The following is a 72,089-nucleotide window of genomic DNA, read 5'->3' as shown; positions in this document are numbered from 1 at the left end:
AGTGGATGCCTTTGTGTTTCAATGTTATATAACTTTGCTGGTGAGTGATGATTTTGTGTGTTTCAATGTTGTATAACTTTGGCTGGTGAGTAAATGATTGGCTTTGTGTTTCAATGTTGATATAACTTTGGCTTTTGGTGAGTGATGATGGCTTTGTGTTTCAATGTTGTATAACTTTGGTCTGGGTGAGTGATGGCTTTGTGTTTCAATGTTGTATAACTAACTTTGACTGGAGTGAGTGTGATGTAACTTTGGCTTTGATGTGTTTCAATGTTGTATAACTTTTGCTGGGTGTGAGTGATGGCTTTTGTGTTTCAATGTTGTATAACTTTGGCTGGGTGAGTGATTGACTGATTTTGTGTTTCTTTGTTGTATAACTTTGGGTTGGTGAGTGATGGACTTTGTGTTTCAATGTTATATAACTTTTGCTTGGGTGATTGATGACTTTGTGTTTTAATGTTGTATAACTTTGGCAGGGTGAGTGATGGCTTTTGTGTTTCAATGTTCGTTATAAACTTTTGGCTGGTTGAGTGATGGCTTTATGTGTTTCAATGTTGTATAACTTTGGCTGGGTGAGTGATGGCTTTGTGTTTCAATGTTGTATAACTTTGGCTGGGTGAGTGCACGTGATGGCTTTGTGTTTCAAGGTTGTATAACTTTGGCTGGGTGAGTGATGGCTTTGTGTTTCAATGTTGTATAACTTTGGCTGGTGCGAGTGATAGACTTTTGTGCTTTAGGTGTTAGTGTAACAGGTGACTGGATACACATTTAACGAGTGAGTTATAATGTATAGAGAACTTTGGCTGGGTGCGTGACTGTGGTGTGATTTAAATGTTATATAACCTTTGGCTGGGTGAGTGATGACTGTGTGTTTTAGTCGTTCTACATGACTTTGGCTGGACTTTAAGTGAGACTGACTTGGCGTGTCTTGTAATGTTGCTAATAAGTGTGGTAGTAATGGGGTGAGTGATGGCTGGTGTGTTTTAAAGTAACGGACAACTTTGGTTGTATTACTTTGCCCTGAGACTTAAACATGACACTGTGTGTTTAAGGTAGTTACTGTTACTTTGGTATTGTACAGTGATGTATAGGTATGTAACGTTTAGGACACATTTGGTTGGGTACTGTAAAGGACAGGGAAATATTTAGGTACTGAGAAAACAGGTTTATTCGGAACTGTTTTGGGTAGGTACTGTAACAGGACACGCCACATTAGAGGGTAGGTACTGTAACAGGTACAGGACACTTTAGGTAGGTACTGTAAACAGGTACAGGACCACATTAGGTAGGTACTGTAACAGGACACACGTACACATAAGGTAGGCCTGTAACAGGACACGACACATTAGGTAGGTACTGTACAGGTACGGACACATAGGTAGGTACTGTAACAGACACGACACATTAGGTAGGTACTGTAACAGGACACGACACATTAGGTAGGTACTGTTAACAGGGTAGGTACAACAAGGACACGACACATTAGGTAGGTACTGTAACAGGACACGACACATTAGGTAGGTACTGTAACAGGACACGACACATTAGGTAGGACAGTAATTAGGTATAGGTACTGTAAACAGGGACACGACACATTAGGTAGGTACTGTAACAGGACATAGGACACATTAGGTAGGTACTGTAACAGGTACACGACACATTAGGTAGGTACTGTAACAGGTATAGGACACATTAGGTAGGTACTGTAACAGGACACGACACATTAGGTAGGTACTGTAACAGGACACGACACATTAGGTAGGTACTGTAACAGGACACGACACATTAGGTAGGTACTGTAACAGGACACGACACATTAGGTAGGTACTGTAACAGGACACGACACATTAGGTAGGTACTGTAACAGTATAGGACACATTAGGTAGGTACTGTAACAGGACAGGACACATTAGGTAGGTACTGTAACAGGTATAGGACACATTAGGTAGGTACTGTAACAGGTATAGACACACATTAGGTAGGTACTGTAACAACAGGACACGACACATTAGGTAGGTACTGTAACAGGACACGGGACACATTAGGTAGGTACTGTAACACAGGACACGACACATTAGGTAGGTACTGTAACAGGACACGACACATTAGGTAGGTACTGTAACAGGACACGACACATTAGGTAGGTACTGTAACAGGACACGACACATTAGGTAGGTACTGTAACAGGGACACGACACATTAGGTAGGTACTGTAACAGGTAAGAACATTAGGTATACGGTAACAGGACAGGACACATTAGGTAGGTACTGTAACAGGACACGGACACATTAGGTAGGTACTGTTAAACAGGACATACACGACACATTAGGTAGGTACTGTAACAGGTACACGACACATTAGGTAGGTACTGTAACAGGACACGGACACATTAGGTAGGTACTGTAACAGGTACAGGGACACATTAGGTAGGTACTGTAACAGGACAGGACACATTAGGTAGGTACTGTAAACAGGGGTCTAGGACACATTAGGTAGGTACTGTAACGTGACACGGACACATTAGGTAGGTACTGTAAACAGGTACACCGACACATTAGGTAGGTACTGTAACAGGGCACGACACATTAGGTAGGTACTGTAACAGGATAATAGGACACATTAGGTAGGTACTGTAACAGGTATACGGACACAATAGGTAGGTAACTGTAACAGGTATAGGACACATTAGTTAGGTACTGTAACAGGACACGGACACATTAGGTAGGTACTGTAACAGTTACACGGACACATTAGGTAGGTACTGTAACAGGACAGCGACACATTAGGTAGGTACTGTAACACGGACACGGACACATTAGGTAGATTACTGTAACAGGTGGTAGGGTACTGTAACAGGTACAGGACACACATTAGGTAGGTACTGTAACAAGGTATACGACACATTAGGTAGGTACTGTAACAGGATAACGACACATTAGGTAGGTACTGTAGGTATAGGACTGGTAGTTACTGTAACAGGTACAGGACACATTAGGTAGGTACTGTAACAGGACAAGACACCTTTAGGTAGGTACTGTAACAGGACCGACACATTAGGTAGGTACTGTAACAGGACCACGACACATTAGGTAGGTACTGTAACAGGACAGACACATCTAGGTAGGTACTGTAACAGGTTATAGGACACATTAGGTAGGTACTGTAACAGGACACGGGGACAATTAGGTAGGGTACTGTAACAGGGACAGTAGGACACATGTAGGTAGGTACTGTAACAGGACACGACACTTTAGGTAGGTACTGTAACAGGTAAAGGACTCATTAGGTAGGTACTGTAACAGGTACACGACACATTAGGTAGTAGTACTGTAACAGGGACACGGACACTCATGAGGTTGGTAACTGTAAACAGGACACGACACATTAGGTAGGTACTGTAACAGGAGGTAGGTCACTGACACATTAGGTAGGTAGGTACTGTAACAGGGCACGACACATTAGGTAGGTACTGTAACAGGACACGACACATTAGGTAGGTACTGTAACAGGTGACACGACACATTAGGTAGGTACTGTAACAGTACCACGGACACATTAGGTAGGTACTGTAACAGGACACGACACATTAGGTAGGTACTGTAACAGGTATAGGGACACACATTAGGTAGGTACTGTTAACAGGTACAGGACACATTAGGTAGGTACTGTAACACAAGGACACACGGGACACAGGACTTAGGTTAGGTACTGTAACAGGACATAGGAACATTAGGTAGGTACTGTAACAGGTATAGCACACATTTAGGTAGGTACTTCTGTAACAGTAACACGGACACATTAGGTAGGTACTTGTAACAGGACACGGACACATTAGGTAGGTACTGTAACGTGACACGACAATTAGGTTAGTTACCTGTAACAGGTACACGACATCATTAGGTAGGTACTGTAACAGGTTATAGGACACATTAGGTAGGTACTGTAACAGGTATAGGACACATTAGGTAGGTACTGTAAAGGTATTAGGACACGACTGTACATTAGGTAGGTACTTGTACAGGATAGGACACATTAGAGGTAGGTACTGTAACAGGACAGGGACACACATTTAGGTAGAGTTACTGTAACAGGTTAGGACACATTAGGTAGGTACTGTAACAGGACACGACACATTAGGTAGGTACTGTAACAGGACACGACACATTAGGTAGGTACTGTAACAGGTATAGGACACATTAGGTAGGTACTGTAACAGGACACGACACATTAGGTAGGTACTGTAACAGGTATAGGACACATTAGGTAGGTACTGTAACAGGACACGACACATTAGGTAGGTACTGTAACAGGACACGACACATTAGGTAGGTACTGTAACAGGTATAGGACACATTAGGTAGGTACTGTAACAGGTATAGGACACATTAGGTAGGTACTGTAACAGGACATGACACATTAGGTAGGTACTGTAACAGGACACGGACACATTAAGTGTACGTACTGTACAGGGGCACACCACATTAGGTAGGTACTGTAACAGGTATAGGACACATTAGGTAGGTACTGTAACAGGTATAGGACACATTAGGTAGGTAACTGTAACAGGCCACGACACATTAGGTAGGTACTGTAACAGGAAATAGGACACATTAGGTAGGTACTGTAACAGGATAGGACACATTAGGTAGGTACTGTAACAGGTATAGGACACATTAGGTAGGTACTGTAACAGGACACGACACATTAGGTAGGTACTGTAACAGGACACGACACATTAGGTAGGTACTGTAACAGGACACGACACATTAGGTAGGTACTGTAACAGGTATAGGACACATTAGGTAGGTACTGTAACAGGTACACGACACATTAGGTAGGTACTGTACTGACAACATTAGGTAGGTACACAGGTACACACATTAGGTAGGTACTGTAACAGGTATAGGACACATTAGGTAGGTACTGTAACAGGACACGACACATTAGGTAGGTACTGTAACAGGTATAGGACACATTAGGTAGGTACTGTAACAGGACACGACACATTAGGTAGGTACTGTAACAGGTATAGGACACATTAGGTAGGTACTGTAACAGGTATAGGACACATTAGGTAGGTACTGTAACAGGACACGACACATTAGGTAGGTACTGTAACAGGTATAGGACACATTAGGTAGGTACTGTAACAGGTATAGGACACATTAGGTAGGTACTGTAACAGGACACGACACATTAGGTAGGTACTGTAACAGGTATACGACACATTAGGTAGGTACTGTAACAGGACACGACACATTAGGTAGGTACTGTAACAGGACACGACACATTAGGTAGGTACTGTAACAGGTATAGGACACATTAGGTAGGTACTGTAACAGGTATAGGACACATTAGGTAGGTACTGTAACAGGTATAGGACACATTAGGTAGGTACTGTAACAGGTATAGGACACATTAGGTAGGTACTGTAACAGGTATAGGACACATTAGGTAGGTACTGTAACAGGACACGACACATTAGGTAGGTACTGTAACAGGTATAGGACACATTAGGTAGGTACTGTAACAGGACATAGGACACATTAGGTAGGTACTGTAACACAGGACCACGACACATTGTAGGTAGGTACTGTAACAGGTATAGGACACATTAGGTAGGTACTGTAACAGGTATAGGACACATTAACGTAGGTACTGTATCACAGGTATAGGGACACATTAGGTAGGTACTGTAACAGGTACATAGACACATTAGGTAGGTACTGTAACAGGACAACGACATATTTCAGGTAGGTACTGTAACAGGTACTAGGACACGACACATTAGGTAGGTACTTGTAACAGGTATACGACACATTAGGTAGGTACTGTAACAGAGACAGGACACATTAGGTAGGTACTGTAACAGGACACGACACATTAGGTAGGTACTGTAACAGGACACGACACATTAGGTAGGTACTGTAACAGGTACACGACACATTAGGTAGGTACTGTAACAGGTATAACGACACATTAGGTACTACTGTACAGGTATAACAGGTAGGTACTGTAACAGGACACGACACATTAGGTAGGTACTGTAACAGGACAGGACACATTAGGTAGGTACTGTAACAGGACACGACACATTAGGTAGGTACTGTAACAGGACACGACACATTAGGTAGGTACTGTAACAGGACACGACACATTAGGTAGGTACTGTAACAGGACACGACACATTAGGTAGGTACTGTAACAGGACACGACACATTAGGTAGGTACTGTAACAGGTATAGGACACATTAGGTAGGTACTGTAACAGGGTATAGTACATTAGGACACTGTAACAGGTACATTATTAGGTAGGTACTGTAACAGGTATAGGACACATTAGGTAGGTACTGTAACAGGATAGGACACATTAGGTAGGTACTGTAACAGGACACGACACATTAGGTAGGTACTGTAACAGGTATAGGACACATTAGGTAGGTACTGTAACAGGACACGACACATTAGGTAAGTACTGTAACAGGACACGACACATTAGGTAGGTACTGTAACAGGACACGACACATTAGGTAGGTACTGTAACAGGACACGACACATTAGGTAGGTACTGTAACAGGTATAGGACACATTAGGTAGGTACTGTAACAGGACACGACACATTAGGTAGGTACTGTAACAGGACACGACACATTAGGTAGGTACTGTAACAGGGTAGGTACTGTAACAGGACACGACACATTAGGTAGGTACTGTAACAGGTATAGGACACATTAGGTAGGTACTGTAACAGGTATAGGACACATTAGGTAGGTACTGTAACAGGACACGACACATTAGGTAGGTACTGTAACAGGACAGGACACATTAGGTAGGTACTGTAACAGTGAACACGACACATTAGGTAGGTACTGTAACAGGACACGACACATTAGGTAGGTAACAGTACACTGTAGGTAACAGGGACACGACACATTAGGTAGAGTACTGTAACAGGTAGGTATAACAGGACACATTAGGTAGGTTCTGTAACAGGACACGACACATTAGGTAGGTACTGTAACAGGACACGACACATTAGGTAGGTACTGTAACAGGTACAGGACACATTAGGTAGGTACTGTAATCAGGACACGACACATTAGGTAGGTACTGTAACAGGTACACGACACATTAGGTAGGTACTGTAACACATTAGGAGGTACACGACACATTAGGTAGGTACTGTAACAGGACACGACACATTAGGTTAGGTACTGTAACAGGGACACGACATATTAGGTAGTACTGTAACAGGAACAGGACACGACACATTAGGTAGGTACTGTAACAGGTACACGACACATTAGGTAGGTACTGTAACAGGTATAGGACACATTAGGTAGGTACTGTAACAGGACACGACACATTAGGTAGGTACTGTAACAGGACACGACACATTAGGTAGGTACTGTAACAGGATACGACACATTAGGTAGGAACTGTAACAGGTATGACATACCGACAAATTAGGTAGGTACTGTAAGGTAGGTACTGTAACAGGACACATTAGGTTAGTTAGTACTGTAACAGGACACGACACATTAGGTAGGTACTGTAACAGGACACGACACATTAGGTAGGTACTGTAACAGGACAGGACACATTAGGTAGGTACTGTAACAGGTATAGGACACATTAGGTAGGTACTGTAACAGGTACACGACACATTAGGTAGGTACTGTAAAACAGTATACAGACACATTAGGTAGGTACTGTAACAGGTACACGACACATTAGGTAGGTACTGTAACAGGTACAGGACACACATTAGGTAGGTACTGTAACAGGACACGACACATTAGGTAGGTACTGTAACAGGACACGACACATTAGGTAGGTACTGTAACAGGACACGACACATTAGGTAGGTACTGTAACAGGACACGACACATTAGGTAGGTACTGTAACAGGACACGACACATTAGGTAGGTACTGTAACAGGACACGACACATTAGGTAGGTACTGTAACAGGACACGAGGTACAACAGGGTTATTAGGTAGGTACTGTAACAGGTACACATTAGGTAGGTACTGTACAGGACACGACAACATTAGGTACACATTAGGTAGGTACTGTAACAGGACACGACACATTAGAGGTACTGTATATATAGGACACATTAGGTAGGTACTGTAACAGGACACGACACATTAGGTAGGTACTGTAACAGGTATAGGACACATTAGGTAGGTACTGTAACAGGTATAGGACACATTAGGTAGGTACTGTAACAGGACACGACACATTAGGTAGGTACTGTAACAGGTATAGGACACATTAGGTAGGTACTGTAACACAGGTAGGTACTAGGACACATTAGGTAGGTACTGTAACAGGTACTATACTACAGGACACATTAGGTAGGTACTGTAAACAAGTATTAGGACACGACACATTAGGTAGGTACTGTAACAGGTTATAAGACACATTAGGTAGGTACTGTAACAGGACACGACACATTAGGTAGGTACTGTAACAGGACACGACACATTAGGTAGGTACTGTAACAGGTACACGACACATTAGGTAGGCGTACTGTAACAGGACACGGACACATTGAGGTAGGTACTGTAACAGGACACGACACATTAGGTAGGTACTGTAACAGGGTTACAGACACATTAGGTAGGTACTGTAACAGGACACGACACATTTAGGTAGGTACTGTAAAAGGACATACGACACATTAGGTAGGTACTGTAACAGTTACTAGGACACATTAGGTAGGTTACTGTAACAGGACACGACACATTAGGTAGGTACTGTAACAGGTATAGGACACATTAGGTAGGTACTGTAACAGGTATAGGACACATTAGGTAGGTACTGTAACAGGACACGACACATTAGGTAGGTACTGTAACAGGACACGACACATTAGGTAGGTACTGTAACAGGTATAGGACACATTAGGTAGGTACTGTAACAGGACAGGACACATTAGGTAGGTACTGTAACAGGACACGACACATTAGGTAGGTACTGTAACAGGACACGACACATTAGGTAGGTACTGTAACAGGACACGACACATTAGGTAGGTACTGTAACAGGACACGACACATTAGGTAGGTACTGTAACAGGACACGACACATTAGGTAGGTACTGTAACAGGACACGACACATTAGGTAGGTACTGTAACAGGTATAGGACACATTAGGTAGGTACTGTAACAGGTATAGGACACATTAGGTAGGTACTGTAACAGGACAGACATTAGTAGGACAACAGTACCCATTAGGTAGGTACTGTAACAGGAATACGGACACATTAGGTAGGTACTGTAACAGGTATACACGGACATTAGGTAGGTACTGTAACAGGAACACGACACATTAGGTAGGTACTGTAACAGGACACGACACATTAGGTAGGTACTGTAACAGGACACGACACATTAGGTAGGTACTGTAACAGGACACGACACATTAGGTAGGTACTGTAACAGGTACACGACCACTTTAGGTAGGTTAACCTATAAACAGGACACGACACATTAGGTAGGTACTGTACAGACAGGACACATTAGGTAGGTACTGTAACATGTATAGGACACATTAGGTAGGTACTGTAACAGGTTATACGACACATTAGGTAGGTACTGTAACAGGTATAGGACACATTAGGTAGGTACTGTAACAGGACACGACACATTAGGTAGGTACTGTAACAGGTATAGGACACATTAGGTAGGTACTGTAACAGGTATAGGACACATTAGGTAGGTACTGTAACAGGTATAGGACACATTAGGTAGGTATTGTACTGTAACAGACACGACACATGTAGTACTTGTAACAGGTATAGGACACATTAGGTAGGTACTGTAACAGGGCCACGCCAGCATACACATTAGGTAGGTACTGTAAAACAGGACAGGACACATTAGGTAGGTACTGTAACAGGACACGACACATTAGGTAGGTACTGTAAACAGGTATAGGACACATTAGGTAGGTACTGTAACAGGTACACGGACACATTAGGTAGGTACTGTAACAGGACACGACACATTAGGTAGGTACTGTAACAGGACACTGACACATTAGGTTAGGTACTGTAACAGGTATACAGAACACATTAGGTAGGTACTGTAACAGGACACGACACATTAGGTAGGTACTGTAACAGGGTATAGAGGACACATTAGGTAGGTACTGTAACAGGACACGACACATTAGGTAGGTACTGTAACAGGTACACGACACATTAGGTAGGTACTGTAACAGGACACGACACATTAGGTAGGTACTGTAACAGGTATAGGACACATTAGGTAGGTACTGTAACAGGACATAGACACATTAGGTAGGTACTGTAACAGGACAGGACACATTAGGTAGGTACTGTAAACAGGTATAGGACACATTAGGTAGGTACTGTAACAGGACACGACACATTAGGTAGGTAATGTAACAGGTACACAGACACATTAGGTAGGTACTGTAACAGGACACGACACATTAGGTAGGTACTGTAACAGGTATAGGACACATTAGGTAGGTACTGTAACAGGTATAGGACACATTAGGTAGGTACTGTAACAGGGACAGGACACATTAGGTAGGTACTGTAACAGGACACGACACATTAGGTAGGTACTGTAACAGGTATAGGACACATTAGGTAGGTACTGTAACAGGACACGACACATTAGGTAGGTACTGTAACAGGTATAGGACACATTAGGTAGGTACTGTAACAGGACACGACACATTAGGTAGGTACTGTAACAGGTATAGGACACATTAGGTAGGTACTGTAACAGGTATAGGACACATTAGGTAGGTACTGTAACAGGACAGGACACATTAGGTAGGTACTGTAACAGGACACGACACATTAGGTAGGTACTGTAACAGGTATATGACACATTAGGTAGGTACTGTAACAGGACAGGACACATTAGGTAGGTACTGTAACAGGGGACACGACACATTAGGTAGGTACTGTAACAGGTAGCAAGGACACATTAGGTAGGTACTGTAACAGGTATAGGACACATTAGGTAGGTACTGTAACAGGTATAGGACACATTAGGTAGGTACTGTAACAGGTATAGGACACATTAGGTAGGTACTGTAACAGGACACGACACATTAGGTAGGTACTGTAACAGGTATAGGACACATTAGGTAGGTACTGTAACAGGTATACGGACACATTAGGTAGGTACTGTAACAGTATAGGACACATTAGGTAGGTACTGTAACAGGACACGACACATTAGGTAGGTACTGTAACAGGCACGACACATTAGTGGTAGGACAACATTAGGTAGGTACTGTAACAGGACACGACACATTAGGTAGGTACTGTAACAGGTATAGGACACATTAGGTAGGTACTGTAACAGGTACGACACATTAGGTAGGTACTGTAACAGGTATATGGACACACATTAGGTAGGTACTGTAACAGGTACACGACACATTAGGTAGGTACTGTAACAGGACACGACACATTAGGTAGGTACTGTAACAGGACACGACACATTAGGTAGGTACTGTAACAGGACACGACACATTAGGTAGGTACTGTAACAGGACACGACACATTAGGTAGGTACTGTAACAGGATACGACACATTAGGTAGGTACTGTAACAGGATAGGACACATTAGGTAGGTTCTGTAACAGGACACGACACATTAGGTAGGTACTGTAACAGGTATAGGACACATTAGGTAGGTACTGTAACAGGTATAGGACACATTAGGTAGGTACTGTAACAGGTATAGGACACATTAGGTAGGTACTGTAACAGGACACGACACATTAGGTAGGTACTGTAACAGGACACGACACATTAGGTAGGTACTGTAACAGGTATAGGACACATTAGGTAGGTACTGTAACAGGTATAGGACACATTAGGTAGGTACTGTAACAGGACACGACACATTAGGTAGGTACTGTAACAGGTATAGGACACATTAGGTAGGTACTGTAACAGGTATAGGACACATTAGGTAGGTACTGTAACAGGTATAGGACACATTAGGTAGGTACTGTAACAGGTATAGGACACATTAGGTAGGTACTGTAACAGGACACGACACATTAGGTAGGTACTGTAACAGGACACGACACATTAGGTAGGTACTGTAACAGGACACGACACATTAGGTAGGTACTGTAACAGGACACGACACATTAGGTAGGTACTGTAACAGGTATAGGACACATTAGGTAGGTACTGTAACAGGTATAGGACACATTAGGTAGGTACTGTAACAGGACACGACACATTAGGTAGGTACTGTAACAGGACACGACACATTAGGTAGGTACTGTAAACAGGACAGGACGACAATTAGGTAGGTTACTGTAACAGTACTGAACACGACAACATTAGGTAGGTACTGTAACAGGTATAGGACACATTAGGTAGGTACTGTAACAGGTATAGGACACATTAGGTAGGTACTGTAACAGGTATAGGACACATTAGGTAGGTACTGTAACAGGTATAGGACACATTAGGTAGGTACTGTAACAGGACACGACACATTAGGTAGGTACTGTAACAGGACACGACACATTAGGTAGGTAACTGTAACAGGTACACGACACATTAGGTTAGGTACTGTAACAGGTATAGGACACATTAGGTAGGTACTGTAACAGGACACGACACATTAGGTAGGTACTGTAACAGGACACGACACATTAGGTAGGTACTGTAACAGGACACGACACATTAGGTAGGTACTGTAACAGGACACGACACATTAGGTAGGTACTGTAACAGGACACGACACATTAGGTAGGTACTGTAACAGGTATAGGACACATTAGGTAGGTACTGTAACAGGTATAGGACACATTAGGTAGGTACTGTAACAGGACACGACACATTAGGTAGGTACTGTAACAGGTATAGGACACATTAGGTAGGTACTGTAACAGGACACGACACATTAGGTAGGTACTGTAACATAGGACACATAGGTAGGTACTGTAACAGGTATAGGACACATTAGGTAGGTACTGTAACAGGACACGACACATTAGGTAGGTACTGTAACAGGACACGACACATTAGGTAGGTACTGTAACAGGTATAGGACACATTAGGTAGGTACTGTAACAGGACACGACACATTAGGTAGGTACTGTAACAGGTATCACGACACATTAGGTAGGTACTGTAACAGGACACGACACATTAGGTAGGTACTGTAACAGGACACGACACATTAGGTAGGTACTGTAACAGGTACAGGACACATTAGGTAGGTACTGTAACAGGTATAGGACACATTAGGTAGGTACTGTAACAGGTATAGGACACATTAGGTAGGTACTGTAACAGGACACGACACATTAGGTAGGTACTGTAACAGGTATAGGTAGACACATTAGGTAGGTACTGTAACAGGTACAGGACACATTAGGTAGGTACTGTAACAGGTATAGGACACATTAGGTAGGTACTGTAACAGGACACGACACATTAGGTAGGTACTGTAACAGGACACGACACATTAGGTAGGTACTGTAACAGGTATAGGACACATTAGGTAGGTACTGTAACAGGACACGACACATTAGGTAGGTACTGTAACAGGACACGACACATTAGGTAGGTACTGTAACAGGACACGACACATTAGGTAGGTACTGTAACAGGACACGACACATTAGGTAGGTACTGTAACAGGTATAGGACACATTAGGTAGGTACTGTAACAGGTATAGGACACATTAGGTAGGTACTGTAACAGGTATAGGACACATTAGGTAGGTACTGTAACAGGACAGACACATTAGGTAGGTACTGTAACAGGTATAGGACACATTAGGTAGGTACTGTAACAGGACACGACACATTAGGTAGGTACTGTAACAGGACACGACACATTAGGTAGGTACTGTAACAGGACACGGACACATTAGGTAGGTACTGTAACAGGTATAGGACACATTAGGTAGGTACTGTAACAGGTATAGGACACATTAGGTAGGTACTGTAACAGGACACGACACATTAGGTAGGTACTGTAACAGGACACGACACATTAGGTAGGTACTGTAACAGGACACGACACATTAGGTAGGTACTGTAACAGGTATAGGACACATCAAGTAGGTACTGTAACAGGTATAGGACACATTAGGTAGGTACTGTAACAGGACACGACACATTAGGTAGGTACTGTAACAGGTATAGGACACATTAGGTAGGTACTGTAACAGGTATAGGACACATTAGGTAGGTACTGTAACAGGACACGACACATTAGGTAGGTACTGTAACAGGACACGACACATTAGGTAGGTACTGTAACAGGACACGACACATTAGGTAGGTACTGTAACAGGACACGACACATTAGGTAGGTACTGTAACAGGACACGACACATTAGGTAGGTACTGTAACAGGACACGACACATTAGGTAGGTACTGTAACAGGTATAGGACACATTAGGTAGGTACTGTAACAGGACACGACACATTAGGTAGGTACTGTAACAGGTATAGGACACATTAGGTAGGTACTGTAACAGGACACGACACATTAGGTAGGTACTGTAACAGGACACGACACATTAGGTAGGTACTGTAACAGGTATAGGACACATTAGGTAGGTACTGTAACAGGACACGACACATTAGGTAGGTACTGTAACAGGACACGACACATTAGGTAGGTACTGTAACAGGACAGGAGGTACTGTAACAGGACACGACACATTAGGTAGGTACTGTAACAGGTATAGGACACATTAGGTAGGTACTGTAACAGGTATAGGACACATTAGGTAGGTACTGTAACAGGACAGGACACATTAGGTAGGTACTGTAACAGGACACGACACATTAGGTAGGTACTGTAACAGGACACGACACATTAGGTAGGTACTGTAACAGGACACGACACATTAGGTAGGTACTGTAACAGGTATAGGACACATTAGGTAGGTACTGTAACAGGTACAGGACACATTAGGTAGGTACTGTAACAGGTATAGGACACATTAGGTAGGTACTGTAACAGGTATACGACACATTAGGTAGGTACTGTAACAGGTATAGGACACATTAGGTAGGTACTGTAACAGGACACGACACATTAGGTAGGTACTGTAACAGGACACGGACACATTAGGTAGGTACTGTAACAGGTATAGGACACATTAGGTAGGTACTGTAACAGGTATAGGACACATTAGGTAGGTACTGTAACAGGTATAGGACACATTAGGTAGGTACTGTAACAGGTATAGGACACATTAGGTAGGTACTGTAACAGGTATAGGACACATTAGGTAGGTACTGTAACAGGACACGACACATTAGGTAGGTACTGTAACAGGACACGACACATTAGGTAGGTACTGTAACAGGTATAGGACACATTAGGTAGGTACTGTAACAGGACACGACACATTAGGTAGGTACTGTAACAGGTATAGGACACATTAGGTAGGTACTGTAACAGGACACGACACATTAGGTAGGTACTGTAACAGGACACGACACATTAGGTAGGTACTGTAACAGGACACGACACATTAGGTAGGTACTGTAACAGGTATACGACACATTAGGTAGGTACTGTAACAGGACACGACACATTAGGTAGGTACTGTAACAGGTATAGGACACATTAGGTAGGTACTGTAACAGGTATAGGACACATTAGGTAGGTACTGTAACAGGTATAGGACACATTAGGTAGGTACTGTAACAGGTATAGGACACATTAGGTAGGTACTGTAACAGGTATAAGACACATTAGGTAGGTACTGTAACAGGACACGACACATTAGGTAGGTACTGTAACAGGACACGACACAATTAGGTAGGTACTGTAACAGGACACGACACATTAGGTAGGTACTGTAACAGGACACGACACATTAGGTAGGTACTGTAACAGGACACGACACATTAGGTAGGTACTGTAACAGGACACGACACATTAGGTAGGTACTGTAACAGGTATAGGACACATTAGGTAGGTACTGTAACAGGTATAGGACACATTAGGTAGGTACTGTAACAGGTATAGGACACATTAGGTAGGTACTGTAACAGGACACGACACATTAGGTAGGTACTGTAACAGGACACGACACATTAGGTAGGTACTGTAACAGGTATAGGACACATTAGGTAGGTACTGTAACAGGACACGACACATTAGGTAGGTACTGTAACAGGTATAGGACACATTAGGTAGGTACTGTAACAGGTATAGGACACATTAGGTAGGTACTGTAACAGGTATAGGACACATTAGGTAGGTACTGTAACAGGACACGACACATTAGGTAGGTACTGTAACAGGTATAGGACACATTAGGTAGGTACTGTAACAGGACAGGACACATTAGGTAGGTACTGTAACAGGACACGACACATTAGGTAGGTACTGTAACAGGACACGACACATTAGGTAGGTACTGTAACAGGACACGGCACATTAGGTAGGTACTGTATCATTTACTTATCTGTTTTAGTTTAGAACCATTTCTGAAGACTTTCGTTTTAGTTTTTGAAAATTAATTTTTATTCATCAGTACATGTATATTGAGCATACATTAACAGAAATATATTAATTGTTCAAAGATCTATATATGGACAATTATCAGATAAAAATGCATTTCATTGACATAAAGGGAAATAAAAACAGAAGGCAGATAAAGAATTATTATAGATTTTATCAAGCGCTACATTTTACATCATTGTACAAAGCACGTACGTATAACATTTAACATTTTACCATCAATTCCTTCATTTGTAATTTTAAACAACATGTTTAGTCTATCAACAAAATAAATGGGCTTCTAATCGACATATACAAATTAACAATACGGTTTTCTTTCTAACTTTTATATTAACCATTGAAGCATTTGCTAGACTTTTTTCTAAAATTAAAATTGTGCATCGGTAAGTTTTGAATACATCTTATCAAATGTTATTTATCGAATATTTACCATTGCCTAAATGTTTTGTCAAGACAACTAATTTTTAAGTAATTCCTCTATTGTCGTTAGTGCCATTAATATTTCCTTTCTTGAAAACAGGTATATTATCCCATCGACCGCATCGATGGATGTATACCAGACATAGAAACATGATTGAATGATTTGACATGGCATGGTAAATGAGTCGATTTACGTTTGATAAATCAAATATTTAATAATCGTTTGACCGTATGTTTTTGCTGTATTTAAGTCATTCAAAACCCGATTAACATTCTCTTTGGAAATATCAACATATATCTGATGGAGAATATTCTTAAGTAAATTTGCATCGTGATTTCTCAAAGCTAATTTGCCATTATGTTTTAATCGGATTGCGTATATAATAAATTACTGATGACAGAAGTGATGCCAAGGTCATTTTCTTTGAGGCTACAGTCATTAATGATAAATTGCTGTGAGAAGTGATGACAAAGTCATTTTCTTTGAGGCTACAGTCATTAATGATAAATTGCTGTGAGAAGTGATGACAAAGTCATTTTCTTTGAGACTACAGTCATTAATGATAAATTGCTGTGAGAAGTGATGACAAAGTCAATTTCATTGAGACTACAGTCATTAATTATAAATTACTGATGACATAAGTGATGCCAAGGTCATTTTCTTTGAGACTACAGTCATTGATGATAAATTGCTGTGAGAAGTGATGACAAAATCATTTTCATTGAGGCTACAGTCATTAATTATAAATTGCTGATGAAGAAAAGTTAAAATGTCATTTTCATTGAGACTACAGTCATTAATTATAAATTACTGATGACATAAGTGATGCTAAGGTCATTTTCTTTGAGACTACAGTCATTGATGATAAATTGCTGTGAGAAGTGATGACAAAGTCATTTTCTTTGAGGCTACAGTCATTGATGATAAATTGCTGTGAGAAGTGATGACAAAGTCATTTTCTTTGAGGCTACAGTCATTAATGATAAATTGCTGTGAGAAGTGATGACAAAGTCATTTTCTTTGAGGCTACAGTCATTAATGATAAATTGCTGTGAGAAGTGATGACAAAGTCATTTTCTTTGAGGCTACAGTCATTAATTATAAATTGCTGTGAGAAGTGATGACAAAGTCATTTTCTTTGAGGCTACAGTCATTAATGATAAATTGCTGTGAGAAGTGATGACAAAGTCATTTTCATTGAGACTACAGTCATTAATGATAAATGGCTGATGACAGAAGCGATGACAAAGTCAATCTCATTGAGGCTACAGTCATTAATTATAAATGGCTGATGACAGAAGTGATGACAAAGTCATTTTCATTGAGACTACAGTCATTAATTATAAATGGCTGATGACAGAAGTGATGACAAAGTTTTCATTAAGACTACAGTCATTAATGATGAATTGCTATGAGAAGTGATGACAAAGTCATTTTCATTGAGACTTTTTTCCTAAAATGTTTATAAAATTGTTTAGGGCAAGTTCAAAGGTTGTATAACTGATTTAGGGAGAGTTTGTAACTAAAAGATTGAATTACATAACGGATCGAATGTGAATGATTTAGGGAGAGTTTGCAATTAAAAGTTTGAACTATATAACAAATCGAATGTGAATGATTTAAGGAGAGTTTATAATCAAAAGTTTGAATTATATAACAGATCGAATGTGAATGATTTATGGAGAGTTTTTAATGAAAAGTTTTTAATAATATAAAAGATCGAATTTGACTGATTTAGCGGGAGTTTGTAACTGATAGTTTGATATATATAACAGATCGAATGTGAATGTTTTATGGAGAGTTTGTAACTAAAAGTTTCAAATAATATAACAGATCGCATGTGAAAGATTTAGGGAGAGTTTGTAATTAAAAGTTTGAACTATGTAACAGATCGAATGTGAATGATTTAGGGAGAGTTTGTAACTAAAAGTTTCGAATAATATACAGATCGAATGTGATTATCTAATCAGCACTGTGTTTCTTTGTATAACATACTTTTGAAAGAAAGGACCATTACATTTTGTACAAATTATTTTATGCCTGTTATAAGGGTATTTAATGGTTAGGCGGTGTTTCTTATTTTATCTCTCGCTGTAAATAACCGCGGATAACCGTTTATTTTCAGATCTGTTTTCCAAAGCACAACGTTTTGACACTTTTATCGACAAAGACACACTCGACATGTATATGATATCACAATATACTGACACCGGGTTCAACGCTGCCACTAAGTGCAAAAACAAAGATGCAGAATTGGTCTCTATAACAGATATTGATAGTCAAGTCTACATGAACGGTAAGATATAGCATGTTAGTTAGGACCTAGTTTTGTTTATTAGGTTTTACATCCTATCATAGATGAAAGGACTTTGATTTAATCAAATTAGACTGAAATGTAATATGAATTGAATAAAGAGCTCAGCTAGGGACTTTCAATACAACATATTCCATGGGCCAGGTACATTTCCGTGTCAGCCTTACAGATACTATCTAAATAAGTATGCTGCGCATTGAATAATATCCACATATTGTGTTAGAAATAGTGATGTAAGGTTTATTGTGAGTAATTGGTGGTAAGATGATAGACATTTCCGATAGCAAGCATGAACGTACTTTGTGCGCGGACACGGAGGCGTACTACGCAGTTTTCGGGGGTCGTTTGTAAAACAAGTGTACAATTATAGGGAATCATGTGTACTCACTTTATTAACATTAAACGAAATATTCACCCACAAACGATATCATAATCTGTTTAAGGCAAAGTTAAGTCTTGACAATGCCTGAGATTTAGATACTATCTCAATCTCAGACAATACGTATATACCCAATATCTTTTTATAGATTACACGGAATGCTTCTCGATTTTACATATCGTGACTGCATTATGCAAATTGGGGTTGGTAATTTGATTGGTCAGTTGTAAATAAAGACATCAGAACGTGATCTCATATGATTACTGTTTGATCCTCTGTAAAGAGCAGTGAGAATGTGGAATAAAAAACAATAAGATTTTTTCGCGTTTTTAATATAAACTATACACGCGGGTCGGTTTTGACTTCTTAAATTTATACTTGTTAAATGTTAATAAATAATGCATTCGATATCGTCCATTATTTGTTCTTACCAGTACTCTCAAACTTTGTAGTGTGACATAGGAATCTGCAAACTAACGCGCCAGTCGAACCCAATGCAAAACATGTTCTGACTACAGTCGTAAGAAACCAGATACACGTGTAATAAGCAATAGTCCGCTAACGCGCTGGAAAAGTGGAGATCTGCGTGCACAGCAACATTTTTGTTCGGCGAAAAAACAACTGCCCCACGTGAGATTCGAATTCGTGATGCAGAAGTGGAGGGCTTGCGGTGATATGTCAAGAAATCTTAACCACTTGGCCCCCGAACTAACACCGAGTTAGAGGTTTAACGTACCCTCCCGAATGATATAACTTCGTTTACGACTACGTGAAAAGATAGGAAATGGAGTAGGAAGAGTAAATATACGGAGAGAGTGGGAGTAGTCGTCTGTTACCTATCTATCTATTAATTTGGAAGGCGACTGTGGGAGTAATCGTCTGCTACCTATCTATCTATAAATTTGGAAAGCGACTGTGTGAGTAGTCGTCTGTTACCTTTATATATATATATATCAATTTGGAAGGTGACTGTAGGAGTAGTCGTCTGTAACCTATCTATTATCAATTTGTAAGGCGACTGTGGGAGTAGTCGTCTGTTACCTATCTATCAATCAATTTGGAAGGCGACTGTGGGAGTAATCGTCTGCTACCTATCTATCAATCAATTTGGAAGGCGACTGTGTTAGTAGTCGTCTGTTACCTTTACATATATCTATCAATTTGGAAGGCGACTGTAGGAATAGTCGTTTGTTACCTATCTATCTATCAATTTGGAGGGCGACTGTGGAAGTAGTCGTCTGTTACCTTTCTATCTATCAATTTTGAAGGTGACTGTGGGAGTAATCGTCTGTTACCTATCGATCTATCGATTTGGAAGGCGACTGTGTGAGTAGTCGTCTGTTACCTTTATATATATATATCAATTTGGAAGGTGACTGTAGGAGTAGTCGTCTGTTACCTAGCTATCTATCGATTTGGAAGGCGACTGATGAAGTAGTCGTCTGTTACCTATCTATCTATCAATTTGGAAGGCGACTGTAGGAGTAGTCGTCTGTTACCTATCTATCTATAAATTTGGAGGGCGACTGTAGGAGTAGTTGTCTGTTACCTATCTATGTATCAATTTGGAAGGCGACTGTGGAAGTAGTCGTCTGTTACCTATCTATGTATCAATTTGGAAGGTGACTATGGAAGTAGTCGTCTGTTACCTATCTATGTATCAATTTGGAGGGCGACTGTAGGAGTAGTTGTCTGTTACCTATCTATCTATCAATTTGGAAGGCGACTGTAGAAGTAGTCGTCTGTTACCTATCTATCTATAAATTTGGAAGGCGACTGTAGGAGTAGTTGTCTGTTACCTATCTATCTATCAATTTGGAAGGCGACTGTAGGAGTAGTCGTCTGTTACCTATCTATCTATCAATTTGGAGGGCGACTGTGGAAGTAGTCGTCTGTTACCTATCTATGTATCAATTTGGAGGGCGACTGTGGAAGTAGTCGTCTGTTACCTATCTATGTATCAATTTGGAAGGTGACTATGGAAGTAGTCGTCTGTTACCTTTCTATCTATCAATATTGAAGGTGACTGGGAGTAGTCGTCTGTTACCTAGCTATCTATCGATTTGGAAGGCGACTGATGAAGTAGTCGTCTGTTACCTATCTATCTATCAATTTGGAAGGCGACTGTGGGAGTAGTCGTCTGTTACCTATCTATCTATCAATTTGGAAGGCGACTGTGGGAGTAGTCGTCTGTTACCTATCTATCTATCAATTTGGAAGGCGACTGTGGAAGTAGTCGTCTGTTACTTATCTATCTATCAATTTGGAAGGCAACTGTGGAAGTAGTCGTCTGTTACCTTTCTATCTATCAATTTTGAAGGTGACTGTGGGAGTAGTCGTTCGTCTGTTACCTATCTATCTATCAATTTGGAAGGCGACCATGGGAGTAGTCGTCTGTTACCTATCTATCTATCTATCATTGAAGGGACTGTGAGTAGTCGTCTGTTACTATCTATCTATCAATTTGGAAGGCGACTGTGGAAGTAGTCGTCTGTTACCATATCTATCTATCAATTTGGAAGGCGACTGTGGAAGTAGTCGTCTGTTACTATCTATCTATCAATTTGGAAGGCGACTGTGGAGTAGTCGTCTGTTACCTTCTATCTATCACATTTGAAGGGACTGTGGGAGTAGTCGTTCGTCTGTTTCCTATCTATCTATCAATTTGAAGGCGACCGTGTGAGAAGTCGTTCGTCTGTTACCTATCTATCTATCTATCAATTTGGAAGGCGACCACGGGAGTAGTCGTCTGTTACCTATCTATCTATCAATTTGGAAGGCGACTGTGGGAGTAGTCGTCTGTTACCTACCTATCTATCAATTTGGAAGGTGACTGTGAAAGTAGTCGTCTGTAACCTATCTATCTATCAATTTGGAAGGCTACTGTGGGAGTAGTCGTCTGTTTCCTATCTATCTATCACTTTGGAAGGCGACTCTGGGAGTAGTCGTCTGTTATCTATCTATCTATCAATTTGGAAGGCGACTGTGGGAGTAGTCGTCTGTTACCTATCTATCTATCTATCAATTTGAAGGCGACTGTGGGAGTAGTCGTCTGTTACCTATCTATCTATCAATTTGGAAGGCGACTGTGGGAGTAGTCGTCTGTTACCTATCTATCTATCAATTTAGAAGGCAACAGTGGAAGTAGTCGTCTGTTACCTTTATATTTATCTATCAATTTGGAAGGCGACTGTGGGAGTAGTCGTCTGTTACCTATCTATCTATCAATTTTGAAGGCGACTGTGGGAATAGTCGTCTGTTACCTATCTATCTATCAATTTAGAAGGCGATTGTAGGAGTAGTCGTCTGTTACCTATCTATCTATCAATTTGGAAGGCAACTGTGGGAGTAGTCGTCTGTTACCTATCTATCTATCAATTTGGAAGGCGACTGTGGGAGTAGTCGTCTGTTACCTATCTATCTATCAATTTTGAAGGTGACTGTGGGAGTAGTCGTTCGTCTGTTTCCTATCTATCTATCAATTTGAAGGCGACCGTGGGAGAAGTCGTTCGTCTGTTACCTATCTATCTATCTATCAATTTGGAAGGCGACCATGGGAGTAGTCGTCTGTTACCTACCTATCTATCAATTTGGAAGGTGACTGTGAAAGTAGTCGTCTGTAACCTATCTATCTATCAATTAGGAAGGCTACTGTGGGAGTAGTCGTCTGTTACCTATCTATCTATCACTTTGGAAGGCGACTCTGGGAGTAGTCGTCTGTTATCTATCTATCTATCAATTTGGAAGGCGACTCTGGGAGTAGTCGTCTGTTATCTATCTATCTATCAATTTGGAAGGCGACTGTGGGAGTAGTCGTCTGTTACCTATCTATCTATCAATTTAGAAGGCGACTGTAGGAGTAGTCGTCTGTTACCTTTCTATCTATCAATTTGGAAGGCGACATTGGGAGTAGTCGTCTGTTACCTATCTATCTATAAATTTGGAAGGCGACTGTGGGAATAGTCGTCTGTTACCTATCTATCTATCAATTTAGAAGACGATTGTAGGAGTAGTCGTCTTTTACCTATCTATCTATCAATTTGGAAGGCGACTGTAGGAGTAGTCGTCTGTTACCTATCTATTATCAATTTGGAAGGCGACTCTGGGAGTAGTCGTCTGTTACCTATCTATCTATCTATTTTGGAAGGCGACTGGGAGTAGTTGTCTGTTACCTATCTATCTATCAATTTGGAAGGCACTGTGGAGTAGTCGTCTGTTACCTATCTATCTATCAATTTGGAAGGCGACTGTGGGAGTAGTCGTTTGTTACCTATCTATCTATCAATTTGGAAGGCGACTGTGGGAGTAGTCGTCTGTTACCTATCTATCTATCAATTTGGAAGGCGACTGTGGGAGTAGTCGTCTGTTACCTATCTATCTATCAATTTGGAAGGCGACTGTGGGAGTAGTCGTCTTGTTACCTATCTATCTATCAATTTGGAAGGCGACTGTGGGAGTAGTCGTCTGTTACCTATCTATCTATCAATTTGGAAGGCGACTGTGGGAGTAGTCGTCTGTTACCTATCTATCTATCAATTTGGAAGGCGACTGTGGGAGTAGTCGTCTGTTACCTATCTATCTATCAATTTGGAAGGCGACTGTGGGAGTAGTCGTCTGTTACCTATCTATCTATCAATTTGGAAGGCGACTGTGGGAGTAGTCGTCTGTTACCTATCTATCTATCAATTTGGAAGGCGACTGTGGGAGTAGTCGTTGTTACCTACTATCTATCAATTTGGAAATGACTTTGAAAGTAGTCGTCTGTACCTATCTATCTATCAATAGGAAGGCGACTGTGGGTGTAGTCGTCTGTTACCTATCTATCTATAAATTTGGAAGGCGACTGTGGGTGTAGTCGTCTGTTACCTATCTATCTATCACTTTGGAAGGCGACTCTGGGAGTAGTCGTCTGTTATCTATCTATCTATCAATTTGGAAGGCGACTGTGGGAGTAGTCGTCTGTTACCTATCTATCTATAAATTTGGAAGGCGACTGTGGGAGTAGTCGTCTGTTACCTATCTATCTATAAATTTGGAAGGCGACTGTGGGAGTAGTCGTCTGTTACCTATCTATCTATAAATTTTTAAGGCGACTTCTACATAGATCATATCATATCATCGTCTAGAATCAACTAGCTAAACACAGCATGAATAGGAAGAGAGAAAGGAATTAAGCCTATCGATTTGGTATACATTGATCTTTTACTAAATATCATCTAGATGTTTTGATGAATATATGTTATAGATAAGGTTGTAAATGGATATTTACTTATAATGCTTCCAAAACATGCATTGTAATTTTTAATGAATTGAAAACATGTTTTACAAGATTCGCACGCAACTGTAGTTTGGATGGTAAAACTGTAAATGAGCCCGAACATACGACACATATTGGAATATTTCAGACTAATATAAACTTGGTTGTCCAGTTATTGGAAATGTACTTCAAAATTTAGAATCACTTGCACCTCGATTTTGAATGGAGGTTTAATCGGGAATTCGATCAACCCTCTCATTGGTTTGAAGCTATTTCGCTCTATCACACTTCCATGCAGTTTATTTGGTTCGGAGTTATGGTTTCCATTCAGGTTTAAAGAATGGCCGCGGCTTTATATAGTTCAATGTTGTTGTTTTTTGTGTCAAAGTCATACAGGATTTTCCTTTAAGAACTAGATCGGACATTGCACTTGGTATATTGGGCCTTACTTCTTTGAAGGCAAAGATCAAACATATCAAACTTTCATTTTTTGGTTCCTTGTGTCGTCTGAGACCTTCAGCTGCTGTAAAACAACTATTTCTGTTAAGGTTGTACCAGAAACACCTCGATGTTTATAAAAATACAAAAGGTGTCATTAACGACAACTGGGTTATTATTTTTAAGCATGGTCTAAAAGAAGACTTGAACTTGTTTTTGGAAGACGGTTTTTCCCTTCCAAACAGTCCTGGAAATTGTTTGTTAAAAATGCTATGTATTGGAAAGAACAATCAGAATGGTATGTGCGCCTTACCAATTGTGGTGATAAATGTTTGCATGGATCTTTTCGTCTGTCTTCTCTTTGGTGTCTTTGGAAACACTTATCTTCTTTTCAATCTAATATTTGCAGTAGAGTAGCAAATCTGTGGTTGTTAAGTCCCGTTATGAGCTGTTATGAAAAATGTAATGTGATATCTCATGATGCTTTAGCCCATTGCTTACTTGATTGTAAACATAAGGATCTATTTGATCTGCATGATGAATTCTTCACAAATAGTGTCAACAATTATCCAGTTGAGTTATACGTAAAAAATAAACAATTTAGAAAGACAAGAAATTATTTGTGTCCTGTTAGGGTACATTCCTGATTATATACAGGAACTATTTCCGGATTATGGGTATTCTATTAGATTTGTACGATTGTTGGTGCTTTTCTGTGAAAGCTGCTGAATTCGCGTTTCAGTAAATAAGTATACATTTTTACATTTGTATCGTAATGTCTTTGCAGATGTCAAGTTGTATTTAATCATTTTCCTTGTTGATGTACTGAATCATTTCCCCTTTATTATAATTTTTCTCCTCTCAAGTTTCTTGTAATAACGTCATGATTTAGGACGTCCAACATGTGTTATTTATGTAATCACTTCCATATTGCTGAATCACCAACTTGTAGCTGTGGTAATGCTCATGAAACAGCCCAAAATTATTCTTTTTACTGTGTGAAATTTGATAATCCACTCTAAAAGATAACTTATTTGATGATAATCACAACCACTACAAGATAGGATTCTTCTCAGGGTGTTGTGACTGTAATGATCAGGCCAATAAATATATATTTGAGTGTAGTATTGAGTAAGAGCCACAAATAGATTCCCGAGCTGTACATAACACTAGTACATAACAGTAGTATATAACAGTAGTACATAACACTAGTACATAACACTAGTACATAACACTAGTACATAACACTAGTACATAACACTAGTACATAACACTAGTACATAACACTAGTACATAACACTAGTACATAACACTAGTACATAACACTAGTACATAACACTATAGTAATAACTAGTACATAACATATATAACAGTACATAACATAGTACATAACACTAGTACATAACATAGTACATAACACTAGTACATAACACTAGTACATAACACTAGTACATAACACTAGTACATAACACTAGTACATAACACTAGTACATAACACTAGTACATAACACTAGTACATAACACTAGTACATAACACTAGTACATAACACTAGTACATAACACTAGTACATAACACTAGTACATAACACTACATAACACTAGTACATAACACTAGTACATAACACTAGTATATAACACTAGTAAATAACACTAGTACATAACAGTTTTGATAATATTCCACTTTAAACTTGTAATGTTGAATACAATCTAACAAATACAATAATACACTGTCTGTACTTCACAATAGAAATTAATCAGATCACTGAACCTCTGGTCACTGGTTGTCATTGTTTAGGTGATAACTAAGATATTTATCAGTTATAAACATAAGTATGAATTTTGTGGAGATGGATTAATTCAATCATCATCTTATAATTATGTCCTATATTTTCTAACACTATAATTATATAACAGTTAAATGTAGCTTAACCTATATGTTTAAACTTTTAGTTGTAAGAAAAAGAAATCTTTCAGAGTGAATTTATAAATACAACAAAAGTGGCTTACTACCCTTAACAATCTTACTTTGAAAACAAAATCCGGTATCCATGACTAGCCCCAAAATTCATGAGTGGGTGACTAATGGCTAGTAAGCCGATATGGACATTTTTTATCTGTACCCTGAAGTAACCCTTTCATTGAATACTGGATTCAATGCCATTAACCTTTTGAAACTTGGAAAATATTTGCTATATACATACAGTGTTTTGCAATTAAATATCATTGCAAAATATCCGTAACTACAAACTTCCACATTTAAATTTTATGTTTGATAGTTATGATATGTTTATACTGTTATATATGATATATAATAAGAATTATAAACAACACTGCATATCTTATGTATTTTTCTGTGTACTAGTTGTTACTTAGGGAGATAACTCATGTATGCTATGACTGTTGTTCAATTCTTTTTCAAATAGTTTTTTGAAATAAAATTTGTTGAAATTGAAAGTGTAACAATAGAATATTTTCTAAAATGTTACATTTGTATGTCTGTTATTGTTATTCGGATCAATTCAAGGTTACATGGTCTCCTTCAAAGGTCACATGGTCTCCTTCCAAGGTCACACGGTCCTCTTCCAAGGTCACACAGGCCTCTTCCAAGGTCACACGGTCCCCTTCCAAGGACGCACTGGCCCCTTCCAATGACACACAGTCCCCTTCCAAGGACACACGGCCCCTTCCAATGACACATAACCTCTTCCAAGGTCACACAGGCCTCTTCCAAGGTCACGCGGGTCTCTTCCAAGGTCACGCGAACCCCTTTCATGGACACATGGACCCATTCCAAGGATACACGAGCCCCTTCCAAGGACACACGGGCCCTTACAAGGACACACTGACCATTTCCAAGGTCGCACGGTCCTCTTGTAACCTCTAGTAACAATGGTGATTTACTCTCCCTTCGTAGTCTGATTTAATAGTCCAAACGAAGGTATCCATAAACAATTATTAATCATAGTAAACATTCAATAATTAATACAAATCTTTGTTTTCATAGGCATTCTGGCCAACCGAATCCGGACAGGAACAAGCTATACCATTGACGGATTCAGACCCCAGTATGGTAGGTTACATTGATACAATGTCCATCGGTCTATAGGCATAGGTAGGTGTATTATCAAGGTGTTAGTGTTGAATTTACATGATACATAGACAAAACGACATCATATATAGACAAAACAACATCATTTATAGACAAAACCACATCATATATAGACAAAACAACATCATTTATAGACAAAACCACATCATATATAGACAAAACAACATCATTTATAGACAAAACCACATCATATTTAGACAAAACTACATCATTTATAGACAAAACCACATCATATTTAGACAAAACTACATCATTTATAGACAAAACCACATCATATTTAGACAAAACTACATCATATGTAGACAAAGCCATATGATATATAGACAAAACCAGATTATATATAGACAAAACCACATGATATACAAATAAAACCACATCATAGACAAAGCCACATCATATTTAGACAAAACTACAATATATATATATATAGATAAAACTATATTATATATAGACGAAACCGCATCATCTTTAGATAAAACTACAATATATATAGATAAAACCACATGATATATAGACACAATCAGATAAAATATAGACAATAGATATAAAACTACATCCTATCTAAACAAAATCACGTCGTATAAAGATAAACCGAAATTATTTATGAGTTGAAAAACCAAGGTAAGTGGCGCTTTTCAGAGGTTAATGTTTTGTAAGCAATCTCAGAATAGGAGATGACCTGTCCCGATACCAACGCTGTTTTCATATCGCAGTGCACTGTGGCACTACACCAGACATATATCTATAGTAATATCTAAGTCCGGAGTCAGGGCCTTAGTATCTCGGGCTACAGACAGATGCACAAGCCATTCTTCTTACGATAGTAGCATATCAAATAGAAAATCAGACCAAACATCTAATAAAATATGAATTAATAAGAACCTGTATTTCAATGACTATGGCGTTTAACCGAACTTAAACCGAATCAATCTAATATTGTGTAATCATCATAAGTGTATTTATTCACAATCTTCGAAGATGTGATATTCCGTAAAATAATACAATGCGTTATCATTTGTCTGTTTTCTTTGTCAGGTAGCACGTTTGTTTCACGTAATGGCGGCGATATAACAATATCTTCATCTCTGTGGGCTTCAGGTAAGCTATTATAATAGTAAAAAAATCTCTTAAAGCACATTTTAATACATTAATCAAGATATAAGTAAAATTACCTTTTAGTATAACCAGCGAAATATGTCAAGTTTCTGTTTCGTCATTTATATAGTGTATAACTTAACAGGCTATGAGTCCTTTACAACACAATAATTTAATTTCATATGCTACCTTCATTTCTATTGCTTAGATATTTGAGTTTATTTTTCCATAGACTGAAAGAATTGTATTTCAAGTATTATGACGCCATACATACTATTGGATAAGATATCAATGCCCCACAATTCATTTTTTAAAAAGTAAAATCACAGAAATGAATGCCGATTTAGTACCTCATTGAGTTTTTAATTAGCGTATAAACATTATTCTTAATACATATCAGGTTTATAGAGTCATAGGCAAAACACTTCAACTCATACGTAACACTAAAGAAATTTACTTACACAACTTAGAAAACTCCTAAAATGATCCACATGTCTCAACATCCAAATGGTGGAAAACAGCCAAAACTTTCCTGAAAATTAATTACAAATTACCCGTTATTCCACCATTACATCATAACAATACTGTTTTGTGTCCATCCTCTTTATAAAGCAGAATGCCTTGTAGATTATTTTACCACCATATTAACATCCTCAGATAACATTGACTCCTTGCCTCCTATTCCTGTGTCCCTTAATACACCGAGTATCATTTTATTTGATGAACATGATGTTATGTATCAACTCAACATACATAAAAAAACCTGCAGGGCCAGATGAAATTATTCCAAAAGTTACAATACCTGTATGAAGTACAAATACGTATGCAAAACATTTTGTAACATCTACAATTAGAGATTATAATGTTCTTGCAGCAAGGTTTTACTTAATTAATTAATATCATATTCTTATACTAATTTAAGCAACTCATAAAAAAATCTGTAAGTGGCATTACCACGGACACAACTATGGACACTCCTAAAAAGATCTGTAAGTGACATTACCACAGACACAACTACCGACACTCCTAAAAAGATCGGTAAGTGACATTACCAATGACACATTACGGACTCTCCTAAAAAGATCTGTAAGTGACATTATTACAGACACAACTACGGACACTCCTAAAAAGATCTTAAAGTGGCATTACCACGGACACAACTATGGACACTCCTAAAAAGATCTGTAAGTGCCATTACTCCAGACACAACTACGGACACTCCTAAAGAGAGCTGTAAGTGACATTACCACAGACACAACTACAGACACTCCTAAAAAGACCTGTAAGTGACATTACCACAAACACAACTACGGACACTCCTAATTAGATCTGTAAGTGGCATTACCACGGACACAACTACGGACACTCCTAAAAAGACATTGAAATGGCATTACCACAGACACAACTACGGACACTCCTAAAAAGATCTGTAAGTGGCATTACCACAGTCATAACTTCCAACACTCTTAAAAAGATTTGTAAGTGACATTGCCACAGACACAACTACGGACACTCCTAAAAAGATCTGTAGTGAAATTACCACTGACACAACTACGGACTCTCCTAATTAGATCTGTAAGTGACATTACCACAGACACAACTACCGACACTCCTAAAAAGATCTGTAGTGACATTACCACAGACACTACTACGAACACTCCTAATTAGATTTGTAAGTGACATTACCACTGACACATTACGGACTCTCCTAAAAAGATATGTAAGTGACATTACCACAGACACAACTACAGACACTCCTAAAAAGATCTGTAAGTGACATTACCACAGACACAACTACGCACACTCCTAAAAAGATCTGTAAGTGACATTACCACAGACACAACTACGGACACTCCTAATTAGATCTGTAAGTGACATTACCACAGACACAACTACGGACACTCCTAAAAAGATCTGTAAGTGACATTACCACAGACACAACTACGGACACTCCTAAAAAGATCTGTAAGTGACATTACCACAGACACAACTACCGACACTCCTAAAAAGATCTGTAAGTGACATTACCACAGACACAACTACGGACACTCCTAAAAAGATCTGTAAGTGACATTACCACAGACACAACTACGGACACTCCTAAAAAGATCTGTAAGTGACATTACCACAGACACAACTACGGACACTCCTAAAAAGATCTGTAAGTGGCATTACCACAGACACAACTAACAAAAAAGATCTGTAAGTGACATTACCACAGACACAACTACGGACACTCCTAAAAAGATCTGTAAGTGACATTACCACAGACACAACTACGGACACTCCTAAAAAGATCTGTAAGTGACATTACCACAGACACAACTACGGACACTCCTAAAAAGATCTGTAAGTGACATTACCACAGACACAACTACGGACACTCCTAAAAAGATCTGTAAGTGACATTACCACGGACACAACCACGGACACTCCTAAAAAGATCTGTAAGTGACATTACCAGAGACACAACTACGGACACTCCTAAAAAGATCTGTAATGGCATTACCACAGACACAACACGGACACTCCTAAAAAGATCTGTAAGTGACATTACACAGACACAACTACGGACACTCCTAAAAAGATCTGTAAGTGACATTACCACAGACACAACTACGGACACTCCTAAAAAGATCTGTAAGTGACATTACCACTGACACAACCACGGACTCTCCTAAAAAGATCTGTAAGTGACATTACCACAGACACAACTACGGACACTCCTAAAAAGATCTGTAAGTGACATTACCACAGACACAACTACGGACACTCCTAAAAAGATCTGTAAGTGACATTACCACAGACACAACTACGGACACTCCTAAAAAGATCTGTAAGTGACATTACCACAGACACAACTACGGACACTCCTAAAAAGATCTGTAAGTGACATTACCACAGACACAACTACGGACACTCCTAAAAAGATCTGTAAGTGACATTACCACAGACACAACTACGGACACTCCTAAAAAGATCTGTAAGTGACATTACCACAGACACAACTACGGACACTCCTAAAAAGATCTGTAAGTGGCATTACCACAGACACAACCACGGACACTCCTAAAAAGATCTGTAAGTGGCATTACCACAGACACAACTACGGACACTCCTAAAAAGATATGTAAGTGACATTACCACAGAAACAACCACGGACACTCCTAAAAAGATCTGTAAGTGACATTATTACAGACACAACTACGGACACTCCTAAAAAGATCTGTAAGTGACATTACCACGGACACAACTACGGACACTCCTAAAAAGATCTGTAAGTGACATTACCACAGACACAACTACGGACACTCCTAAAAAGATCTGTAAGTGACATTACCACAGACACAACTACGGACACTCCTAAAAAGATCTGTAAGTGACATTACCACGGACACAACCACAGACACTCCTAAAAAGATCTGTAAGTGACATTACCACAGACACAACCACGGACACTCCTAAAAAGATCTGTAAGTGACATTACCACAGACACAACTACGGACACTCCTAAAAAGATCTGTAAGTGACATTACCACAGACACAACTACGGACACTCCTAAAAAGATCTGTAAGTGACATTACCACAGACACAACTACGGACACTCCTAAAAAGATCTGTAAGTGACATTACCACAGACACAACTACGGACACTCCTAAAAAGATCTGTAAGTGACATTACCACAGACACAACTACGGACACTCCTAAAAAGATCTGTAAGTGACATTACCACAGACACAACTACGACACTCCTAAAAAGATCTGTACATAATGACATTACCACAGACACAACTACGGACACTCCTAAAAAGATCTGTAAGTGACATTACCACAGACACAACCACGGACACTCCTAAAAAGATCTGTAAGTGACATTACCACAGACACAACTACGGACACTCCTAAAAAGATCTGTAAGTGGCATTACCACAGACACAACCACGGACACTCCTAAAAAGATCTGTAAGTGACATTACCACAGACACAACTACGGACACTCCTAATTAGATATGTAAGTGACATTACCACAGACACAACTACGGACACTCCTAAAAAGATCTGTAAGTGGCATTACCACAGACACAACCACGGACACTCCTAAAAAGATCTGTAAGTGACATTACCACAGACACAACTACGGACACTCCTAAAAAGATCTGTAAGTGACATTACCACAGACACAACTACGGACACTCCTAAAAAGATCTGTAAGTGGCATTACCACAGACACTACTACGAACACTCCTAATTAGATTTGTAAGTGACATTACCACTGACACATTACGGACTCTCCTAAAAAGATATGTAAGTGACATTACCACAGACACAACTACGGACACTCCTAAAAAGATCTGTAAGTGACATTACCACAGACACAACTACGGACACTCCTAAAAAGATCTGTAAGTGACATTACCACAGACACAACTACGGACACTCCTAAAAAGATCTGTAAGTGACATTACCACAGACACAACTACGGACACTCCTAAAAAGATCTGTAAGTGACATTACCACAGACACAACCACGGACACTCCTAAAAAGATCTGTAAGTGACATTACCACAGACACAACTACGGACACTCCTAAAAAGATCTGTAAGTGGCATTACCACGGACACAACTACGGACACTCCTAAAAAGATCTGTAAGTGACATTACCACAGACACAACTACGGACACTCCTAAAAAGATCTGTAAGTGACATTACCACAGACACAACCACGGACACTCCTAAAAAGATCTGTAAGTGGCATTACCACAGACACAACCACGGACACTCCTAAAAAGATCTGTAAGTGGCATTACCACAGACACAACCACGGACACTCCTAAAAAGATCTGTAAGTGACATTACCACAGACACAACTACGGACACTCCTAAAAAGATCTGTAAGTGACATTACCACAGACACAACTACGGACACTCCTAAAAAGATCTGTAAGTGACATTACCACAGACACAACTACGGACACTCCTAAAAGATCTGTAAGTGACATTACCACAGACACAACTACGGACACTCCTAAAAAGATCTGTAAGTGACATTACCACAGACACAACTACGGACACTCCTAAAAAGATCTGTAAGTGACATTACCACAGACACAACTACGGACACTCCTAAAAAGATCTGTAAGTGACATTACCACAGACACAACTACGGACACTCCTAAAAAGATCTGTAAGTGACATTATCACAGACACAACCACGGACACTCCTAAAAAGATCTGTAAGTGGCATTACCACAGACACAACTACGGACACTCCTAAAAAGATCTGTAAGTGGCATTACCACAGATACAACTACAGACACTCCTAAAAAGATCTGTAAGTGGCATTACCACAGACACAACTACGGACACTCCTAAAAAGATCTGTAAGTGACATTACCACAGACACAACTACGGACACTCCTAAAAAGATCTGTAAGTGACATTACCACAGAAACAACCACGGACACTCCTAAAAAGATCTGTAAGTGACATTACCACAGACACAACTACGGACACTCCTAAAAAGATCTGTAAGTGGCATTACCACAGACACAACTACGGACACTCCTAAAAAGATCTGTAAGTGGCATTACCACGGACACAACCACACACACTCCTAAAAAGATCTGTAAGTGACATTACCACAGACACAACTACGGACACTCCTAAAAAGATCTGTAAGTGGCATTACCACGGACACAACTACAGACACTCCTAAAAAGATCTGTAAGTGGCATTACCACAGACACAACTACGGACACTCCTAAAAAGATCTGTAAGTGGCATTACCACGGACACAACCACAGACACTCCTAAAAAGATCTGTAAGTGGCATTACCACAGACACAACTACGGACACTCCTAAAAAGATCTGTAAGTGGCATTACCACGGACACAACCACGGACACTCCTAAAAAGATCTGTAAGTGACATTACCACAGACACAACCACGGACACTCCTAAAAAGATCTGTAAGTGACATTACCACAGACACAACTACGGACACTCCTAAAAAGATCTGTAAGTGACATTACCACAGACACAACTACGGACACTCCTAAAAAGATCTGTAAGTGACATTACCACGGACACAACTACGGACACTCCTAAAAAGATCTGTAAGTGACATTACCACAGACACAACTACGGACACTCCTAAAAAGATCTGTAAGTGACATTACCACAGACACAACTACGGACACTCCTAAAAAGATCTGTAAGTGGCATTACCACAGACACAACTACGGACACTCCTAAAAAGATCTGTAAGTGACATTACCACAGACACAACTACGGACACTCCTAAAAAGATCTGTAAGTGACATTACCACAGACACAACCACGGACACTCCTAAAAAGATCTGTAAGTGGCATTACCACAGACACAACTACGGACACTCCTAAAAAGATCTGTAAGTGGCATTACCACAGACACAACTACGGACACTCCTAAAAAGATCTGTAAGTGACATTACCACAGACACAACTACGGACACTCCTAAAAAGATCTGTAAGTGACATTACCACAGACACAACTACGGACACTCCTAAAAAGATCTGTAAGTGACATTACCACAGACACAACTACGGACACTCCTAAAAAGATCTGTAAGTGACATTACCACAGACACAACCACGGACACTCCTAAAAAGATCTGTAAGTGGCATTACCACAGACACAACTACGGACACTCCTAAAAAGATCTGTAAGTGGCATTACCACAGACACAACCACGGACACTCCTAAAAAGATCTGTAAGTGACATTACCACAGACACAACTACGGACACTCCTAAAAAGATCTGTAAGTGACATTACCACAGGACACAACTACGACACTCCTAAAAAGATCTGTAAGTGACATTACCACGACACAACCACGGACACTCCTAAAAAGATCTGTAAGTGGCATTACCACAGACACAACTACGGACACTCCTAAAAAGATCTGTAAGTGACATTACCACAGACACAACTACGGACACTCCTAAAAAGATCTGTAAGTGGCATTACCACAGACACAACTACGGACACTCCTAAAAAGATCTGTAAGTGACATTACCACAGAAACAACCACGGACACTCCTAAAAAGATCTGTAAGTGACATTACCACAGACACAACTACGACACACCTAAAAAGATCTGTAAGTGGCATTACCACAGACACAACTACGGACACTCCTAAAAAGATCTGTAAGTGACATTACCACAGACACAACTACGGACACTCCTAAAAAGATCTGTAAGTGACATTACCACAGACACAACTACGGACACTCCTAAAAAGATCTGTAAGTGGCATTACCACAGACACAACTACGGACACTCCTAAAAAGATCTGTAAGTGACATTACCACAGACACAACCACGGACACTCCTAAAAAGATCTGTAAGTGACATTACCACAGACACAACTACGGACACTCCTAAAAAGATCTGTAAGTGACATTACCACGGACACAACTACGGACACTCCTAAAAAGATATGTAAGTGACATTACCACAGAAACAACCACGGACACTCCTAAAAAGATCTGTAAGTGACATTATTACAGACACAACTACGGACACTCCTAAAAAGTTCTGTAAGTGGCATTACCACGGACACAACCACAGACACTCCTAAAAAGATCTGTAAGTGGCATTACCACAGACACAACTACGGACACTCCTAAAAAGATCTGTAAGTGACATTACCACAGACACAACTACGGACACTCCTAAAAAGATCTGTAAGTGACATTACCACAGACACAACTACGGACACTCCTAAAAAGATCTGTAAGTGGCATTACCACGGACACAACTACGGACACTCCTAAAAAGATCTGTAAGTGACATTACCACAGAAACAACCACGGACACTCCTAAAAAGATCTGTAAGTGGCATTAGCACGGACGTAACTACAGATACTCCTAAAAAGATCTGTAAGTGACATTACCACAGACACAACTACGGACACTCCTAAAAAGATCTGTAAGTGGCATTACCACGGACACAACCACAGACACTCCTAAAAAGATCTGTAAGTGACATTACCACAGACACAACTACGGACACTCCTAAAAAGATCTGTAAGTGACATTACCACAGACACAACTACGGACACTCCTAAAAAGATCTGTAAGTGACATTACCACAGACACAACTACGGACACTCCTAAAAAGATCTGTAAGTGACATTACCACAGACACAACTACGGACACTCCTAAAAAGATCTGTAAGTGACATACCACAGACACAACTACGGACACTCCTAAAAAGATCTGTAAGTGACATTACCACAGACACAACTACGGACACTCCTAAAAAGATCTGTAAGTGACATTACCACAGACACAACTACGGACACTCCTAAAAAGATCTGTAAGTGACATTACCACAGACACAACTACGGACACTCCTAAAAAAGATCTGTAAGTGACATTACCACAGACACAACTACGGACACTCCTAAAAAGATCTGTAAGTGACATTACCACAGACACAACTACGGACACTCCTAAAAAGATCTGTAAGTGACATTACCACAGACACAACTACGGACACTCCTAAAAAGATCTGTAAGTGACATTACCACAGACACAACTACGGACACTCCTAAAAAGATCTGTAAGTGACATTACCACAGACACAACTACGGACACTCCTAAAAAGATCTGTAAGTGACATTACCACAGACACAACTACGGACACTCCTAAAAAGATCTGTAAGTGACATTACCACGGACACAACTACGGACACTCCTAAAAAGATCTGTAAGTGACATTACCACAGACACAACTACGGACACTCCTAAAAAGATCTGTAAGTGACATTACCACAGACACAACTACGGACACTCCTAAAAAGATCTGTAAGTGACATTACCACAGACACAACTACGGACACTCCTAAAAAGATCTGTAAGTGACATTACCACAGACACAACTACGGACACTCCTAAAAAGATCTGTAAGTGACATTACCACGGACACAACCACGGACACTCCTAAAAAGATCTGTAAGTGACATTACCAGACACAACTACGGACACTCCTAAAAAGATCTGTAAGTGACATTACCACAGACACAACTACGGACACTCCTAAAAAGATCTGTAAGTGACATTACCACAGACACAACTACACGGACACTCCTAAAAAGATTTGTAAGTGACATTACCACAGACACAACTACGGACACTCCTAAAAAGATCTGTAAGTGACATTACCACAGACACAACTACGGACACTCCTAAAAAGATCTGTAAGTGACATTACCACAGACACAACTACGGACACTCCTAAAAAGATCTGTAAGTGACATTACCACGGACACAACTACGGACACTCCTAATTAGATCTGTAAGTGACATTACCACAGAAACAACCACGGACACTCCTAAAAAGATCTGTAAGTGGCATTAGCACGGACGTAACAACAGATACTCGTAAAAAGATATGTAAGTGACATTACCACAGACACAACTACGGACACTCCTAAAAAAGATCTGTAAGTGACATTACCACGGACACAACTACGGACACTCCTAAAAAGATCTGTAAGTGACATTACCACAGACACAACTACGGACACTCCTAAAAAGATCTGTAAGTGACATTACCACAGACACAACTACGGACACTCTCTAAAAAGATCTGTAAGTGACATTACCACAGACACAACTACGGACACTCCTAAAAAGATCTGTAAGTGACATTACCACGGACACAACTACACGGACACTCCTAAAAAGATCTGTAAGTGACATTACCACAGACACAACTACGGACACTCCTAAAAAGATCTGTAAGTGACATTACCACAGACACAACTACGGACACTCCTAAAAAGATCTGTAAGTGACATTACCACAGACACAACCACGGCCACTCCTAAAAAGATCTGTAAGTGACATTACCAGAGACACAACTACGGACACTCCTAAAAAGATCTGTAAGTGACATTACCACAGACACAACTACGGACACTCCTAAAAAGATCTGTAAGTGACATTACCACGGACACAACTACGGACACTCCTAAAAAGATCTGTAAGTGACATTACCACAGACACAAACTACGGACACTCCTAAAAAGATCTGTAAGTGACATTACCAAAGACACAACTACGGACACTCCTAAAAAGATCTGTAAGTGACATTACCACAGACACAACTACGGACACTCCTAAAAAGATCTGTAAGTGACATTACCACAGACACAACTACGGACACTCCTAAAAAGATCTGTAAGTGACATTACCACAGACACAACTACGGACACTCCTAAAAAGATCTGTAAGTGACATTACCACAGACACAACTACGGACACTCCTAAAAAGATCTGTAAGTGACATTACCACGGACACAACTACGGACACTCCTAAAAAGATCTGTAAGTGCATTACCACAGACACAACTACGGACACTCCTAAAAAGATCTGTAAGTGACATTACCACAGACACAACTACGGACACTCCTAAAAAGATCTGTAAGTGACATTACCACAGACACAAACTACGGACACTCCTAAAAAGATCTGTAAGTGACATTACCACAGACACAACTACGGACACTCCTAAAAAGATCTGTAAGTGACATTACCACAGACACTACTACGGACACTCCTAAAAAGATCTGTAAGTGACATTACCACAGACACAACTACGGACACTCCTAAAAAGATCTGTAAGTGACATTACACACGGACACAAACTACGGACACTCCTAAAAAGATCTGTAAGTGGCATTACCACAGACACAACTACGGACACTCCTAAAAAGATCTGTAAGTGACATTACCACAGACACAACTACGGACACTCCTAAAAAGATCTGTAAGTGACATTACCACAGACACAACTACGGACACTCCTAAAAAGATCTGTAAGTGACATTACCACAGACACAACTACGGACACTCCTAAAAAGATCTGTAAGTGACATTACCACAGACACAACTACGGACACTCCTAAAAAGATCTGTAAGTGACATTACCACAGACACTACTACGAACACTCCTAATTAGATTTGTAAGTGACATTACCACTGACACATTACGGACTCTCCTAAAAAGATCTGTAAGTGACATTACCACAGACACAACCACGGACACTCCTAAAAAGATCTGTAAGTGACATTACCACAGACACAACTACAGACACTCCTAAAAAGATCTGTAAGTGGCATTACCACAGACACAACTACGGACACTCCTAAAAAGATCTGTAAGTGACATTACCACAGAAACAACCACGGACACTCCTAAAAAGATCTGTAAGTGACATTACCACAGACACAACTACGGACACTCCTAAAAAGATCTGTAAGTGACATTACCACAGACACAACTACGGACACTCCTAAAAAGATCTGTAAGTGTGGCATTACCACAGACACAACTACGGACACTCCTAACTAGATCTGTAAGTGACATTACCACGGACACAACCACAGACACTCCTAAAAAGATCTGTAAGTGACATTACCACGGACACAACCACGGACACTCCTAAAAAAGATCTGTAAGTGACATTACCAGAGGACACAACTACGGACACTCCTAAAAAGATCTGTAAGTGACATTACCACAGACACAACTACGGACACTCCTAAAAAGATCTGTAAGTGACATTACCACGGACACAACCACGGACACTCCTAAAAAGATCTGTAAGTGACATTACCAGAGACACAACTACGGACACTCCTAAAAAGATCTGTAAGTGACATTACCACAGACACAACTACGGACACTCCTAAAAAGATCTGTAAGTGACATTACCACAGACACAACTACGGACACTCCTAAAAAGATCTGTAAGTGACATTACCACAGACACAACTACGGACACTCCTAAAAAGATCTGTAAGTGACATTACCACGGACACAACTACGGACACTCCTAAAAAGATCTGTAAGTGACATTACCACAGACACAACTACGGACACTCCTAAAAAGATCTGTAAGTGACATTACCACAGACACAACCACGAACACTCCTAAAAAGATATGTAAGTGACATTTACCACAGACACAAATACCGACACTCCTAAAAAGATCTGTAAGTGACATTACCACAGACACAACTACGGACACTCCTAAAAAGATCTGTAAGTGACATTACCACGGACACAACCACGGACACTCCTAAAAAGATCTGTAAGTGACATTACCACAGACACAACTACGGACACTCCTAAAAAGATCTGTAAGTGACATTACCACAGACACAACTACGGACACTCCTAAAAAGATCTGTAAGTGACATTACCACAGACACAACTACGGACACTCCTAAAAAGATCTGTAAGTGACATTACCACAGGACACAACTACGGACACTCCTAAAAAGATCTGTAAGTGACATTACCACAGACACAACTACGGACACTCCTAAAAAGATCTGTAAGTGACATTACCACAGACACAACTACGGACACTCCTAAAAAGATCTGTAAGTGACATTACCACAGACACAACTACGGACACTCCTAAAAAGATCTGTAAGTGACATTACCACAGACACAACTACGGACACTCCTAAAAAGATCTGTAAGTGACATTACCACAGACACAACTACGGACACTCCTAAAAAGATCTGTAAGTGACATTACCACAGACACAACTACGGACACTCCTAAAAAGATCTGTAAGTGACATTACCACAGACACAACTACGGACACTCCTAAAAAGATCTGTAAGTGACATTACCACAGACACAACTACGGACACTCCTAAAAAGATCTGTAAGTGACATTACCACAGACACAACTACGGACACTCCTAAAAAGATCTGTAAGTGACATTACCACAGACAACTACGGACACTCCTAAAAAGATCTGTAAGTGACATTACCACGGACACAACTACGGACACTCCTAAAAAGATCTGTAAGTGACATTACCACAGACACAACTACGGACACTCCTAAAAAGATCTGTAAGTGACATTACCACAGACACAACTACGGACACTCCTAAAAAGATCTGTAAGTGACATTACCACAGACACAACTACGGACACTCCTAAAAAGATCTGTAAGTGACATTACCACAGACACAACTACGGACACTCCTAAAAAGATCTGTAAGTGACATTACCACAGACACAACTACGGACACTCCTAAAAAGATCTCGTAAGTGACATTACCACAGACACAACTACGGACACTCCTAAAAAGATCTGTAAGTGACATTACCACAGACACAACTACGGACACTCCTAAAAAGATCTGTAAGTGACATTACCACAGACACAACTACGGACACTCCTAAAAAGATCTGTCAGTGGCATTACCACGGACACAACCACACACACTCCTAAAAAGATCTGTAAGTGACATTATTACAGACACAACTACGGACACTCCTAAAAAGATCTGTAAGTGACATTACCACAGACACAACCACAGACACTCCTAAAAAGATCTGTAAGTGACATTACCACAGACACAACTACGGACACTCCTAAAAAGATCTGTAAGTGACATTACCACAGACACAACTACGGACACTCCTAAAAAGATCTGTAAGTGACATTACCACAGACACAACCACGGACACTCCTAAAAAGATCTGTAAGTGACATTACCACAGACACAACTACGGACACTCCTAAAAAGATCTGTAAGTGGCATTACCACAGACACAACTACGGACACTCCTAAAAAGATTTGTAAGTGGCATTACCACAGACACAACTACGGACACTCCTAAAAAGATCTGTAAGTGGCATTACCACAGACATAACTACGGACACTCCTAAAAAGATCTTAAAGTGGCATTACCACAGACACATTACGGACACTCCTAAAAAGATCTGTAAGTGACATTACCACAGACACAACTACCGACACTCCTAAAAAGATCTGTAAGTGACATTACCACAGACACAACTACGGACACTCCTAAAAAGATCTGTAAGTGACATTACCACAGACACAACTACGGACACTCCTAAAAAGATCTGTAAGTGACATTACCACAGACACAACTACAGACACTCCTAAAAAGATCTGTAAGTGACATTACCACAGACACAACCACAGACACTCCTAAAAAGATCTGTAAGTGACATTATCACAGACACAACTACGGACACTCCTAAAAAGATCTGTAAGTGACATTATCACAGACACAACTACGACACTCCTAAAAAGATCTATAAGTGACATTACCACATACACGACTACGGACACAACATTTGTAAATACAGGTGATAAAAAGATATAATATTTTATTATGTCAACTTTGAAATTTTCAAGTAATCTTAATTTTGATCTTTTTTGGAACCATCTTGCTGAATCACTAACTTGTAGCTATGGTAATGCGCTATTGGTTAGTTATCTGTGTGGCAGATAAATAGAAGTTAGGGCGCTATGGTTAATTATCTGTGTAGCAGATAAATAGATAGTTAGGGGCGCTATGATTAATTATCTGTGTAGCAAAAAATAGTAGTTAGGGTGCTATGATTAGTTATATGTGTATACGAGATAAATAAATAGAAATAGGTTGCTATGAATAGTTTTCTGTGTGGATCAGATAATTAGAAGCTAGGGCGCAATGATTAGTTATCTGTGTGATAGATGAATAGAAGATAGGGCGCTATGATTAGTTATCTGTGTATGACTCATAAATAGTAGTTTGGGCGCTATGATTAATTATCTGTGTGGCAGATAAACAGAAATAGGTTGCTATGATTAGTTATCTGTGTATCAGATAAATAGAAGTTAGGGTGCTATGATTTTTTTATGTGTGAGCAGATAAATATAAATAGGTTGCTATTATTAGTTATCTGTGTGACAGATAAATAGAAGTTAGGGTGCTATGGTTATTTATCTGTGTGACAGATAAATAGAAGTTAGGGCGCTATGATCAGTTATTTGTATGGCAGATAAATAGAAGTAAGGGCGCTATAATTAATTATCATTGTAGCAGATAAATAGAAGTTAGGGCGCTATGATTAGTTATCTGTGTGGCAGATAAATAGAAGTTAGGGCGCTATGATTAGTTATGTGTGTGATAGATGAATAGAAGATAGGGCGCTATGATTAATTATCTGTGTGACTCATAAATAATAGTTAGGGCGCTATGATTAGTTATTCGTGTAGCAGATAAATAGAAGTTAGGGCGCTATGATTAATTATCTGTGTGGCAGATACATAGAAGTTAGGGCGCTATGATTAGTTATGTGTGTGATAGATGAATAGAAGATAGGGCGCTATGATTAATTATCTGTGTGACTCATAAAGATAGTTAGGGCGCTATGATTAGTTATTTGTGTAGCAGATAAATAGTAGTTAGGGCGCTATGATTAATTAGCCTTGTAGCAGATAAATAGTAGTTAGGGCGCTATGATTAATTATTTGTGTGACAGATAAATAGAATTAAGGGCGCTATGATTAGTTATTCTGTGTGAGACAGATAAATAGAAGTTAGGGCGCTATGATTAGTTATCTGTGTGTGACAGATAAATAGAAGTTAGGGCGCTATGATTAGTTATCTGTGTGACAGAGAAATAGAAGTTAGGGCGCTATGATAAGTTTACTTGTGTGGCAGATAAATAGAAGTAAGGGCGCTATGATTAGTTTTCTGTGTGACAGATAAATAGTTGAAGTTAGGGCGCTATGATAAGTTATCCGTGTGGCAGATAAATAGAAGTTCGGGCGCTATGATTACTTTATCTGTGTGACTGATAAATAGTAGTTAAGGGCGCTATGATAAATTATCTTGTATGATAAATAGAATTAGGGCGCTATGATTAATTCTCTGATAAATAGAAGTTTGGGCGCTATGATTAAGTTATCTGTGTAGCAGATAAATAGAAGTTAGGGCGCTATGATTAATTATCTGTGTGGCAGATAAATAGAAGTTAGGGCGCTATGATTAGTTATCTGTGTGACAGATAAATAGAAGTAAGGGCGCTATGATTAGTTATCTGTGTGACAGATAAATAGAAGTTAGGGCGCTATGATTAATGTTATATGTGTGAACAGATAAATAGTAGATAAGGGCGCTATAATTAGTTAGTCTGTGTGACAGATATAGAAGTTAGGGCGCTATGAATTAGTTATTCTGTGTGATAGATAAATAGAAGATAGGGCGCTGAATAAATTAATCTGTGTGACATCATAAATAATAGTTAGGGCGCTATAATCAATTATCTGTGTAGCAGATAAATAGTAGTTAGGGCGCTATGATTAGTTATCTGTGTGGCAGATAAATAGAATTAATGGCGCTATGATTAGTTATCTGTGTGGCAGATAAATAGAATTAATGGCGCTATGATTAGTTATATGTGTGAGAGATAAATAGAATTAATGGCGCTATTACTAGTTATCTGTGTAGCAGATAAATAGTAGTTAGGGCGCTATGATAAGTTACCTGTGTGACAGATAAATATAAGTTAGGGTGCTATTATTAGTTATCTGTGTAGCAGATAAATAGAAGTTAGGGCGCTATGATAAGTTACCTGTGTGACAGATAAATATAAGTTAGGGTGCTATAATTAGTTATCTGTGTGACAGATAAATAGAAGTTAGGACGCTATGATTAGTTACTTGTATGGCAGATAAATAGAAGTTAGGGTGCTATGATAAGTTATCTGTGTAGCAGATAAATAATAGTTAGGGCGCTATAATCAATTATCTGTGTAGCAGATAAATAGAAGTTAGGGCGCTATGATAAGTTATTTGTATGGCAAATAAATAAAAGTTAGGGCGCTATAATAAGTTATCTGTTTGGCTGATAAATAGAATTAATGGCGCTATGATTAGTTATATGTGTGAGAGATAAATAGAATTAAGGGCGCTATGACTAGTTATCTGTGTAGCAGATAAATAGAAGTTAGGGCGCTATGATAAGTTATCTGTGTGACAGATAAATAGAAGTTAGGGTGCTATGATAAGTTATTTGTATGGCAGATAAATAAAAGTTAGGGCGTTATAATAAGTTATCTGTTTGACTGATAAATAGTAGTTAGGGCGCTATAATCAATTATCTGTGTGGCAGATAATTAGAAGTTAGGGCGCTATGATTAATTATCTGTGTTGCAGATATATAGTAGTTAGGGCGCTATGATTAAGTATCATTGTAGCAGATAAATAAAAGTTAGGGCGCTATGATAAGTTATTTGTATGGCAAATAAATAAAAGTTAGGGCGCTATAATAAGTTATCTGTTTGACTGATAAATAGAATTAATGGCGCTATGATTAGTTATATGTGTGACAGATAAATAGAAGTTATTGTGACACATTGCTTTTAGATATTTTCTTTAGCCATTTTAACCTGAGAGCCAAATATAACAAATTGTGCCTTTATATTATTTAAAAAGACATAAAAACTCACTGTTTCTCATTTCAAAATTTTCCAGTTTCTCATTTATAATCCAGATAATTAAAAATTCGCATTTATAATCCTTTAACTACACTGGTTAATTGCAATCGCGCACTGATTTAGTGTCAGTAAACATGACTGTCATTCATGAGTATAGGTATTACAACCTTAAGTCTAGACAGCATTTATTCACTTATAATTCAGATCCTGATTACCATTAGAGTATTAGGAAGTTCTATGTAAACAATATCATATTGTTCTGTTAGTAAGTATGGTTTTGGGTGTAGGAAAGCATTATAAAACAACTAACTTGAATGAACCTTAAACAAAATGTTTAAAACTATTTGTAGTGTCATTTCACAGTAAAAAAAAACACTTCCGGTTCCTGTACATAACAAATCTTGAATAACTGAAAACACCATATTTAGAAAATGTTGATGGAAGTTTGAGAAAATCAATCTGAAGCTAGTCATCTAAAGAAATAGAATTGGAAGGTTTATAGAAATAATTTTATATAGATAAGCATAATTAATAAACGTATTTAGAAATCATGACGTTTGAGGAACACATTTTTTTCTTTATTTCTTTTTACTATTGCAACCGTTAGCGACGTTTTTAATGTGATTGTAATTATCTTTGGCATTGGTTGATGACACGAGTACTTACAAAGTTTATACCATCGAAAAGATCGCTGTACAGTTATAGTTCAATAGTGCACACATTGATTTTTTTTTACAAAATATCCCAAACATTTTATAGCAAATGTCCCCAATTTTGAAGTGGTAGTAATACACATTTCCAACAGAGAATCTAAGATAATTTGACGGCAAAGAAGAATTTTTGTGTACTTAGGATAAAAACCCAATATGCCCTTTAGATAAGTGTGTCGTCACAGTATTCCATCGTCCATAATCAACGAGTCTAGTTCTTTTTGAACAGATTTAATTACCTTATTGGGGAAATGAAATAAAATTGAGTTTCAGAACAACCAGACTGCAGTTCAAAAAGCAATATTTGCTGCATTGCATTGATAAAAGGGAAATTAGAGGACAACCCATGTATGACGGCAAATCGATTTATCTGCGTTAGAAAAGGTGAGTAGCAACAGTCAACCGATAGTGACAGCAATACCATATTAGTACAAGGACGGTCGTATATTATACTGTGTGACTGTATTAGTACAAGGACTGTCGTACACTATACTGTGTGACCATATTAGTACAAGGACTGTCGTACACTATACTGTGTGACTATATTAGAACAAGGACTGTCGTACACTATACTGTGTGACCATATTAGTACTTGGACTGTTGTACACTATACTGTGTGACCATATTAGTACAAGGACTGTCGTACACTATACTGTGTGACCATATTAGTACAAGGACTGTCGTACACTATACTGTGTGACTATATTAGTACAAGGACTGTCGTACACTATACTGTGTGACCATATTAGTACAAGGACTGTCGTACACTATACTGTGTGACCATATTAGTACTTGGACTGTTGTACATTATACTGTGTGATCATATTAGTAAATAGACTGTCTTACATTATACTGTGTGACTATATTAGTACATTGACTGTCGTACACTATACTGTGTGACTATATTAGTACATGGACTGTCGTACACTATACTGTGTGACCATATTAGTACAAGGACTGTCGTACACTATACTGTGTGACCATATAAGTACAAGGACTGTCGTACACTATACTGTGTGACCATATTAGTACAAGGACTGTCGTACACTATACTGTGTGACCATATTAGTACAAGGACTGTCGTACACTATACTGTGTGACCATATTAGTACAAGGACTGTCGTACACTATACTGTGTGACCATATTAGTACAAGGACTGTCGTACACTATACTGTGTGACCATATTAGTGCAAGGACTGTCGTACACTATACTGTGTGACCTATATTAGTACAAGGACTGTCGTACACTATACTGTGTGACCATATTAGTACAAGGACTGTCGTACACTATACTGTGTGACCATATTAGTACAAGGACTGTCGTACACTATACTGTGTGACCATATTAGTACAAGGACTGTCGTACACTATACTGTGTGACCATATTAGTACAAGGACTGTCGTACACTATACTGTGTGACCATATTAGTACAAGGACTGTCGTACACTATACTGTGTGACCATATAAGTACAAGGACTGTCGTACACTATACTGTGTGACTATATTAGTACAAGGACTGTCGTACACTATACTGTGTGACCATATTAGTACAAGGACTGTCGTACACTATACTGTGTGACTATATTAGTACAAGGACTGTCATACACTATACTGTGTGACCATATTAGTACAAGGACTGTCATACACTATACTGTGTGACCATATTAGTACAAGGACTGTCGTACACTATACTGTGTAACCATATTAGTACAAGGACTGTCGTACATTATACTGTGTGACCATATTAGTAAATAGACTGTCTTACATTATACTGTGTGACCTATATTACTACTAGATTGACTGTCGTTTACACTATACTGTGTGGCCATATTAGTTGACAAGGACTGTCCGTACCCTATACTGTGTGACCATATTAGTACAAGGACTGTCGTACATTATACTGTGTGACCATATTAGTAAATAGACTGTCGTTACACTATACTGTGTGTGACCATATAAGTACAAGGACTGTCGTACACTATACTGTGTGACCATATTAGTACAAGGACTGTCGTACACTATACTGTGTGACTATATTAGTACATGAACTGTCGTACACTATACTGTGTGACTATATTAGTACATTGACTGTAGTACACTATACTCTGTAACTATATTTTTACATGGACTATTGTACACTATACTGTGTGACTATATTAGTACATGGACTGTTGTACACTATACTGTGTGACCATATTAGTACATGGACTGTCGTACACTATACTGTGTGACCATATTAGTACAAGGACTGTCGTACACTATACTGTGTGACTATATTAGTACATGGACTGTCGTACACTATACTGTGTGACTATATTAGTACATGGACTGTCGTACACTATACTGTGTGACCATATAAGTACAAGGACTGTCGTACACTATACTGTGTGATCATATTAGTAAATAGACTGTCTTACATTATACTGTGTGACCATATTAGTAAATAGACTGTCTTACATTATACTGTGTGACTATATTACTACATTGACTGTCGTACACTATACTGTGTGGCCATATGAGTACATGGACTGTCGTACCCTATACTGTGTAACCATATTAGTACAAGGACTGTCGTACATTATACTGTGTGACCATATTAGTAAATAGACTGTCTTACATTATATACTGTTTGACTATATTACTACATTGACTGTCGTACACTATATTGTGTGGCTATGTTAGTACATGGACTGTCGTACATTATACTGTGTGGCCATATTAGTACAAGGACTGTCGTACACTAACTATTTGACTATATTAGTACATGGACTGTTGTACACTAAACTTTGTGACTATATTAGTACATGGATTGTCGTATACTATACTGTGTGACTATATTATATTGGTACATGGACTGTCGTATATTATACTGTGTGACCATATTAGTAAATATACTGTCTTACATTATACTGTGTGACTATATTAGTACATGGACTGTCGTACACTATATTGTGTGGCTATATTAGTACATTGATTGTCGTACATTATACTTTGTGACCATATTAGTACATGGAATGTCGTACACTAACTATATTGTGTGACAATATAAGTACAAGGACCGTCGTACACTATATTGTGTGACTATATTAGTACAAGGACTGTCGTACACTATACTGTGTGACTATATTAGTACATGAACTGTCGTACACTATACTGTGTGACTATATTAGTACATTGACTGTAGTACACTATACTCTGTAACTATATTTTTACATCGACTATTTGTACACTATAATGTGTGACCATATTAGTACATGGACTGTTGTACACTATACTGTGTGACCATATTAGTACAAGGACCGTCGTACACTATATTGTGTGACTATATTAGTACAAGGACTGTCGTACTCTAGCTGTTTGACTATATTAGTACATGGACTATTGTACACTATACTTTGTGACTATATTAGTACATGGAATGTCGTACACTATATTGTGTGGCTATATTAGTACATGGACTGTCGTACATTATACTGTGTGGCCATATTAGTACAAGGACTGTCGTAAACTAACTGTTTGACTATATTAGTACATGAACTGTCGTACACTATATTGTGAGGCTATAATAGTACATAAACTGTCGTACGCTATATTGAGTGACTATATTAGTACAAGGACTGCCGTACACTTTACTTTGTGACTATATTAGTACATGGACTGTCATACACTATACTGTGTGACTATATTAGTACAAAGGAATGTCCTACGCTATATTGTGTGGCTATATTAGTACATGGACTGTCGTACACTGTATTGTGTGATTATATTAGTACAAGGACTGTAGTACACTGTACTGTGTGACCATGTTGGTACATGGACTGTCGTACACTATACTGTGTGACAATATTAGTACATGAACTGTCGTACACTTTACTGTGTAACTATATTAGTACATGGACTATCGTACGATATATTGAGTGACTATATTAGCTCAGGGACTGTCGTGCACTATATTGTGTGACTATATTAGTACAAAGACTGTCGTACACTGTACTGTGTGACCATATTAGTACATGGAATGTCGTACACTCTACACTGTATCTATATTAGTACAAGGACTGTCGTACACTATAATGTGTGACTATATTAGTACAAGGACTGTAGTACACTATACTGTGTGATCATATTAGTACAAGGACTGTCGTACACTATACTGTTGACCATATTAGTACATGGACTGTCATACACTTTACTGTGTCACTATATTAGTACATGGACTGTCGTACGCTATATTGAGTGACTATATTAGTACAAGGACTGTCGTACACTATATTGTGTGACTATATTAGTACAAAGACTGTCGTACACTGTACTGTGTGACCATATTAGTACAAGGACTGTCTTACACTATACTGTGTGACCAAATAAGTACATGAACTGTCGTACACTTTACTGTGTAACTATATTAGTACATGGACTGTCGTGCGCTATATTGAGTGACTATATTAGTACAAGGACTGCCGTACACTATATTGTGTGGCTATATTAGTACAAGGACTGTCGTACACTCTACTGTGTGACTATATTAGTACAAGGACCGTCGTACACTATATTGTGTGACTATATTAGTACAAGGACTGTCGTACATTATACTGTGTGACTATATTAGTACAAGGACTGTCGTACACTGTACTGTGTGACCATATTAGTACATGGACTGTCGTACACTCTACTGTGTAACTATATTAGTATATGGACTGTCGTACACTATAGTGAGTGACTATGTTAGTACAAAGACTGCCTTACACTCTACTATGTGACCATATATCTGTTTACAAGTTGACATTTTCTTTACCTTGTTGTTTTTCTGCTGAAGATGTTGTGTTTCTTTAAACGGAGCCAACAATCAGAGCCGAGTTCCGTTTAAGATTACACAGATCTTAGTACCAGACTTGAGTTTCGTTTAACCCCACGCTTTCAAATTCTGTATTAAGTTCACGTTCTTTTACTGTCCAATGAGCGGATTTTGTTTATTATGATTCCCACCGGCAATAATATGTTTAACTACGAAGGTACATTGGACAATTTAATGGGGCTTTAATCAACAAGGAATTACGGTCAAGGTTATTCATATTTGAAATCGAGTAATGGACAAGAATTCATCTTCATGTCGCACGCCTGGGTTTGCCCGGTTTAACAGAGGTTCAAGCCTCTGATTAGGCCATGGGCTAGGAGGGTCCCACATGCACCCCCCCCCCCCCCAAACCTCCGAACCAATATTTTTCTGAACCCTTATGACCCACTGATCACAAATCCAAATGTTAACATTGCATAAGTTGGGATGAACTTCCGGTTATGACGTCATCAAGATGGCCGCCATCTAGAATTTCACTAAAAATTGAAAAATAGTCATAACATTAACATTTTTCAACCGAAGTAGACAAATGAGGTATCAAAATGACCACAATAGAACAAGAAATACATATCAGGACCAAAAAACCCCAATATATGTAATGATTTCTACGCAGGAAATGAAAAAATCGGATTTAAAGCTCAAAAATGGTAATTTTTCAGCAATTTTTTCATATTTTGTTTGACGCAGCACAAATGTTTCCCAACAGCAATCTATTACTTCTAATAAGTTTTTGACCACTTGTCAATCAGTGTGAGCAACAAAAACAACCAAAACCAACGTTAACATCGTATAAGTTCCGGTTATGACGTCATCAAGATGGCCACCATCTCGAATTTCACTGAAAAATGAAAAATAGTCATAACATTGACATTTTTCAACTGAAGTAGACAAATGAGGCATCAATATGACCACAATAGAACAACAAATACATATCAGGACCAAATAATCCAATAAATGTAGTGATTTGAACGCAGGAAATGAAAAAAGATAATATTTTAAGCTCAAAAATGGTAATTTTCAGCATTTTTTCATATTTGGCTTGACGCAGCAAAATTGTTTCCCAACAGCAAATTCTTATTCACAATCAGTTATTTGACCTCTTATCAATCGGTTAAAACAACAACAACAAAAATATATAGAAATGCAAAAGAGAATTGTTATACCATCATTTGGTTTAGAAAACATCACCGGATGCGGCATATGATTGTTATTTTTTCCAAACCGCTAACACTACATTTTCCTGGTGTCTTGCAATTTCCTGAATATAACATTGGCTTTTGACGATTTATATCTTAACGAATTTGAAGTTAAAGTTGGCTGAATATCTAAGTGGGACTTCAAAATAATCCATTTTCATGTTCGAAATTTTGTAGACTAGTAGCCTCTCAAACTGAATTATTACAGCAAAACGCTAACTAATAGCTATAGAGTATCAAATTAAAGTTCCGTAAATACCATGACACTTTTCGAGACATATTGTGTCTTTTAGAATGAGCACATCCATTGTTTATTTCCTGTGTATAACGCAAGGAAATATAAGATGGTTACTACAGTGTCACATATTTCTTTCATTAGTTCTCAATTGTAATAATTTTCGTTGTGCGTGCTTTCTCGCCAGAGTGTCGTCTTCGACCTCGGTGACCCGATGTGACATTGCATTACCGGGTTACCATCGTGGTTCTAACTTGTCAACTATCCATGGTCAGAGTTAAGATCAAAAACATCGGCTTCAGGGATGTGGGAGCACTTCCTGTTTCCAACCTAGTTTCACCTAGATTCACATATCGTATATGATGTTCCAGACTTCCCCGGCATGATAGAAAAGACACCAGATCAACATGCTGCGGAGGGTTGAGTTGGTTCTCCTTAATTCGTATGAAGCACAATTCCTCATTCTTGTGAACCTCAGTGACCATAGGTGGCACAGGTGGATTCTTTGATTTCATAAATGAGGTCTGCAGTGAAGTTTCACTCTTTGCCATGTCTGGATAGCACTTTAGAGAACGTTCTACTGGAGATTCTTCAATGGTCTCTTTGCGCATACACCAGATGTGACACAACCATCACCTTCAAGGCAGTGGGAAAAGTCAGAGCAATGAAAAACATTTAAGATTTATGCCCTCATTAATGACCTCGATGATATCACCTGTGCCATTTATGGTTGCACGAGGGTCCACAAGATTGATGAATAGTTCTTCATACGAATTATGGAGTTATGTGCTAAGGACATTCCACCATTTGAAGAATGTGCATCTGGTGTAATTTCCATTATGCCGGAGAAGTATGAAACAGCATATACGTACGATATGTTAGAATCTGAAAGAGATCCCACATCCCTGAACCTGTTGTTCCTGATATGAACTCTGGCCATGGATTGGTCATAAAAGGCTAGAAAAACACTGGTAATGCAGTGTCTCATGAGTTCATCGACATAGAAGACGTCGATCTGGCTTTCGACGAATTGGATACTGATATCTCGAGTACTCTGATTCGGACTGCATGTACCAGCTACCAGATATGTCGTGTCTATTCAGTGGATAGGTCAGTGAGGCGAGAAAGCACGCACATTGATAATGGTTATCATTGAGAACCAGTGAAAGACATATTAGTGACATTGTAGTAACCATCTGACATGTTGCTTATGCTATGCATAGGAAATAAACAATGACTGTGCTCATTTTCGAAGACACAAACGCTTTGGGAACTGTTAATGATATTAACGGAAACAAAGGCTTAGCTTAGGTTACATTTGTTACGCTATCAGTAGGTGTTGTGTTATTTTTGAGACGCTGCTAATCTACAAAATTGAGGGTATAACAATATATTTTTTTTTTTGCATTTCTATATATTGTTGTTGTTGTTTTTGTTTTTATTGATTGATAGGAGTTTAAATAACTGAATACGAGTAATAATTTGTTGTTGGGAAATATTTCTGCTGCGTCAATCCAAGTATGAAAAATTTGCTAAAAAATCACCATTTTTGAGCTTAAAAGCTTTTTTTTTTTTTTTCCCCGTACAAATCACTACACATATTGGATTATTTGGTCCTGATATGTGTTTGTCGTTCTATTGTGGTCATTTTGATACCTCATTTGTCTACTTTAGTTGAAAAATATCAGTGTTATGACTATTCTTCATTTTTTAGTGAAATTCGAGATGGTGGCCATCTTGATGACGTCATAACCGAAACCTCTACAATGTTAGCATTGGTTTTTGTTGTTGTTGTTATTTAAAATGATTAATAAGTGGTCAAAAAACTTATTAGAAATAATAGATTGTTGTTGGTTAACATTTTTGCTGAGTAAACAAAATATAAATAAATTGCTGAAAAATCACAATTATTGAGCTTTAAATCCGATGTTTTCATTACCTGCGTAGAAATCACTACATATATTGGGTTTTTTGGTCCTGATATGTATTTCTTGTTCTATTGTGGTCATTTTGATACCTCATTTGTCTACTTCGGTTGAATAATGTTAATGTTATGACTATTTTTCAATTTTTAGTGAAATTCGAGATGGCCGCCATCTTGCGAAGTTCATCCCAACTTATGCAATGTTAAGATTTGGATTTGTGATCAGTGGATCATAAGGGTTCAGAAAAATAATGGATCGGAGGTTTTGGGGAGGGGGTGCATGTGGGACCCTCCTAGCCCATGGCCTAATACAATACACGATAGCCTGCTGCCCCCTCAGCCAACCAGGCTGACAGCTTGGTCAGTTAACCAGATGGTGTTCCGCTTCAAGGAGCACCAGACGATAGAGAGGCTGCTGCGTCTATTCATCCAGATTCTGTCGTATATAGCCTTCCTGATGGTTTGTCTATATAGGTATCTGATGTGCCTGAGGGTCGGTTAAGCGAGACAGAGTAGGCCGATATTCCCGACAGAGTTATCTCTGCCCTAAACAAGGCATTGAGAGCCTATGTCTCTTAACATGTGTCACTGCTCGCCAATGAAAAAACCGTCCAGTCGAAGAACCTTACCGGTCCCGTTTATTGACTGCTCCATCTCCGAGTCCAATCTTGCTGAAGGGACACTTCCTTCTGTTCTAATTCAAAGAAAGAATCGGTCCCTTCTGCCCTTCTTTTGAAGGAATGAATGAATGAGCATCTTTATTCCTCCAACATGTGAAGATTGATAATCTGTACAACAACAAAAATGATAGAAGAAACATATGTACAGTGAGTTAGGAATTGCAATTATTAACTCTTAATTATCTAGCTTTAACGCTTGTCACAACTGTTATTTCAGAATTTACAATCGGTGTAACCAATGCACGAGTACTGGCTTCATTTTATATACTGTTTTTGCTGATTCAAACATAATATATTTCCAATGGTCCAAACTTATTTCTGTCGAATTAATGCTCCCTCATAGTAGAAAGGACCTGTTACAGCTACCATTGAATATTGCCCAATTTTACAAACTATGAAACTTTTTATAGGACTATGACAGAAAATTATTTTTTACAAAGTCTGGAACCAAAAAAAATGACCAAATTTGGAGACCTTTTTTTAGCAATATCAATTTTCAACAAATTGGTACACACACTTCCGGTACTATTACACCAAAATGTTTTATAATTATTTGCACAATAATGTAAACAAACAATGGTGAAAATTAAAGAAAAATCTGAAACCGGTATAGTTGTCATCTAAGGTTAAAGCTGTTGTAAGGTTTATTTTTAGAAACTTTAGGCAAATACTACAACTTTGCTTGCAATTTATAATTGATTAGAGAAACAATATTATTTATACTCAAACATATTTATGGTTACATCACTCTGACGTTTTATCTTATGTTCAAAATAATAGCAGCGTATGGATGCCTCATTCAGAAAATTTAAGGGAATTCTATAGGGAATTGTTTCCCCACTTCCGGTTAGTGTACACCTACACATTTTTATAATTACAAACCACAAAAGTAAGTTACCGTAGCGAAAACTTTTGAAATATAGGAGACAGGAAAGCTTGCCATTTCAAGGTCACAACTTTCGCATTTTTTCAATTTCTTTAAACTATCAATATCGTATGACACCATACTGTTAACTTGATAATACTTAAAAACAGAATAGTCCACTTGGGAATAGATGTATTATTCATTTTTGATCAATTAAGAAAAAAATAGGACTTTATAGAAAAGGATGTTTTACATTTGTTCACCATAATGGTTACTTTTTAGTATGTATAGGAGAAACACCGAAAATTGAAGATTAGTCAAGATAATGGACAATGCAAGGCCCGAAGGTGTTTCTCTTACTTAAAACACGGCACTCTGATGTACAATGCTAACTATAGCTATTGTGTAACTAATTTACAGGTAAGGCCTTCAACCATCTTTGACACTGAAAATGTCAGCACAGTAACTGTTGTAATATGTCTACTCTGGTCGTGCATGCATTGAATGAATTTTTCATGAAATTCCATACCAATGTTATCACCAGAGATTTTTTGTGAGTTTGAGTTCTCTTCATTCAGAGTGGAGCGGTACAAGAGGCAACATGACAGACAGTGCAGATCAGATCATTACGAAGTCAAACTATCTAAAATGATTATCAAATTTCCAATAAGAGAGTATATTTTGTGATATGTTAATTTAACTGCTCTTTATGTCAGAGGCAGACCATTTACTTGGATATAACTTGTCGGAAATTCACAAGACATGGAGGATTATCATGGAAACGTCTTAATTTTGAATATACCGCTCTACGTTATGAAATGAAGAATATAATTGGTCCTAATACAAAATATCAAGATTTAGTGGATTCTAAAGGAAACTACATTGAAATTCATTGAAAACGGCAAAGTGATGAAAAGAAAGCTTAAAATTTCAAATTTGTTCAGTAGGCCTTGTGTGATTCTTGGATAAGGAATTATACCGAAATTATTTAATTTGGGAAACGTGGATTTATGTGTTACGTGTATGTATTCAAGAAATGAAGCAATTAACACTGAAATTATTAGGAAATATACCGAAAGCATTCATTCAATTTCCAAAGAAAGAAAGTACACATATCTATCTAAAATTAAAACGTCATTGTAGGAAGGCCTGTGCTGTCGAAATACTAAAGAGTCTTGATTTTCAACACAAGGAGTAATTTTATGCGTTGTGGTTGATGTGATTGGATTTATGCCGATGTCCACGAATCAATATCTAAAACAGAAAATGTGTGATATGTATTATTGAAGTTTCCTATTACATTTATGTTGAATTTGATTACATTTATTTGTTATTTATTTGTCCAATTTTACAATGCTGAATGTAGTGTCACTCTCTACCTTGCATTGTACATTAGTTTACCTGGAACTGTAGATTAGTTGCAACTAAGCTACAGGTAAACTAATGTACATGTACAGTGAAAGGTGTCCTAATCTACAGACAGAACAAGTACTTGAACAATAGTCTAAATAAATTACTGGGGACAACAAAAGATGATATCATAGCCATGTTTTAAGAAGTGATATAGAGACTTTGGATTTTAAATTGAAAACTCCTTTCGGGTTCAAAAAATGATCTTGTTACGCAATTAGGCATTTTAGACATGCAATTTTACTAAGTAATAAATCGATTTTATTAGGTCACCTTAGTTCGTCTCAAGTGACCTATTCTATCTAAATCGCATTTTGTCCGTCGTCGTGCGTCGTGTTCGTAAACAATTTACATTTTCGACTTCTTCTCCAAAACTGCTGAATTAAATTCAATGAAATTTTACACAAACCTTATAAGGCATAAGGCCAATCAAAATTGTGAATTATATGGTCCCCACCCCCAGGGGACTGTGGGAGGGACCAACAGGTGTAAAATTGACTACACTTTGTAAAAAATCATCTCCACTCGCAGATGTGGAAGAATCAAATACTCTTCAGATTTTTCCCTGAGAAGGGGGTCAAATTCATTATAGTTTATATAGGTAAAACTCATTTACGAGGATTATTTGCTCAATTTTCATAGGAAAAAAAATCAAAATTAGTTAGAATTATTAGTATGAGAAAGTATTTTAATATCACTTAAGCCTTGATGTCACTATTTTTCAATTTCATCGGAGTATGAAAAAAAAAATGTTTGCAAACTGCGTGAATCCGCGTAAACTGTGTGAATCCGCTAAGCGGATTCATTAGCGGATTCACACAAAAGTATGCAAACACATTTTTTCATACCCCGATAAAATTAAAAAATTGTTACATCAATACTTATAATCAATTTTATATTGTATTTGATTAAATGAAGTATGATTAAATGTAACAATATAGTGGGTTCTCAAGGGATTCTTTTTACCGAAACAATACGCAAAGGCAATGTCTCTATTGTGACGTCACGATAACGTCGGGGTTTTGCGCCATTCTCGATTTTATTATCATAGTGGTATGCAAAAACATTATTGGCAAATCAGAAAGCCAGATTTGGTATGAAAACAAAGAAAAAATAATTATAATTCATATGGGTCTGTGGCGGACTCCCAGGGGCCAGGGCAAGAGGCCAAAAGGGGTCAAAATGGCTAAAAATTCAAAAATCTTCTTCTGCACTCGCATATTTGGTAGAATCAAATACTCTTCATAAATTATTAGGTTCTAAGGCCTTCTGCAAAAAAAAATGTGAATTTCATGGCCTTGGGGCAAAAAATGCTAAACATTTAATTAATTTCTCTGACATCAAGGCTTAAGTGATATTAAAATACTTTCTCATACTAATAATTCTAACTAATTTTGATTTTTTTCCTATGGAAATTGAGCAAATAATCCTCGTAAATGAGTTTTACCTATATAAACTATAATGAATTTGACCCCCTTCTCAGGGAAAAATCTGAAGAGTATTTGATTCTTCCACATCTGCGAGTGGAGATGATTTTTTACAAAGTGTAGTCAATTTTACACCTGTTGGTCCCTCCCACAGTCCCCTGGGGGTGGGGACCATATAATTCACAATTTTGATTGGCCTTATGCCTTAGAAGGTTTGTGTAAAATTTCATTGAATTTAATTCAGCAGTTTTGGAGAAGAAGTCGAAAATGTAAATTGTTTACGAACACGACGCACGACGACGGACAAAATGCGATTTAGATAGAATAGGTCACTTGAGACGAACTAAAGTGACCTAATAAAATCGATTTATTACTAAGTAAAATTGCATGTCTAAAATGCCTAATTGCGTAACAAGATCATTTTTTGAACCCGAAAGGAGTTTTCAATTTAAAATCCAAAGTCTCTGTATCACTTCTTAAAACATGGCTATGCTATCATCTTTTGTTGTCCCCAGTAATTTATTTAGACTATTGTTCAAGTACTTGTTCTGTCTGTAGATTAGGACACCTTTCACTGTACATGTACATTAGTTTACCTGTAGCTTAGTTGCAACTAATCTACAGTTCCAGGTAAACTAATGTACAATGCAAGGTAGAGAGTGACACTACATTCAGCATTGTAAAATTGGACAAATAAATAACAAATAAATATAATCAAATTCAACATAAATGTAATAGGAAACTTCAATAATACATATCACACATTTTCTGTTTTAGATATTGATTCGTGGACATCGGCATAAATCCAATCACATCAACCACAACGCATAAAATTACTCCTTGTGTTGAAAATCAAGACTCTTTAGTATTTCGACAGCACAGGCCTTCCTACAATGACGTTTTAATTTTAGATAGATATGTGTACTTTCTTTCTTTGGAAATTGAATGAATGCTTTCGGTATATTTCCTAATAATTTCAGTGTTAATTGCTTCATTTCTTGAATACATACACGTAACACATAAATCCACGTTTCCCAAATTAAATAATTTCGGTATAATTCCTTATCCAAGAATCACACAAGGCCTACTGAACAAATTTGAAATTTTAAGCTTTCTTTTCATCACTTTGCCGTTTTCAATGAATTTCAATGTAGTTTCCTTTAGAATCCACTAAATCTTGATATTTTGTATTAGGACCAATTATATTCTTCATTTCATAACGTAGAGCGGTATATTCAAAATTAAGACGTTTCCATGATAATCCTCCATGTCTTGTGAATTTCCGACAAGTTATATCCAAGTAAATGGTCTGCCTCTGACATAAAGAGCAGTTAAATTAACATATCACAAAATATACTCTCTTATTGGAAATTTGATAATCATTTTAGATAGTTTGACTTCGTAATGATCTGATCTGCACTGTCTGTCATGTTGCCTCTTGTACCGCTCCACTCTGAATGAAGGGAACTCAAATTCACAAAAAATCTCTGGTGATAACATTGGTATGGAATTTCATGAAAAATTCATTCAATGCATGCATGACCAGAGTAGACATATTACAACAGTTACTGTGCTGACATTTTCAGTGTCAAAGATGGTTGAAGGCCTTACCTGTAAATTAGTTACACAATAGCTATAGTTAGCATTGTACATCAGAGTGCCGTGTTTTAAGTAAGAGAAACACCTTCGGGCCTTGCATTGTCCATTATCTTGACTAATCTTCAATTTTCGGTGTTTCTCCTATACATACTAAAAAGTAACCATTATGGTGAACAAATGTAAAACATCCTTTTCTATAAAGTCCTATTTTTTTCTTAATTGATCAAAAATGAATAATACATCTATTCCCAAGTGGACTATTCTGTTTTTAAGTATTATCAAGTTAACAGTATGGTGTCATACGATATTGATAGTTTAAAGAAATTGAAAAAATGCGAAAGTTGTGACCTTGAAATGGCAAGCTTTCCTGTCTCCTATATTTCAAAAGTTTTCGCTACGGTAACTTACTTTTGTGGTTTGTAATTATAAAAATGTGTAGGTGTACACTAACCGGAAGTGGGGAAACAATTCCCCTATAGAATTCCCTTAAATTTTCTGAACCCATCGTTCTGATAGCGCCACTGTGGCCGAGATGACCTTAGTTTCAGGAGCTCTTGTTGTCCAGAGTCATTTCTGGTGGTTGTTCCTCTGGTTCTCCCACCCAGAACCAATCTCCTTACGCCAGCCTCGTTCCCGGATGTTGCATTCTATGCAACTTCGGGAACCGGGATATTCAAAGCTATCTCAGAAGGCCTCGCTCAGGCAGGTTTTTTTGGATGTGTCAGCTCATATGGCCCGATCAATAAGGTTTTCCTCTTCTGTCGTCTACCAGTAACGCTGAAAGATCTTCTGAGATAGGCAGGAAGATTGATCCGGTCAAGGCCTCTGTCCAGCTGAGTTGCCTTTCGTTTTTTAGGGAGCGCAATTTTTCCTCTGGTGCTATTGTCCTTATGAGTTTTTGGGTCCGTCTTCCTGCTTGCTCTTTCCTCAGACCGCAGAAAGAGTGATATCCATGCATGGTCTATTCGCTCGCTGTGCCTTCGTTGGGTCAGAGATAGCTCTGCTATTACCCTTCTCACTGATACTGCTTTTTGAGGAGAAAAAAACTGTTTCCTGTTTTTTTCGCCGCATCCCACTAAACAGAGCTATTATCAGGATATCCCATCCAGGCCATCTCCAGATGGGGATATGTCAGGTGATCAAGATTGCTTTTGAGCAGTCTAATGACAAATCTCAGGCGAAATGCAAGGTGAGGGTTCACGAATTTGGACTTCTTTAGCTCTCCTCAATGGGTCCTTCTTCCCGGACAACAAGTCAGCTGCCTTTCGACGTGGTTAACCTACTTTCATTGACTTTTACCTCCATTCTGATTAGCTGTTTTCCATGGGCTTGTTGTGGCGACTCTATCTATGATTGTTCCACTTCATTAGACATTATATATGTGCGTGCGTAGTTTGCACCTGTATGTGAGCATGCATCATAATGGAACACCTCTTTGTACATCCATTTTAATCCTTTTCCTTCGAAGGTTTATTGAACACTTTTTTTTATTCTCTCTACCTGGGGTTTGTCTCCTGGAATTTCCGTTTGACTAGGCTTTCTGGCTTCGGACTCTCCACCAAGGTAAGACAAATTCGCATGCTGCATTTAAGGTAAGGTATTACTGAAATGATATTGAGATTTTTCAATGAAATCCAATTTTTGTAATGTGATACTGACCACAACTTTAGAGTCAGTATCACCCTTCTGCCTCTTCCCTTTCCTCCTCATCCATTTTGCTTTTGTGGCTAGATAAAGGTTTTTGAGGAAGACTTCCCTATGTTACTCTCGCTGAGCACTAGATGAGTTACGGTAAGGAGACGGGATCCTGAAATCTACATATTAAACTTATGGTTAGTATTGTGTCTAGGCTGGATCTCAGGTCTCGTTTCTAGTTTCACCAAAGTTCTGGTCTGATTAATAAACGCAGGACACCGCGTTATCGCATAACTTCACTTGGTACTTCGGACCAATTGAGCTAAAAAGAGTAAATAATCTAAAAGTACCTCGAACGTTAAATATTAGTTAGACGGCACTCGGGTCTGGTTGTTGGCTCTGTTATTCGTTATAGTTATTTTTCTTCGTTAGGTGTTCCTTCAGGTTCTAAAGACGAACCCTGTTAACGCATAAGCATTTTGATATTCATAAACAAGAGGCCCAATGGGCCTGTATCGTTTACTCGTTCCCTGCCAAGAACCAGGTTATAAACTTGAAGGCATTTTAACTCAATCTATTCATTTCTACAGAAGAATTTTAAAAAGTTTGCTGTTCCATATTTGGCCCCACCACTCAGACCCCTGAGACACCAGATCAAACGTTGATTAAAAAAACGGGTCCCGTTTACTAAAGGAAGCTTTTGACCAAATTATCATCAAATCCTTTCATACCTGCAAAAACTGTACAGAAGAAGAAGAATTTAAAGAATTTGCATTATTTCCCTTAATGGACCCATCCCTAAGACCGAACGTTCATAAAAAATGACTCCACTTCTCCAATGGAAGCTTCAGATCAAATTAGAACTAAATCCCTTCATTTCTTCAGATAAGAAGAAAGAAAGAACTTGCTATATTTCCCCTACTGGGCCCTGTCCCTCAATCACCTGACGTTTAAATTCAATGGTCTGATTCATAGTTCGGTTTAATTTTATACGGAACTCAGGTCTAGGTGTCGGATCCGTTTAAGGACCTCTACGCTATAGATATTTTACTCGGTTTATTTTGTTGCTAATAGTTCCGATAACGATTCCTGTATTACATTACGTTTTAAAACATCTTATTATAGGTCGGAATCATAATAAACGGAACTCCGGTCGTTGGCCAGTATTTGGATTGAATAGAACTTGGGTCTGGTTACTAGTTCCGTTTAAGTTAAATTGAACCTAGTTAAACGGAACTCTTGTCTTTCGTAACCAACTTCAGCCCTACTTCGGAGGAAACAAACGGCATCGTAAAACATACTTCATTATACACTTTTCTCTTCATTACGGGTTATCTAATTATTTATTTGTTTATTATAACTAGTCGTGCCGTTATTGCGCCTGCCGCTTGAGAGTGGGAATATAGAGCTTACATATGATAGACAGTGGGGACCGCTCTGCTTTGATCCTGGTTTGACGTCAGTTGAGACCGATATCGTTTGTCAGAATCAATATCAATATCTCTACAATTCATTCAGGTTTGTATAGTTACTTTGCTAGTACAGACTGAAATTTAATGCACGTCCAAAGGAAAACCTCATCAATTGTATAAATATATATATATATATATATATATATATATATATATATATATATATATATATATATATATATATATATATATACAATGTATGAGCCAGTCTTTACACGTTAGTCAACATACAGGTTCTAGCATCTTTACCCAGCTCTACATATGAGTCAATCTTTACACGTTAGTCAACATACAGGTACTAGCATCTTTACCCAGCTCTAAAAATGAGTCAGCTTTTACACGTTAACCAACATACAGGTGCTAGCATCTTTACCCAGCTCTATATATTAGTCAATCTTTACACGTTAGTCAACATACAGGTACTAGTATCTTTACACAGCTCTACGCATGAGTCAATCTTTACACGTTAATCAACATACAGGTGCTAGCATCTTTACACAGCTCTATATATGAGTCAGTCTTTACACGTTAGTCAACATAGAGGTGCTAGTATCTTTACCCAGCTCTACACATGAGTCAATCTTTACACGTTAATCAACATACAGGTGCTAGCATCTTTACCCAGCTCTAAAAATGAGTCAATCTTTACACGTTAATCAACATACAGGTACTGGCATCTTTACCCAGCTCTATATTTCAGTCAGTCTTTACACGTTAGTCAACATACAGGTGCTAGTATCTTTACCCAGCTCTATATATGAGTCCGCCTTTACACGTTAATCAACATACAGGTGCTAGTATCTTTACCCAGCTCTATATATGAGTCCGCCTTTACACGTTAGTCAACATAAAGGTGCTAGTATCTTTACCCAGCTCTATATATGAGTCAGCCTCTACACGTTAGTCAACATACAGGTACTAGCATCTTTACCGAGCTCTATATATGAGTCAGTCTTTACACGTTAGTCAACATACAGGTGCTAGCATCTTTACCCAGCTCTATATATGAGTCAGCCTCTACACGTTAGTCAACATACAGGTGCTAGTATCTTTACCCAGCTCTATATATGAGTCAGTCTTTACACGTTAATCAACATACAGGTACTAGCATCTTTACCCAGCACTATATATGAGTCAATCTTTACACGTTAATCAACATACAGGTTCTAGCATCTTTACCCAGCTCTATATATGAGTCAGCCTTTACACGTTAGTCAACATACAGGTGCTAGCATCTTTACCCAGCTCTATATATTAGTCAATCTTTACACGTTAGTCAACATACAGGTACTTGTATCTTTACACAGCTCTACGCATGAGTCAATCTTTACACGTTAATCAACATACAGGTGCTAGCATCTTTACACAGCTCTATATATGAGTCAGTCTTTACACGTTAGTAACATACAGGTACTAGTATCTTTACCAGCTCTACGCATGAGTCAATCTTTACACGTTAATCAACATACAGGTGCTAGTATCTTTACCCAGCTCTATATATGAGTCTGCCTTTACACGTTAATCAACATACAGGTACTAGCATCTTTACCCAGCTCTACAAATGAGTCAATCTTTACACGTTAATCAACATACAGGTGCTAGTATCTTTACCCAGCTCTATATATGAGTCAATCTTTTTCACGTTAATCAACATACAGGTGCTAGTATCTTTACCCAGCTCTACAAATGAGTCAATCTTTACACGTTAATCAACATACAGGTACTGGCATCTTTACCCAGCTCTATATTTGAGTCCGCCTTTACACGTTAATCAACATACAGGTGCTAGTATCTTTACCCAGCTCTATATATGAGTCAGCCTCTACACGTTAGTCAACATACAGGTGCTAGCATCTTTACCCAGCTCTATATATGAGTCAGTCTTTACACGTTAGTCAACATACAGGTGCTAGTATCTTTACCCAGCTCTATATATGAGTCAGCCTTTACACGTTAGTCAACATACAGGTGCTAGTATCTTTACCCAGCTCTATATATGAGTCAGTCTTTACACGTTAATCAACATACAGGTACTAGCATCTTTACCCAGCACTATATATGAGTCAATCTTTACACGTTAATCAACATACAGGTTCTAGCATCTTTACCCAGCTCTATATATGAGTCAGCCTTTACACGTTAGTCAACATACAGGTGCTAGTATCTTTACCAAGCTCTATATATAAGTCAATCTTTACACGTTAGTCAACATACAGGTACTAGCATCTTTACCCAGCTCTATATATGAGTCAGTCTTTACACGTTAATCAAAATACAGGTGCTAGTATCTTTACCCAGCTCTATATATGAGTCAATCTTTACACGTTAGTCAACATACAGGTACTTGTATCTTTACCCAGCTCTACAAATGAGTCAGCTTTTACACGTTAATCAACATACAAGTGCTAGTATATTTACCCAGCTCTATATATGAGTCAATCTTTACACGTTAGTCAACATACATGTACTAGCATCTTTACCCAGCTCTACAAATGAGTCAGCCTTTACCCGTTAATCAACATACAGGTACTAGCATCTTTACCCTGCTCTATACATGAGTCATTCTTTACAAGTTGATCAACATACAGATACTAGTATCTTTACCCAGCTCTATATATGAGTCAGTATTTACACGTTAGTCAACATACAGGTGCTAGTATCTTTACCCAGCTCTAAAAATAACTCAGCTTTTACACGTTTATCAACATACAGGTACTAGCATCTTTACCCAGCTCTATATATGAGTCAATCTTTACACGTTAATCAACATACAGGTACAAGTATCTTTACCCAGCTCTATATATGAGTCAGTCTTTACACGTTAATCAACATACAGGTGCTAGTATCTTTACCCAGCTCTATATATGAGTCAGTCTTTACACGTTAATCAACATACAGGTGCTAGTATCTTTACACAGCTCTATATATGAGTCCGCCTTTACACGTTAATCAACGTACAGGTGCTAGCATCTTTTCCCAGCTCTATATATGAGTCCGTCTTTGCACGTTACTCAACATACAGGTACTAGCATCTTTACCCAGCTCTATATATGAGTCAATCTTTACACGTTAATCAACATACAGGTACTAGTATCTTTACCCAGCTCTATATATGAGTCAGTCTTTACACGTTAATCAACATACAGGTGCTAGTATCTTTACCCAGCTCTATATATGAGTCAATCTTTACACGTTAATCAACATACAGGTACTAGCATCTTTACCCAGCTTTATGTATTAGTCCGCCTTTACACGTTAGTCAACATACAGGTGCTAGTATCTTCACCCAGCTCTATATACGAGTCAGTCTTTACACGTTTATCAACATACAGGTGCTAGTATCTTTACCCAGCTCTATATATGAGTCAGTCTTTACACGTTATTCAACAACCAGGTGCTAGTATCTTTACCCAGCACTATATATGAGTCAATCTTTACACGTCAGTCATCATACAGGTACTAGCATCTTTACCCAGCTCTAAAAATAAGTCAGCTTTTACACGTTAATCAATATACAGGTACTAGCATCCTTACCCAGCTCTATATATGAGTCAATCTTTACACGTTAATCAACATACAGGTACTAGTATCTTTACCCATCTCTATATATGAGTCAGTCTTTACACGTTAATCAACATACAGGTGCTAGTATCTTTACCCAGCTCTATATATGAGTCCGCCTTTACACGTTAATCAACATACAGGTACTAGTATCTTTACCCAGCTCTATATATGAGTCAGTCTTTACACGTTAATCAACATACAGGTGCTAGCATCTTTACCCAGCTCTATATATGAGTCAATCTTTACACGTTACACAATCAACATACAGGTGCTAGTATCTTTACCCAGCTCTATATATGAGTCAACCTTTACACGTTAATCAACATACAGGTACTAGTATCTTTACCCAGCTCTATATATGAGTCCGCCTTTACACGTTAATCAACATACAGGTACTAGCATCTTTACCCAGCTTTATATATTAGTCCGCCTTTACACGTTAGTCAACATACAGGTGCTAGCATCTTTACCCAGCTCTATATATGAGTCAGCCTTTACACGTTAATCAACATACAGAGTTAAACATATTTTGGTTACAGTGGTACATGTGTATAAAGCTCCCAGAGTTGAACAATGTCATGTTTTGGTTACAGTGGTACAAATGTATACAGCTTCCAGAGTTGGATATTGTCAAGTTTTAATTACAGTGGTACATGTGTATAAAGCTATACCAATACATACCAGAGATGACCAGAGATGACATGTCATGTTTTGGTTATAGTGGTGTATATATAAATAGCTCCAAGAGTTTAAGAATGTTATGTTTTGGTTACAGTTGTACACGTTTATAAAGCTCCCAGAGATGAAAAATAGTGAGTCATGTTTTGGTTACAGTGGTACATATGTATACAGCTCCCAGAGTTTACGAATGTCAGGTTTTGGTTACAGTGGTACATATGTACATATGTATAAAGCTCCCAGAGTTTAAGAATGTCATGTCATGTGTTACATATTTATAGAGTTCCCAGAGTAGGAAAATGTCATGTTTCGGTTACAGTGGTATATATGTATAAGGCTCCTAGAGTTTAAGAATGTCATGTATTGGTTGCGGTGGTACATATGTATAAAGCTCCCAGAGTTTAAGAATGTCATGTCATGTGTTACATATGTATTCAGCTCCTAGAGATGAACAATGTCATGTTTTGGTTACGGTGTTACATATGTATACAGCTGCCAGAGTTGGAGAATGTCATGTTTTGGTTACAGTGGTATATATGCCTAAGGCTCCCAGAGTTTAAGAATGTCATGTATTGGTTACGGTGGTACATATGTACATATGTATAAAGGTCCCAGAGTTTAAGAATGTCATGTCATGTGTTACATATGTATTCAGCTCCTAGAGATGAACAATGTCATGTTTTGGTTACAGTGGTACACAATTATACAGCTACCAGAATTTAAGAATGTCATGTTTTGGTTACAGTGGTACATATGCATAAAGCTCCCAGAGTTGGAGAATGTCATGTTTTGGTTAGTACATATAGTCAGCTAGATGTCATGTATGTTTACAGCTCCCAGAGTTTAAGAATGTCATGTTTTGGTTACAGTAGTACATATGTATTCAGCTCCCAGAGTTTAAGAATGTCATATCTTGGTTACATTGGTCATATGTATAAAGCTCCCAGAGATGAACAATGTCATGTTTTGGTTACAGTGGTATACATGTATATATGTATACAGATCCCAGAGTTTAAGAATGTCATGTCATGTTGTACACATGCATACAGCTCCCAGAGTTTAAGAATGTCATGTTTTGGTTACAGTAGTACATATGTATTCAGCTCCTAGAGTTTACGAATGTCATGTTTTGGTTACAGTGGTATATATGTATTCAGCTCCTAGAGTTTAAGAATGTCATGTTTTGGTTACAGTGGTACATATATATTCAGCTCCCAGAGTTGGAGAATGTCATGTTTTGGTTACAGTGGAATATATGTATTCAGCTCCCAGAGTTGGAGAATGTCATGTTTTGGTTACAGTGGTATATATGTATTCAGCTCCCAGAGTTGGAGAATGTCATGTTTTGGTTACAGTGGTATATATGTATTCAGCTCCTAGAGTTGGAGAATGTCATGTTTTGGTTACAGTGGTATATATGTATTCAGCTCCCAGAGTTGGAGAATGTCATGTTTTGGTTACAGTGGTATATATGTATTCAGCTCCCAGAGTTGGAGAATGTCATGTTTTGGTTACAGTGGTACATATGTATTCAGCTCCCAGAGTTTAAGAATGTCATGTTTTGGTTACAGTGGTACATATGTATTCAGCTCCCAGAGTTTAAGAATGTCATGTTTTGGTTACAGTGGTATATATGTATTCAGCTCCCAGAGTTGGAGAAATGTCATGTTTTGGTTACGGTGGTACATATGTATTCAGGCTCCCAGAGTTTAAGAATGTCATGTTTTGGTTACAGTGGTACATATGTATTCAGCTCCCATAGTTGGAAAATGTCATGTTTTGGTTACAGTGTGTTATATATGTATTCAGCTCCCAGAGAGAAAAATGTCATGTTTTGGTTACAGTGGTATATATATGTATTCAGCTCCCAGAGTTGGAGAATGTCATGTTTTGGTTACATGGTACATATGTATTCAGCTCCCAGAGTTGGAGAATGTCATGTTTTGGTTACAGTGGTACATATGTATTCAGCTCCTAGAGTTGGAGAATGTCATGTTTTGGTTACGGTGTTACATATGTATTCAGCTCCCAGAGTTTAAGAATGTCATGTTTTGGTTACAGTGGTACATAAATATTCAGCTCCCAGAGTTTAAGAATGTCATGTCATGTGTTACATATGTATACAGTTCCCAGAGTAGGAAAATGTCATGTTTCGGTTACAGTAGTATATATGCATAAGGCTCCCTAGAGTTTAAGAATGTCATGTATTGGTTACGGTGGTACATATGTACATATGTATTAGTCCCAGAGTTTAAGAATGTCATGTCATGTGTTACATATGTATTCAGCTCCCAGAGTTGGAAAATGTCATGTTTTGGTTACAGTGGTATATATGTATTCAGCTCCTAGAGTTGGAGAATGTCATGTTTTGGTTACAGTGGTATATATGTATTCAGCTCCCAGAGTTGGAGAATGTCATGTTTTGGTTACAGTGGTATATATGTATTCAGCTCCCAGAGTTTAAGAATGTCATGTTTTGGTTACAGTGGTACATATGTATTCAGCTCCCAGAGTTGGAGAATGTCATGTTTTGGTTACAGTGGTATATATGTATTCAGCTCCTAGAGTTGGAGAATGTCATGTTTTGGTTACAGTGGTATATATGTATTCAGCTCCCAGAGTTGGAGAATGTCATGTTTTGGTTACAGTGGTACATATGTATTCAGCTCCCAGAGTTTAAGAATGTCATGTTTTGGTTACAGTGGTACATATGTATTCAGCTCCCAGAGATGAACAAGGTCATGTTTTGGTTACAGTGGTACATATGTATTCAGCTCCTAGAGTTTACGAATGTCATGTTTTGGTTACAGTGGTATATATGTATTCAGCTCCTAGAGTTTAAGAATGTCATGTTTTGGTTACAGTGGTACGTATATATTCAGCTCCCAGAGTTGGAGAATGTCATGTTTTGGTTACAGTGGTACATATGTATTCAGCTCCCAGAGTTGGAGAATGTCATGTTTT

General features: G+C 38.4%; 1 protein-coding gene across 1 annotated transcript; it reads left to right on the top strand.

The window, feature by feature from the left end:
* Positions 1 to 19,089: 19,089 nt before the first annotated feature.
* Positions 19,090 to 70,505, top strand: LOC138326773 (uncharacterized). Its single transcript, XM_069272778.1, has 6 exons — positions 19,090 to 19,243; positions 28,340 to 28,409; positions 29,484 to 29,542; positions 47,857 to 47,967; positions 64,776 to 64,929; positions 70,319 to 70,505. Exons 1-6 carry the CDS (start codon positions 19,129 to 19,131, stop codon positions 70,503 to 70,505), a joined length of 696 nt encoding a protein of 231 aa, XP_069128879.1. The 5' UTR covers positions 19,090 to 19,128.
* Positions 70,506 to 72,089: the final 1,584 nt, after the last annotated feature.

The sequence above is a fragment of the Argopecten irradians genome, chromosome 7 (assembly GCF_041381155.1).
Source record: "Argopecten irradians isolate NY chromosome 7, Ai_NY, whole genome shotgun sequence".
NCBI lineage: Eukaryota > Metazoa > Mollusca > Bivalvia > Pectinida > Pectinidae > Argopecten > Argopecten irradians.
The sequence above is the reverse complement of the archived record's forward strand: the minus strand, read 5'-3'. Positions and strand labels throughout refer to the sequence as shown.

Excerpts from the sequence above, each read along its gene's own strand:
- LOC138326773 (XM_069272778.1), top strand. The coding sequence starts at position 19,129 with ATGTATATGATATCACAATATACTGACACCGGGTTCAACGCTGCCACT. Across the intron at positions 29,543-47,856 it reads TTCATCTCTGTGGGCTTCAG|AACAACCAGACTGCAGTTCA; the intron begins GTAAGCTATTAT and ends ATTGAGTTTCAG. Across the intron at positions 64,930-70,318 it reads TATCTCTACAATTCATTCAG|TGGTACATATATATTCAGCT; the intron begins GTTTGTATAGTT and ends TTTTGGTTACAG.